Source organism: Chanodichthys erythropterus, chromosome 22, assembly GCF_024489055.1.
Source record: "Chanodichthys erythropterus isolate Z2021 chromosome 22, ASM2448905v1, whole genome shotgun sequence".
In the NCBI taxonomy this organism is placed as follows: Eukaryota; Metazoa; Chordata; class Actinopteri; order Cypriniformes; family Xenocyprididae; genus Chanodichthys; species Chanodichthys erythropterus.
Window position 1 is genome coordinate 7280816 of NC_090242.1, and position 72089 is coordinate 7352904.

Genomic DNA, 72089 nt, shown 5'->3' on the forward strand with positions numbered 1-72089 from the left:
TAATATCATTATAAATATATAATGATGAGATGGGGATTTGTAAGTGCACATGTGAGAATGTATTACTTGCAAATAGAAAAGATTCAAAGTGTTTAGCTTGTAATGTGTGATCAGGGTGTGCTGGCTGAATTAATGGCAGAATTAATGGCAAAACTTGTAACATCACCTCATCAATACGGGTCTTTGATTCCACACAGCTTGCACTGTATCTCCACTGACAGATCTGTACTGATCCTACAAAATGAATATATAACTAGATAAGCACAAAAATATTACATAATACAACCACAAACAATAATTGAACACCTCACTTTTCAAATGCAAAAAGAAAAATACATTATAAGTACTATTTCTAGAGGGGGTGATATATTGAACATTACTGGTGGTTATAATAGCGTTTAGATGGATTAAATGTAAATGTCTTTGAATGTTACAAGATCAGATCTTTGAATTTAGTTCTGCAAATTTAACCTTGTCATTTCAAATGATTTAAAAAGTCAGTTCAATTAAAATATTTTCAGCAACCAAATTCTTTAAACACGCCCACACACGCGATCACATTCATATATAAGAAATTATTATAATGCAATCATTTAAAAAAATATAGTAAACATGATTAATTCCCCTCCATATTGCGATTAAACTAAACAAGTTACACTCTTAATGGCAATAAGAACTGCTATGTTACGGTGAAGAAATAAAAATGAAGAGAGCATATATCAAGATACTTACTTGCTTCTTTATTTGTAGTACATAACGTCTCATCTGTAGTCATCCAAACGTGCAATCCTTTGTTTTCTTCTTCTTTGATCAGCAAAGTTGCATCGCGATCACAGAAAGATGGGTGAAAGTGATTTTTCAAACTCTGGTGAAGTAGTGCGCCGTCATGACGTAGTATTTTGGCGCATGCGCATTAAACAAAAAGTTTATAGGCTATGTGCATGATTTAATTTCTGTTCAAATTGAAGTTTTTCTAGTTCATTGTTGTAGTTCGACTGTACATTTAGGGAACTTGACTCACACAGTATACTATATATTAAAGACTAAGCACATTTAAAATACATTAAGAAATGTCATTTTGGACAACACACTTAAATTGAAATTAAAATGAATTATTTTTTCATGTGCTTTAGCATATTAGTCAATACATCAAAATAAGTGTACTTATTTAAAACACTAAAGTCATAATTAAGTAAATTAAGTGCATTTTTAAAAAAGTTTAGAAATATTGTCATTAAAGTGTACTTTCTTTAAGTACAACTTATACATTAATACAAAGTGCATTTTTTAAAAGTGCACTTAAGCGTGTTAATAAATATTGTCATTAAAGTGTACTTTCTGTAAGAAAGTTAATTTGACATTATTACAAAGTGCATTTTTAAAAAGTGCACTTAAGTATTAATAAATATTGTCATTAAAGTGTAATTTCTTTAAGTACAACTTAATTAGACATTATTAAAGTTCATTTTTAAAAAGTGCACTTAAGTGTGTTAATAAATATTGTCATTGAAGTGTATTCTTTTTAAGTACAATTAAGTGGCCTTTAATTTTAATTATATTACATTATCTGCAAGTGCACTTTTTAAAATGTATACTTTTAAGACTTGAAGTACACAAAAAGTACACTTTCAATACAATTAAGTGCACTTCTTTTTCACAAGGGCTGACATGTACATGAACACTTTGCAGTTGGTTTTATGACTGTAAATTATTCTCTTTAAATGTTATTGAAGTTAGAAACGTGCATACTAATATTGGGTGTAACTTTAGAGACGGTCCCGTGTTTTTTAATTGCGAATATCAAACGTCAAAACAACTTTATGCCAGTGGCGACGTTACCTTATTTTCAAGGATGTAGAAAGCCAGAATGACGCTGAAGACTGGTGTTTCCGTTATCAATCGCTTCCGGCATTTCGAGAGGATGTCACAAAGAGAACTGAGGCGTTTCTCAATACCAAGTAGGCGAAGTTCAGACTTGTTAGTTCGGACAAGTTTGGCTCAGGAGGACGGGAGGATTCAGCAAATGGTACAGCAGCGAACTTGATAACGCTCGCTCTAGCTACTCCAGTTAAACACCACTCTGCCTCTTTTCGTTTTCATTTTTTTCAAGGTTTTAAACATATGAATACCACACAAATGTGGTTCAGGCAACATTCATTGATACCTGACTGCCTCTTCTTCTTTGTGACGTTTATAGGCGGTGGGCAAGCCAACTTTTGATGCATTACCAACACCAACTGAACTGGAGTGATAATGGGAAGGATTTATATCTGTATCTACATCCATATATACCTATATATACATATACATACATACGCACATAAATCTTAAAAAAAAAAAAAAAAAAAATCCTGTATCTATCCACCTGTTTCCACGGGGCGCTACTGTAAAAGAGAACGTGGGTACAACTTCCGGTAAGGCGGCGGAAGTAGCATACCAATGGTATTTTGTGTGCTAATTAGCGAAGAGGCTAAGTGTTTTTTGGATCATTGTTTACTTTGTAAAGTTGCAAATCTTTATGAGAGATGTCGTTACGGTGTTCAGGGACAACATCTCAGTTTACTACATTCTTAGTTAATAATATCACAATACAATAAACAGTTTTCGTGTCCTTAATTGCTCTTTACTTTACTGACCTTCCACAAAAGTGCTGCTGCATGACTAGAGCATCCTGACCCTGCAATACATGAACAACCCGTCACTGATGCACCAAAGCGATGTGATATTTTACTCCTAATATGTCGTGCGTGCCAGAGTCAGTTGCGTTTCCACTGTCATATATGCGATGCTAAAGGCTTCTTATGTTAACCACTGCGATAATAAATACACACGTTTATGGAAAATATCAGAGACTGCTTGAGGAATGAAGACAATTCTTATGTTATTATAATCGTGTATTTATTTGGTTTAATGTTTTATCTGTCTCTTCCATGCCTGTTGATTCCTGACAAATGCATCTTTCACAGATTCACACACTCCCGTTAACTCGTATAACTCATAACTCCTGTTGTCTTCTCATGAGCTCCCTCTGTTGCTCTGGCTGAAAGGATCAGGATAGAGAGATCCCGCAAACATCCTCGGATAGCAATCATTGCATAATTTAGAGGAAAATAAATAGAAATGCTCAGAAAAGTGACGTAAACATAGGGCATGTTATCAATATATTTCTAAATGTGTAAGCCTTTGGATTTAAAAGCCTTAGTGGAGTTGTTTTTTGCGTTCTTGTGATCGCAAATAAATGGAAGCATGCGCAACTGAATAGGTCTATGTTTTCTTTTTATGTCAATATAAATATCAGTTAGATTTAGCATGATTGATGTGCACTCCTGACATAAATTAATACATTACTATTACTGTAACTTTTTTTTATTGTAAAACCTTGTTGAAATATTGATACCGGAATCTTAAATCTTTAAGTACAAAAACAAACGTTCGCAAGTTTGGATCGTTAAATCTTGAATGATTGTCAACTGTTGAATGAATGAGTGTCACGTCCAGCTTGTTTACTTCAAACCGGAAGACGCTCCCACGTTTGACGCAAGGCCTCATGGGGCGTAGGAAACTTGTGGATTATATATCTTATCATTCTTCTGAATTTTCTATTGCTTAATATCAGTTCTAATGTCATATTATTTGCCCCGTCTGTTTGTATTTTTGTTTCCAGCATTTGTCTCTCTTTACTATATGCTCTACACTGTAATAAAATATGCTCCACTGTTTCAATTTCACCACAAAATCTACAAAACCCAGAAGGGTGTTTCCTGATTTTATGCAAGTTTCCATTTAAAGATGAATGTCCTAATCTTAATCGTGTTATTATTAGCCTACTTCTTCTCTTCTTTTAAAGTTACTTCCAGTCTCATTAATTTGTAATCCTACTTTCTTCAGGATTTTATATAGATGTCTACCTGTCCTCTCCATATCCCATTTTTGTTGCCAAGATTTAATAACAGCTTGCTTTATAATTATCTTCGCTTCTGCTTTACTGATTTTTACATCAATTACTACATTATTTTTATTCAATGATCTTTTAGCATGTTTATCTGCCATTTCATTTCCATCTATTCCAACATGTGCTGGGACACATAAAAATTACATTTTTGATTGACCCGATTTAATACCTGGCTGCCTTCATAAAGGGGGCTGATCAAAGTGTTGCAAAAACACATCCGGGGATTTTGGCTAGATGTGAACTTTTAATAGGTTGTTTGCAATCACATGGCCCTGACTCGGTTGCATGAAAGTAAATTAAGTTAACAACCAGGCTAAGATTAATCTCAGTAATTTATCTGTTAGTTCTGCTGTCAATCCTACTAGAAATTAGTGTTTTACAGTCACTCCATGGCCTTCTGTGAATATGTTGCATCATTCTAATTATCCTGCATTAAAATATTAGATATAGTGTCATTCATCTAAGTATGCCTACTGTTATTTTACTGTTATTAGGAAGACTGCTGTCAGAGGTTATATTATTGCAGTTTTGTTTTGATTAAGCCTATCCTTTAATAAAGGATAATGTATGTCACTCTTTCATGTATACATGTTTTTTAGTTGGCATTGGCACCACACGTGTGTTTATCTTCCCAAATTCTAGATCCACTTCACCAGATCAATAATTATGTAATGTACTGGACATTCATGAGAAAGGTGGGAGGCCACAATGTTTCAATCTTTCAACACTTGTCAGGAGCTTTAGAGAGAATAAATAACAATGATTAATATATTGTTTCAGTCATGGTTCAGTGTAAATATGAACCTTTTTTAAATGCTAAAATCAGCACAGAATATATCAGCAGACACTATTCATCTAATTTGTACATTATTTTCACCAATCCAGTCACTTACCAGCCTGCAAAATGTTCTTGACATGTTTGTTCTTTAAGAGAGATAGATAGATAAGAGAGATAAAATACATAAACGATTAGATAGATAAAAAAAAATAGATCAGATTATCAGATTGTAGATTAGATAAAATCAATTAGAAAAAAAAACTAAATAAAAATAGATGAGAGCAGATAGATGAAATTGATTAAATAGACAGATAAAATAAACTACAACTGTTAATTTGTGGAAATGACAAGAACCTTGGTTCCTTGGGATCCAGTGAAAAGAACCAGTCCTTGGGACAAATCTGTGTGAGGATCTGCTTCAACGTTAACATTCTGAACTTCTGTCTCATGAGGGAGTGGTTCAGAAGTCTGAGGTCTAAGATGGGTCTGAGACCGCCATCTTTCTTGGGGACGAGGTAGCAACGGCTGTAGAACCCCGACTCGCTCTCTGAAAGGGGAAAGATTTCTATGGCTCCCTTCTTTAACAGAGACATCACTTCAGCACAGAGAACGTGAGCGTCGTCCGGTTTCACTGAAGTGGGAACCACACCGCTGAAACGCGGGGGTCTTCGGGCGAACTGCAGTGCGTAGCCATGATTTATGATCACCAAGACCCACTTTGACACACCGGGGATGGCTTGCCAGGGCTCGGCCCATGTGACAAGGGGCTGGATAGCGTCTGGTGATGGACGGCTGTACAGGGGTCTTTGCACTGACGATAATGGAAGAGGAATTTTGCTCTTTTTTTGACAATGTAAAACATTTTTTGTGTTCGCCATGAGAATGGCGTTTTGCGTGGGTGCAACCACTGGACCTAGGACGCATTACAACATTTTGGTCCCCAACACCCAGAACTGAACGGGGTGGCGGGGAACTGAGCGAGAGAGCTTTTGGGGTGGTCCGGACGTGGCGAGACTTTGCCCCATCCTCTTTCTTCCCTTTTGATCAGGAAGACTTCAGAGGCGTCGGGTCCAGCACTATCCTTGGCCCGGGGGCCCTGGCGTCTTGGGAAAGTGGTGCGTTTAGCGGGATGGGCTCGTTGTCGCTGCTCCTTGGGGGGCGCTGCCTGCGAGGTAGAAGGAGCAGGTTTGCTCTGATGCTGGGTCGACGCAGGCCTGGGTCAACTTGCAGCAGTGGAAGAGCTGAAGCGCTTTGGCAGGAAACATTGCATAGCCTGGGACGATTTCTGTGCAGCGTCCAGGAAGGCCACTTTGTCGATCTCCTTAATCTCTGTTAAGTTGAGCCAGAGATGGTGCTCTAAAACAGCCAGATTGGTCATGGATCTCCCAATGGCTTGAGCCGTGGCTTTCGTGGCACGCAGGGCCAGGTCCATGGCCTGGAACACCTGGAGAATAGCCATGGCATGGAGCACCGATGCAGCTTGCCCAGCTGAAGAGTACGCACGGCCAGCGATGGCAGAGGTAGTCCTACAGGGCTTGGAAGAAAGGGACCTCTTGTTCTTCCAGCACAGCCTTTTTACATAGGGAATAAAGTCTACAGCACTATGAAATTCATATGTTTTGCATTGTTTAATGATGTTTTATTAACAAGATTCAGGAGGAGCAGGTTCAGATCATTATCCTGTTTAGCATAGGTGGAGAGCATAACCACAAAGAGCTTTTATTGTGTACCATAGGTTGTTGTTCAACAGGGGAGAAAAATGCAAGAAATTGACTGAAAAATGCAGGAAAAAGTGGCTTGTACTACTGCGTCTGTAGTCGTGAGGAGCTGAGTTGGATAATGTAGACTATTACCCAGTAGTTGAGCATGTCCTGGAAGACATTGTTAATGAAGGATTGGAACACAGAAGGACTGTTGGATAGCCCGAACGGCATCTCGTAGTGGCCAGTGGCGGTGGAAAAGGCAGTCTTCCATTCGTCCCCTTCTCTGATGCGTATTAGGTTGTAAGCACAGCAAAGATCCAGCTTGGTAAAGTATTTGGCCTGCCGTAACTGCTTTAGGGCTGCTGGAACCAGGGGCAAAAGGTAACGAAATTTTACAGTGATATTATTTAGTCCACGGTAGTCAATGCAGGGTCTGAGGCAGGTTCTTGACGAGAAAGAAACCTGGTGTCGCTGGTGATGCAGAGGGCCGGATGAATCCTTTGGCTAGATCTTCCTCTATGCATTTTTCATAGCGGCAGATTTAGGTGGTGATAAAGGAAATATTCTAACCTTAGAGGGCATGGTACCTGGTAGCAAGTCGATGACCAGGGTTTGGAAAGTTGGCAATTGAACAGGATATTTAAATGGCCAGTTCTATGAATTCCCTGAGTGTTCTTCCCTCATCGCAACAAGTCAGTTGGCCCAATCCAGTGCTTTACCAGACAGCAGTGAGCAAACGAAGGAAATCCGACTTGAATCGGTAAGATACAGAGAGGGCTGTTGGTTAACAAAGAGTGAGCATTGCAGAAATCCCTTACACGTAGCTGGATTGCCGTCAAACTTCTCCGGGAAGGCGACTCGCAGATTCACTGCAGGAGACTTCATAGACTTTCTAATCCTAACCCCACACCACACCTAACCCTACACCTCTTTATAAATATACTGGGGATAATGATCTGTTGAGGGTCAGATTTCAGCACAGCACCTGTACTATTTTTCTCTACCTCACAAACACAAACTAGTTCTACATGAAACTAAATGAGGAATCAGAGGCCACATTCACAAAAATATAATTAAGAAAGAAGTTGAAATATTTTTTAAGATAAATTCTGAGAAGTTTGTAAGAATGTTGATTGCAGTTCTTGAAAAATACTTAAGAAGTTCTCAAATGGTTTCTAATTAACATCTTATTGTCTTTCCTTAGAATGTCTTTGGTGTTTTATGACTGTTTGTCAGTTGCTGCAGAAGACTTGCTGATCAACTCAATGAAAAACACTTCAAAGCTTCTTTTTCAGCGGCCCAGCGCATGCACACACTATTTTAGTTGAGATTGAAAATGACAGTGACATGACGTGAATGCATTGTAACCCATACTCGTAAATTGTCCTCTGCATTTAACTTATCCAATTTAATGCACACACATTAGGAGTAGTGAGTGGTGAAAACACACACACACACACACACACACACACACACACACAGCAGTGAGCAACCATTTTGCTGCGGCGCCCGGGGATCGATTGGGGTTAAAGGATTAGTTCACCCAAAAATGAAAATCCAGTCATTAGTTACTCACCCTCATGTCGTTCCACACCCTCAAGACCTTCATTCATCTTCAGAACACAAATTAAGATATTTTTGATAAAATCTGATGGCTCAGTGAGGCCTCCATTGACAGCAAGATAATTAAAAATATCTTAATTTGTGTTCTGAAGATGAACGAAGGTCTTACGGGTGTGGAACTACATGAGGGAGAGTAAATGATGGCAGAATTTTCATTTTTGGGTGAACTATCCCTTTAACTCTAGTGTGACAAGCAGGGCGGGCGAGAGCCATGAGGGAACGGCGCGAGGCCGGTGACGCGAGTGATAATGAGCGTCACCTGCGAGTTTCTCACGGAGGAGCTCAGGAGGCATAAAAGGAGGAGCGACATCAGTGAAGGACGAGAGAGGACCAGGCCTGGACTTTACGTTATGTTTTATTATGTTTGTGTGGCCGGCAGACGTCCGCAAGGGTCTGCTGGCATTACTTTTGTTTTGTTTGTTTATTTTGAGATTAAAGTTTTGTTGAATGTTCGCCGGTTCGCAAGGTCTCATCTACTAACCGTGTTACATCAAGGTTCATACTCTGCAGTGTTTGCGTGTTCACACGGATGCGGTGCATCTGCAGCAGTGCAGCGATTGTTTACGAACTGAGTCTATTTTTGCTGTGCTGCACACACTGAATTAAAGTGACAGCGCATTGTTCACATAAAAATAAACATGGATTGACATGAAAATGTGGTAATTTCACCATAAATGCATATAATTAAACTCTACTGTGTTTCACAGTCAACATATGTCTTTTTACCCAGGGTAAAGCAAGGAAAACAACAATGAATGGCACTCATCTCTTTGTGGAGGTGGAAAAACAAGTTCTTTATGACCGGCAGGGTTTCTTGTATAAAGATTTAAATGCAAAAGAAAAGGCATGTTTTTGTCAATTTTAAGTTTTAATTTAAAATGTTTGTGATTTTATGTTTGAGAATTTTCCAGTTTTCCATGTTTTCTGTTATACTGTAGGGGCTCTATTACAAATCTTCTGAAAGAGTGCTGAATCTCCTGATCAAAACACAGGAAAAAGGAGCAGAAACAAGCAATAAAAGAATAGAGGGGAAAAAACTATTTTCTCAGCTTTTTGTTCAAAATGTTGCTATTTTTAATGAAACTTACCCACATTGAAGTAATGATAAAAAAGAAAGCATGAAGCTGCAATAGTTTTTTTTTTTTTTTTTTTTTTTTAAAGCAGAGGCTCTCTTCTTTATTTTGATGTATTGCATGTTTAGATAATCATACAACAAAATATTCTGGGAGCCTTTCAACTTTTTTTTTTTTTTTTAATTATCAAAAATGCTACTGGTGGTTGAGAACTTTTTTTTTAAAGAAACGCTGGTGAGGAAAGAGTTTAAATTTTTTTTTGTAAACCACAGAAGAAAGTCATACAGGTTTGAAATTAGTGTGTAAATGACATTTTTTCATTTTTTGGTGTACTGTTCCTGGAAGTGATACCCCACCTTCTACTAGTTTGTGTTTTAGTCTCAATACTGTGAAATCAAAACACATGAATTGCAGATTCTAATACGGCTCTTCTAAAAGACACCAACAGTGAAGTCTCTTGGTGTAGCCTGTGTTCTTCCAAGTTTTTATTCATTATCCAACATCAAATGGACTGTTTCATTCCTTCCCACAGTCGCCTTTGGCTTGCACACTAGAGGACTAGAGATATTTTGTAAAATGTCTTTTCGTTAAACTAGGGGTGGGTGACCAAAATCTTGAAAATCAAAATCATAAACCCTGTTATTAACACATATCATTTATCTGTGGCAGTGATAAACATCAGCAAATAGTAAACAGGCTTGTCAGTACACCAAATTATTATAAATCATACAAAACTTACAAAAATTCTCCATGTCGTCACATAAAACCTCATATACTATATACAATTTTTTTCGGCATGCATACATAAAATAATCTCACATGATCACACTATAAAGCAAATCTCAAATGCTTGATAGGTTATATCGCTTCACATATAAACTACAATCATTCAGCTCTAAACTGTTAAACACAATTAAACATCAATATAAAACTCTGTAAAGATGCTTGGAAACAATATGTATTGTGACACGCAATATACAAATAAATCGACACATGATTATTACTATTACAACACACCTAAATGATTTTAGTATTCTTGGTTGATGTCTTTATTCCCATCCACAGCTCTAGGTAAAGATGCTGCTTTGGCAGTTTTCTCCTAGTTATCAAGCTGGATCATTAGTTCCAAATCAAAGGACTTAGAAATGGAGAGAGACAAGAGATAAAACAATAAAACATGTAGAAAGAAATACACAAAGCTGAGCAGTAGGTTAAATCCACACTGCACACTATATGCTGTTGCACTGAAAGCTTGTACAGTGGAATTGTATAAATCCTTAAAAAAAAAAAAAAAAATTGAAATCACTCACAAAGTCTCCATAGAAAAGCCAGAAGAACTCAGATGAATATTCACCTCCTGGATGCGTCTGCGTTTTCGAGACTTATTATTGCATTTGAACCTTCATCAGAAAGCACAAATCACAGCATCACTACAGAGTCTTAAAACAATGATTTGTGTGAGAAACACCAACATTTAAGTTGTTATTGACTGCTAATGAACTATGAGATCTAGGGAGGATATAAAGAAAAATACATTTATGAATGACAATTCTCAAACTTTTGGTTTGTTCCTCACAAATGGTATTATATGACTTCAGAAGGCATAGAATATTCTGCACAAGTCAAACTTTTATGGTGTTTTTGTGTCTTTTTAAAGCCTGAAAGTTCTAGTCTCCATGAAATTGCATTGATAAGACATTTACTGATGCAAAATGTATGAATATAAACCAATACAAACCCCTCAAATGTCACACTACAGGCTGGTCTTGTGCGTGACCTCTGCAAGATCTGGATTCCTTCCTCCAGTAAATTCCTAGCATATACCCTAGACATGGATATACATTATACAGATAAAATTATTTAGATTTTAGGGACTGATAATTTTATACTTTATACTTTGTTTTTCACACATTCATTTGAACAATTCTATAATGATTTAAATGGATGAGGGTCATGTCATTCCAAACCTGTATGACTGACTTTCTTCTGCAGAACACAAAGATCATTTGAAATATACAGGTGCTGGTCATTTAATTAGAATATCATCAAAAAGTTTATTTAATTTCACTAATTCCATTCAAAAAGTGAAACTTAATGGAAAAGGTGTCATTACACTGTATTCAGCACAAACTAGACTAGAATAATATGTGAGGAACATGTATGTACATGTTTAGGGCTGCCAACTTTTGAGTTCAGCTTAGAGTGAGATTTTGGGGGGGCAGGGCTTTGGTTATGGGGAGGGGCTTGTGGAGGGGCGTGGCTTTCTTTTGTACTTTTTTATGATAAAGTTATGTAAAATAACTGCTCAGTGCTGCAAAACAAACAACTCTGTTAATGCTAACTTAATTCTATATAAACTATTAGGGGTGTGACGAGGTATCTCACAAGACGAGGCGAGACTCGAGATGGAGTCCACGAGAAGAGACAAGATGGCGAAATACATGACTAGGAAAAGTAGTCTGCAGGTGTATTTGAAATGTTTTAACTAATCATCTTGTAATGAATGTCATTTCAGTTCTACTTTCTGAGTATGAATTATCATATGCAGTAAAAGACAACAATACTCAAGCACTGTAAAAGGTTTTGCCACAAACTCAACTGACTGACTTCTCTTCTGTATGATTTCAGTCTCTTCAGACCTTACTGTACATGATTTATGAGCTTCTACAACTTTAGACCTCCTAACTGAACTAATTTCCACAAACATAGAAATAAAGACAGTAAAAATTAACACTTTACAAGGTCTCATTTATTAACATTAATGTATTAACCAACATCAACTAACAATGAGCAATATATTTGCTACAGTATTAATCTTCGTTTATGTTAGTTAATAAAAATAGCCATTCATTGTTAGTTCATAGTTTACAGTGCATTAACTAATGTTAACAAATGAAACCTTATTGTTTGTGCTTAATAAGATAAAGAGAAAACTTTACAATAAGTGCAACCATAATCGCACTCTCTCAATATTCAAAGTGCAAATAAGACCAGAGGTATTTTTCTTTGATACAGAGCTAAGAACTACACTGCCCAGCCTAAGATAGCTTTCATATTGAGAGATATTTGTATTCATCAGGGAGCCGCTTTCAAAATGCGGGGTATTGAAATCGTGTTTGAATGCGCGTTCACGTTTACTTTCACTTTCGTGATCACGCGTAACTCTGTAAATATGGAGCGGCGGCGACCATTATCCAACTAAATTAAATGTTTGTTTTTTTTAGTTAAATACAAAGCAAAATGATAGTGGAGGCGCAATGTAAACGTAGCGGTGGCATATTCTTTCCTAATCATCCTCACACACTGTCATGGCAACATCACGAGACTACTTTTCCTATAAACTATATAACAGCATATTAGGCCTATTAGTTACAAGCCTAAACTGGACGGAGACATGGAGCGCCCTCACTGACTCACTGACCTGCCTGCGTTCACAATTCACACGGTGCAGATTGGAGGGAGAACGGCTGACTACACAGTTTATTAGGGATGTAACGATATCAAAATCTCACGGTACGATACAATTTCGATATTGACCTCACGGTACGATATTTATTGCGATATTGTGGAAAAACTCACGGTATTGTTAAATAGCTCACGATAGTGTTTGTGATGATAAGGATAAAATACTGACATTTATTCTGCTTTTGCCAGTCAACAGGCAATTTATTGTTGTATTTATGGACCCATGACAACATAAAACGCTGATCACATAGTGCTTTTAAAGTGCAAGTTGTAGTCAGGAACATCAATATTCTGTATAGTAATATTTGGTTGCATAACCGATTCTTCTGTGCAATGTTCAAGTTAAGAAGCAACTAGGACAATTGTAAACAATAGGGAATTCCCTTTAAGTGCAAACAAAGATCAAGTTATATCAGGTTTAAATGTGCAAGGCAAATAAAAGCAGCCTTTTAAAACTGGTATTTAGAAACATAACAAACTTAACAAAAAAAATCAGTCAAAAAGCCTTTTAAAAAAACACTGACCTATCATTTAGCTTATGTTCACGTTTTTCATCAGAAAGATCAAAATATCTACATTGCAAGGGAGAAGGAGAGACCTCTGGGCATTTACAATATCCCCTGCTGTTGAAAATACCCTTTCACTGGGCACCGAGGTATCGGGTATACACAGGTAGGTCTTTGCTAATGAAGACAGAATAGGATACCGCCCTGCATTGTCTCTCCATCACTTAAGAGGGCAAGCAGACAGAGAAACTAATGCTTCTTTGCAGTAAGAGTCAATTTCTGCCTGAATTCCACCTGTGACTTGATTACTGCCAAAAGAAGAGCCAAGTAGGTCCTCAAGGGCATGCTTCTTAAGAGGAGGCACAAAGCTTGCGCTGCTGTCGTCTAGATCTGCTGGATGTGGGCTCCTGGGCAGCACATCTTGGTCCTGGTTCATAAATGATAAAAAGACATTATATCAGCATTTTGTTACATTTTATTGCATTTCTCTCAATTTTCTCTATGGCACAGCGTTAACATTTTTTACCTGTTGTTGCATCTGTGATGCTATTCTTTCAAAGGCGTCCTCTCTCTCTCCACTGCCTAGATGTTGCAAGGTCCGAAAGCGTGGATCCAAAGCACTGCTCTCCTGCATGAACTTTTCATCCTCTCCTTGGTATCTGTCAGTAAGATCCTTCAGAATGGCTACCTTCATTAGAGCAATGGCATTTGAGTCGTGATCATCTGTGGCCATGCTGTCTTGAATCATTTGTTTTAGTGGAGAAATGAGAGTTGCTCTGGAAGTCCACCCATCAGTGGTAATAGCAATGCACTCAGACTGTTTAAGGTTCAACATGACACGTTCTTTTGTCTCACGGTAAAGAGCAGGGAACACAGTTTGACTAAAATGAGCCCGCGACGGCATTTGATACTTTGGCTCAAGCTTGGCCACTAACTTTTTAACCCTTGTGCGGTCTTCGGGGTCTTTTTGACCCGCAAATGATGTTTGCTCAAATTTAAAAAAATGTTCCGTTTTTCCACATGGCATGAGACTTTGTACGGTGGTTAACACTTTTAAGATCTACAAATAAAAAAAAAAAAAATTGGAGTGATATCTTGTTTTTATGTTAGTGTAAAAAATATTGTTACGTTCATGGTCTTCAGAATGTAATTTTGTAACAATATAATATATTTTTTAAAAACCAATGTAATTTTACTTTGTTTATTAATGTTTTTTCACAACATTTGTGCAGTTTTTGGAGGATTCCTGATATCTTTTAAATTTATATAAATAAATTAAAAAATATTTTTTGAAATAGGTTATGCATGAACAGCTTTTTATGTAAAATTCACTTTATAAAAGGACCAGATTTCTAACGTTCATTCATGTCGATAACATGGATAATTTGACATGGTTTAGTGTAAGATTTTTGCCCATCTTTTGAAAAATGCAATTTTAAAAGTAAAAAAACATTTTACCAGTAAATGGCTGTAAAGCTCCACTATTTGCTATGTGCTATTTGAATGACTGAAAGACATCTTTTCACAAGTGTTTTTTCAGTTGGATTCATATCTAAATGTTATGAAATCACAATTATAACAATAAAAATTACTTTGTCAAAGTTTAGCATTTTTTGTGCAGGGCAAAATCAGTTTTTCAATAATAATTTTATATAAAAAAAAAATAATAATAATAAAATATTTTTTATTTTTGTGTGTGCGTGCGTGTGTGTGAGCATGTCCATTTTGTATTGAGGATGTTTTTTGCATTTTTGGAAGTGTGCCACTTCATTTCTGTCTATGTGTTGTGCGTTGTTTTTGTTTTGTCCAGTTTCTAAGTGGGGTCTCTGTGGGTTACATTATTGATGATATTATTGAAAAACTGATTTTTTTCAGTACAAAAAAATGCTAAACTTTGACAAAAAGTAATTTTTATTGTTATAATTGTGATTTCATAACATTTAGATATGAATCCAACTGAAAAAAAAAACTTGTAAAAAGACATCTTTTAGTCATTCAAATAGCACATAGCATATAGTAGAGCTTTACAGCCATCTACTGGTAAAAATGATAGTTTTTTTATTATTTTTTTTATAACTGCATTTTCCAAAAGATGGGCAAAAATCTTACACTAAACCATGTCAAAATATCCATGTTATCCACATGAATCAAAGTTAGAAATCTGGGCCTTTTATTAAGTGAATTTTACATAAAAAGCTGCTTTTGCATAAAAACCTATTTTAAAAATATTTTTTAATTTATATAAATTTAAAAGATATCACAAATCCTCAAAAAACTGTTTATTAATGTTTTTACTCAACATTTATACAGAGTAAAATTACATTGGTTTTTAAAAAATATATTATATTGTTACAAAATTGCATTTTGTTGCCGGGGTCTTCAGAGACCCCAAAGACCACGAGTGCAGTCCCCAAACGAAGACCGCACAAGGGCTAGATCCTTTGCCATCTACTGCAGAAAAGGGACATAAATCACACGCTGTGTATTCCGCGATGTACCTCGTGATTTCTTGAGCCCTTGCGCTGTTGTGTGGCATAGTTGTTGAAAATGCCTCCTTCAGGGTTTTTTGACCAGACAGGACTTTCTTTGTGAGAGAATCTGCAAACTTTTCGGGAGGATTGGTCGTCAGATGATTTCGCATGTTGCTTGTGTTTCCTGCATTGTATCGCAGTTTACTGTGGCAGTGCTTGCACATAGTCCATTGTCTGTCCACCACCTTCTCTCCTTTTGCGTTTTTTGACACGGCGAAACCAAAATGTTTCCAGATATCTGATTTAAAAGCTGCAGGGGCTGGCACAATCTCATCTTCGGTTTTGTTGTTTTCATCCTTACAAGAATCGCTGTCGGCCATGCTGGCTTGCTGTGAGCTTGTGTGGACAGCGTGCAGCGTGCAATCCTATTGGCTTAACAACGGTTGTTGTGACGACGCAGCGCAAAGGATCAGGGTCTATGTAGTTAACAATGATTTGTTCCGCGGGACTGTGTTTATTCCTCTTGCTTTTTGACGGACACCTGTCCTTTTAATATTGTAACCCAACCACGACGATATCGAGACACGTTTACCACCGCGATAGCGCGATATCGTCAATATCGTTACATCCCTACAGTTTATGGGAATAAATTGTGTATTTCCCTCACAATTGTCACAAAAAAAATACTCACTAGTCTGTACACTGTCTGTCTGGTCTCTCTGCGCGTTGCTCTGCGAGATCATGAGGCGCGATTTTTTTTTTTCCTCACTGCTGCACGAGTCTGCGTGAGAATATGGGGGTGTGGCGTGAGAGCGTGAGAATTGGGTCAATTGCGTGAGTCTCACACTGAATGCGTGAGAGTTGGCAGCCTTGCATGTTTGTGTTTTTAAAGGAATAACGTTTATGTGTGGTTATTGAAAAAACAAAAAACTTAAGTCACTGAAATAAAGCCAAAAAAAATATATTAAATCTGTGTTCACAAGACTTCTGGGTATTGGAGGTTGTAGACTAGAGTTTTTGCTTCAGAATGATGTAAAAATTATGCTGCCTACTCGTTCATGTAAAACAATATAGAGATTTAAATTTTGTAAGACACTTTTTGTCAAGAAACACAGTATGAGGAGGCGTGAATCATCATGAATAATGGGTCATTTACACCTGAGAAGACAAAAGAATCGCATAATGAGTTGTAATGACCTGCATAAATAATGTGCTCTTTCAGTCAGGTAGGCTGTGAAAAAAACCTCTGTGATCATGTCTAAAGCTCATCATGGTGTATATCAAACATACAGAAAAAACAGCAATACTGTGAAATATTATTACAATTTAAAACAATGGTATTCTATTATATTCTTTAAAATATAATGTATTTCTGTGATGCAAAGTGTCTGAACAATTATGTTACCTCTATGGCATTTCATATAGGCTTTTAGCTTAAAAGCATGCACATTTTGAGAAATATTGATGGATTCTCATATTTTATGTCAATTTTCTATACAGAGGAGTAATATTTATTCAATAGTTGTCATCACTATGAGCGCTGGATACTGTGTTTTCAATTCATACTTGCAGCCGAAGGGCGCTCTGTACACCTTTAGTCCACAAATTAATCTAAAAGAAGAACAACTATGTGACTCTCCAGGAACTAACAGAGGCCAGATATCGCTATAGACCCTTTTACAGCCCACGTGATCAAATAGTTGCACGTGCATTTTGGCAACGGAAGTGGTGCTGTTCCCCAGGGGTTCTAACGTGTTAGCAACTCCGAAAGTTTTATATATATCTGCAGCGTGTCAAGCTACGCAAGTGGATTAAGCAACACAGACAGAGAAAGTTATTTTAAAAAGTTGACTTTATCAAATGGTATACGGCTACCAGATCCATGTAGTGGAGTGGATAGAAGATGTTAGCAGATGGCCAAATATACAGTGGAGTATACTTTCAGAGTTGCTAACATGTTAGAACCACTGGGGAAAAGCACCACTTCCGTTGCCAAAATGCGCACGCATACGTTGCTACGTCATTATTGTGTACAAACATTAAAGGGTCTATAACATCCAGATAAACACTTTTCAAGACAATAAATACATGATTGAGACGATGTATGCATGTATTGCCTCAGAATTTATGTCTGAATAGCGCTCGTTCCGTGGGTGTGGCCGTATTAGCGGATAATGAGCTGAATCATGGACTTCTGACATGGCTCTATTTTCATATAGATTACATAGAGAGAGAATTTTTGTTTTCGATTTGACTTACTCGATTTAAAACCTGACATTTCAACGTTTCTTTAGACACAAGTTTAATTTTTTTGTGATTAGTATTCACTAAGTTACACTTCATTTTCTGAGAACTATCAGATTGGACTTCGTTCAGAGGGAGACGAGAGATCACGCATCAAGTTATTTTTCTTTATTTTGCTTTTACTCTGAGTGTACACAAATAGATATTCCACAGATTAAAATGGTGTATAGCTTTTAATTGTATGTGCAACATTGACGGAGTATTTTGGGTCTCTTTCACACTGGTAAGAAAAAAACCGAGGTGGTATCGCCGGCGGAGTTAATAGAGAGGCGAAGGGAAGGAAAATACCCATTCCAAAATGTGAGGGAGATTCACAAAGAGTGGACTGCAGTTGGAGTCAGTGCTTCAAGAACCACTACGCACAGACGTATGCAAGACATGGGTTTCAGCTGTCGCATTCCTTGTGTCAAGCCACTCTTGAACAACAGACAGCATCAGAAGCGTCTCGCCTGGGCTAAAGACAAAAAGGACTGGACTGCTGCTGTGTGGTCCAAAGTTATGTTCTCTGATGAAAGTAAATTTTGCATTTCCTTTGGAAATCAGGGTCCCAGAGTCTGGAGGAAGAGAGGAGAGGCACACAATCCATGTTGCTTGAGGTCCAGTGTAAAGTTTCCACAGTCAGTGATGGTTTGGGGTGCCATGTCATCTGCTGGTGTTGGTCCACTGTGTTTTCTGAAGTCCACGGTCAACGCAGCCGTATACCAGAAAGTTTTAGACCACTTCATGCTTCCTGCTGCTGACCAACTTTATGGAGATGCAGATTTCATTTTCCAACAGGACTTGGCACCTGCACACAGTGCCAAAGCTCGCCTGACCTTAACCCCATAGAAAATCTATGGGGTATTGTGAAGAGGAAGATGCAATATGCAAGACCCAACAATGCAGAAGAGCTGAAGGCCACTATCAGAGCAACCTGGGCTCTAATAACACCGGAGCAGTGCCACAGACTGATCGACTCCATGCCACGCCGCATTGTCATAATTCAGGCAAAAGGAGCCCCAACTAAGTACTGAGTGCTGTACATGCTCATACTTTTCATGTTCATACTTTTCAGTTGGCCAAGATTTCTAAAAATCCTTTCTTTGTATTGGTCTTAAGTAATATTCAAATTTTCTGAGATACTAAATTTGGGATTTTCCTTAGTTATCAGTTACAATCATCAAAATTAAAGGAAAAAAACATTTGAAATATATCAGTCTGTGTGTAATGAAGTTTAACTTTTTGAATGGAATTAGTGAAATAAATCAACTTTTTGATGATATTCTAATTATATGACCAGCACCTGTATATTATCAGGGTTCAAGCATTTAAGGATTTGCACAAAAAAGCATGTAACCATTTAAATCATAGATGGAAATGACAATTTACAGCCAATACAGGCAATTTACCATAGGGAATATGTAATATATTTTTCAGCCATTTCATGGGGTTTGCAATAGAAATACATGATTTTTACCCCTTTTAAACAATTATAGCCTCACCTATGTGCTGATCTCCTGAAAAGTATTTACGCTTGTTTAGAATCATGTACTCACATAATAAAGTGAAGTTCTCAGTTTTACCGGAGGATTGGAAAACAGTTTCATTCCTATTGAATTCCATTGTATTTTCCAAAACTGTTTGGGGCATCAACAGTTATTTTGTGTTCCTCAGAAGAAAGTAAGTAATAACATGAGGGCGAGTAAAATAAATGACAGATTTCTCTTTTTTGGACGGCCTATCAGTTTAAACATGTGCTACACAGTTCCTAACAACAGACAAATTCATATAGGAACAAGACAGAAGATGATTTCACATGTTTTTCTTACTTGAGTTCTGTAAGACTGGAGCAGCTCTGGATGATTTGGAGGATCCAATGAGTCCACATCTCACTTAGACACTGTAGTTTCATTTCCATCTTTCTCAGTTTAGAGAAAGAATCAAGAACTGACTTTAATGCATCTGAATCTTCTTGGTGAATTATCTGTATAAGTTTGGCCCACTCAATTTTGATTGGCTCTCGGCAGGTTTCCATAGAGGTGAGAGTGAGCGACTCCAAAGATGCTGAAATTTCTATGCAGACACTATAAAAAAAAAATAAAAAACAGAATTAGCATCATTGTTGTGTCTATTGTTACGGAATACAGACTCACAGAGAAGTTCGATGAATAGGAGTTTATTAACAATGGTTGAGAAGACAGAGATGATGGTGAGTATGATAATCAGAGTTGTGAAGAAGTATGGAGCGAGAATATTGACAGTCACTTTGGAGAATGGCGATCGTGGAGCAGAGCAGCAGGGCACACACTTCAGTGAGTGTAGCAGGGTGTGGGATCTAGAGGACGCTGGAGACACAAAGGAGCAGGATAGACGATGGAGCACTGGAGCATACAGGTTAGTGAAGCGGGTAATTGAGTCCTTCTCATGATCGAGACCTAAAAAAGTGCAGTGGTGAAGTGTGTGCCTTTATACTGCTGTGGTGATGAGTAGATGACTAACAGGTGCGAGTGATTACTGAGTCTGAGCAGGTCATTGACAGGAGGGATGATGGGAAACGGAGTCCAGGGAAGGTGAGACTGTGACATCTATAAACCAACAAGTTGTTGTTTTGAATAACTCTTTGTGCTTTTTTAAAAAATATGATTAATTAATGGTCTTTTAGGCACCAGCCATTATCTCCATCATTAGCTGATAGTGTGGTACTTTATTGTTTGATCTTTTTTGGGTTACCAATTTAGCTGCATTATTACTACCATAATTATAAGACGGTAACTATATGGGATGAAGAAAATGTAGAAGCATTAAAGGGGTGTTTTTTAAGTACTGACTGGTCAGTATTCCATAACTCAGATTTGAACTCCGTTACGGAGACAACTACGGACTATATTCGCTTCTGTGTGGACTCAATACTCCCTAAAAAGGAAATAACGGTGTTCCCTAATAACAAAGGAAGTGAAAGCTTGCATTAATAGGAAAAAAGCAGCTTTTATGAAAAGGGACCGGGCCGAGTTAAAAGTTGTACAAAGGGAACTGAAAGGATTACATTGAACAAAACTTCTCGTCCTCGAATAATAAAAACCTGTGGAACTCTTTGAGAACCATTTCTAACATGGATTCTAAAAAAAAAAAAAACATCTCATTACAACTGATGATTTTAAGAAAGTTTTAAGTTAAATGATTTCTTTCTACGGTTTGATAATGTAGATCCTATCAAAGAATGTGAAGAGTTTTTACAAACTGTTGAATGTGCAGCAGAAGCTAGATTACTTGTGGACCCTCAAGAGCAGGGGTAGGCAAGTTCGATCCTAGAGAGCCGCTGTCCTGCTGAGTTTAGCTCCAACCTTAATCAAACACACCTGAACAAGCTAATCAAGCTCTTCAGGATTACTAAGGCTATAGGCAGCTCCATAGACATCATATAGGTAGACGCCCTTTTGGCCGCTGGGCGATGAGATTTGCGGCCGCCATCTTAGACTGGTCGTACTCCTAAGCTGCGTCCCAATTCGCCTACTTATACTACGTCCTAAAAGCATTTACTGTTTTTGTAAAGAAAAAGTACATTCTTTTGAGTGTGTAGCAGAAGAGTAGACAAGCTTTGGGACATACTACCTCGTCATAACTGCATCTTTAATTGACGTTTCCGTCGCTTATTTACGCAACCTATAACTGTTTAAACTACCCTGTCAATCATCTTGTCACAGTTAAAATCCTCCACATTCAATTACATTTATTTTCCTACCATTTCGGAGAGAAATGTATCGCACGTTGATCTGCCAGTCATGGGTCTTTCATGCAGAGAATTCTCCTCATCTTTGCATGATGCATTTAAAAATTAATGACCAACGCATCATTATAAAAGTACACAATGCTGTTGCAGATGAAATATAATGTGGATAACATTTAATAAATATCTTTTCGTCAGGTTATATTGATTATTAATTATTCAAGCCCCTTTATCTTAACCGCTCTGCTTAACCGTCGAACCTCGCAAGTGTTTTCCACATAATTTAGCCTACTATTCAGATCAGAAAGAAGTTCGAAAGCACTTGTTAGAATGCGCTCAATGCACGAAACTTACTTTTAGCGTTAGGTAACGTTAAGTGCCTATTACCAACACAATCCAATCTGAAGTTATACATACATTGTTCGACCGGACATAATAACTGTTATTTGTGTTTGTGCACGTGATATCAGGAAGCAATGTATTCACACATGACGGCAAAGCGCAAATCGAGTTACCCCTCCCACTTCTGCTAGTATTACTGAGATATCTTATTTTACTGCAACTATCTGTTTCTGCTTCTTTATCACATTTATAGTGTGTGATTTATAAATTACCTTATATCCTACATCACAGTTTGATTTTGGACGTCTGGTCACTTTATATCTTTTATCAGAATATTATATAACTGTTAAGCCTACTATGAATATTAAAATACACTGAACAATGTGTCCTGTATCATAGCTACATGAATGACCTTTGCAGCGAAAAAACCCGCGTCAAAATCAGTTAGGTATTCAGTGAGATATGATTAATTAAATGCGCTGACAGCTCATTGCACCTGTCAAACAAGTTACACTGAGTGGAGCTGGCGACCGGTCCAAGATGGCGGCTCCACGGCTCGTCCGTGCCAATAGGCAGTAGCGTTCGATAGGGCGTCTACCTATATGATGTCTATGGGCAGCTCTCTATAGGTTTTTTTCAGGGTTGGAGCTAAACTCTGCAGGACAGCGGCTCTCTAGGATCAAACTTGCCTACCCCTGCTCAAGAGGTTACCTCAACATTTCGTAAAATCTGCACAACGAAATCGACTAGGCCAGATGGTATCTCGGCTTATATTTTGCAGGAATGTGCAGAAGAGTTAACCCCAGTATGGTGTCCAATCTTCCAGCAATCTCTAGACCATCATATGGTCCCCTCGCTATGGAAAAAGACTTTTCCTAAAAAAATCTGGTGCTGTTGATAATAATGACTTCAGACCAATTGCTATAACATCTATAATTATGAAATTCCTGGAGAAATATGTGATGTCAAGACTGAAATGTAATGTGAACTCACTGTTAGATCCATTACAGTTTGCTTATAGGGAGGGGAGGGGGACTGTTGATGCTGTAAGCACTGTCACACATCTGACTCTTCAACATTTAGAAACCTCTAATGCATATGCACGTTTACTTTTTGTAGATTTTAGCTCAGCTTTTAATACGCTTCAGCCACAGTTACTCCTAGCTAAGCTTGTAAATAGTAATGTTAACCTTTTTATTATTAAGTGGCTTTTTTCTTTTTTAACAAATCGTACTCAGTATGTAAAAGTAAATAATACACCTTCTGATGTTAAAGGTGCTAAAGAGGATGTTTTGTTTTATACATTTTTGCAATATTACTTGAAACTGTCTTTAACTGATAAAAGACTATTTATTAGGTGCACTGAAAGGAATAATATTAATATACATCATCTGTGCACGAGGTAGGGCCTTAAAAACATCAGCCAATCGTTTACGTGATCATCGCGTAAACGATTGGCCCTCTGGCTTGTCAATCACTGCCGTGACGTTCCTTGTGAGAGACGAGCACAGCTGCGCACTCCAGTAACTTTCCACACTCCACAGGCGCCGCATGCAATGTTTTTGTCAGGAGACAGGAGTAACAACTGCAGATTATGAGTGACCTGCGGTCAGTACGACATAGTGAATCCACAAACACAAAACAGCGAATGCCGGTGGTAAACAGTCGTGTTCCAATACGAGTGTTTACGAATTTTGGGAGGCGTTCCTTCGAAGGAGGGGGGTTGTTCTTACGCATGCGCTCATTTCAAAAACTCAGTAACAAGTCTTTGGTTTCTCAGTCGACGAAAAGATCCTCTTTAGCACCTTTAAATCTATTAGCATTGGTGCCCCTCAGGGTTGTGTTTGCTCTCCCATTTTGTTTACGTTGTATACAAATGACTGCTCTAGTTGAAATAAGAATAATTATATTATTAAATACTTCGATGACACTATAATTTTAAGTCTGTTAGGAAAAGATCAGGATATATCCGGTTAACAGTCTGAAATAGAGAATTTCGTGCAGTGGTGTAATGTAAATCATCTTATTATAAATGTCTCAAAAACTAAGGAAATTATATACCCTAAAAGATAAGGTGATTACAGTCCAGTAATCATTCATGATAATATCATCGACAGGTGGATAATATAATCGTGACATAAGTTTGTCTGGTTATCATGAGAAACAGATATTTGATGAACAGAAAAAAAAAAAAAAAAATTCTTCACCTGATTTCTTCTTTGATTGTCAAATGAAGAGAACAATTCTTAAATTTTGTAAATATGAAGAATACATCAATGCTGCAAATCAAAGGACAGAAAAAAAGATTTATGAACTGAACACAAAACAAAAGCACACTGAAGGATGATAACTCATGTGTACATAAAATACATTAAATGTATAAAATGTATTTTGAGACATTACCACTGTGATCTCAGGGTCTGTTCTCTTGTGAGAGCGTTTATCAGTTCATCAAGATCAGAGTCTGATGAAACGTGTATGTTTCAAGCTGTAAAATCAAATCCAGAAGATGAGTGTACAGACTAAATAATCAAGTTAACTTGCAATAATAATCAAAAAAAAAAAAAAAACGTAATGACATTTTTACAGTGTATTGAATATGTATCACTGGTTAACCAACCAGTGATGTATGAATAATCTGAATCTAAAAAATAGAATGAATTATACAGATATTAATAAGATCCATCATGTATCTGTTTTGGAACAAAGCACTTACCTTACTTTCTTAATCTTGTGATAAACAGGCAGTATAATACGGAAATCTTCAGATGATAATCTGCACTGAGAAAGACCCAGTTCTTCAATGCACTGACAGAACTGAGAGCAGTACAGCAGGACCCAGACATCTGTTCTGCTTAATTTACCAAATGCATCAATTATTTTCCAGGTTTCCATAGCTCTTTTCACAAAGTCCTCTTCATGAAGTTCATAGAGACAGTGAAGGTAAAAAAGTGCTTTACTTGGATATACGTCATTATTTTGACCCATTTTCAAAATCCATTCTTTCAGATGAGTCTGTGTTTTTAAATGAACAACGAGACCATGTTCCTCAAGTGTGCGTCTCACATCCTTATTCAGCAGACCAAATGCAAACTGCACCACAGCTGAAAAATGTGCAGGACAAATATCATAATGACTTGATTTTTCATCAATGGAAAATAGCTGTGTAAATTTTCTCTGGGACTCTTCTTCATCCAAAAGGACATAGTACAGAGCAGTGAAGAACTCCTGAAAGCTGAGATGCATGAAACTGAACATCGTCTCCTGGTGGATTCTTCTCTTAAACAGGATCTTGCACAGGAACGGATTGCCAGCAGGGTCTGAAACTGTTTCATAAACACTTTTCTCATCCAACAGGACTTGCTGTTCCAGCATCCCTCTCTCTGCCAGCTGACCCAGACTCCTCAACAGGGTCTTTGACTGACTCGAACCCTGGCAGTGATGCTTCAAGAGCGTGCACACAAAGTCAATGTAAATGGAGGTGGTGGTTTCCAGTCCACTTGTTACATCTGCATCGGTTTTGAGTCGTTCCTTGATAGTTGTGCAGATGATCCAGCAGACGACAGGGATGGAACAGGCGGTGATGAGAGTTTCATTCGTCTTCACTAGTGTGTAAGCCTTCCTGAAAAGTTCCTCATTTTGAAAAAACTTCTGGAAGTACTCCTCTACCCCCTTTTCTGAAAATCCCATAATTTCAGAGAAACGCTGAGGTCCTTTGAGCAGTTTACTCAGTGTATCTGTGGCTGTAGATCTGGAGGTGACCAGAAGGAAGGACTCTGGCAGGATTCGACCCCTCAGCAGGTCACAAAGAATGACCTCAGCTGGGGCTTTCTGAAGCAGATCAGTGTGTGGTGACATGTCATTAATGTCCTGAGTGAGTCTCAGCTCATCAAATCCATCGATGATGAAGAGCATCTTCTCTGGTGAATGCTGTAGTACCTGTGAGATCTGATCTGATGTTAAACTACAACTGCAGCTCAAGATCTCCGCCAAACTCTTTATGCCACAAATGCGGTTTATTTCTTTACACTTCAAGTGGAACACAACATCAAACCGCCCTTTGTAGAGGTCACCAGATGCCCAGTCCATCATGATCTTCTGCACAGTGAAAGATTTCCCATTCCCAGAATTCCCCTGCAGTATAACAGCACTGGGACGGATCCCGTGTCCATCCGGGTCGAACAGAGAGTTCAGATGGACAGAGTCATCACTGCTCCGGGCGCTGAGGACCTTCTGGAAGCTTTCTCCACTGGATCTGATCTCTTCTTCTCTCTCTTTTTGACCTCTATGTCTCTGAAGGATCAGAGGTTGTGTGTAGCGCTCAGACAGCAGCACATGTTCACCAGGCAGTGAGTTATACTCGGTCACACACTGATACTCGCTGCAGATCTGCTTCTGATATTTTAAAATCACAGAACATGTTGCTGCACACATAAAATAAGCAATGTTACACTGGGTTCTAATATTCTGATTCTAATAGAGTAAAACATTTTAGAGCAGACTGTAAGTAGCTGCTAAATTAAAAGGCAAAAGGTAAAACATTCAAGACATATCAGATTTATCTCTTACCTGAGGTTTGTGTTGTTTCAGAGGGTGGGCGAAACAAAGTAGAACCTGCAGAAAATTAGACAAAAACAATGTTTTTATGCACCTGTCAATTTTGTGATTTTGCGCTTTTTGGCTTTTCATTAAGTGTTGAAAGTGGACCAATGGAAAACATCCAAAATACACTTTTGTGTATCTTTTATAGCACTTTATATATTTGCGTCTGTAAATTTCAATTACAGTACATTCACTGATCAGGCATAACATTATGAGCACTGACAGGTCAAGTGATTAACACTCTCTTCATCACGGCACCTGTTAGTGGGTGGATACATTAGGCAGAAAGTGAACATTTTGTCCTCAAAGTTGATGTTAGAAGCAGGAAAATGGGCAAGTGTAAGGATTTGAGCAAGTTTGACAAGGGCCAAATTGTGATGGCTAGACGACTGGGTCAGAGCATCTCCAAAACTGCAGCTCTTGTGGGTGTTCCCGGTCTGCAGTGGTCAGTATCTATCAAAAGTGCTCCAAGGAAGGAACAGTGGTGAACCGGAGACAGGGTCATGGGTGGCCAAGACTCATTGATGCACGTGGGGAGCGAAGGCTAGTCTGTGTGGTCTACTGTAGCAACTGTAGCTCAAATTGCTCAAGAAGTTAATGCTGGTTCTGATAGAAAGGTGTCAGAATACACAGAGCATCTGTTTGTTGTATGGAGCTGCATAGCTGCAGACCAGTCAGGGTGCCCATGCTGACCCCTGTCCACCGCCGAAAGACAGTGGACACGTGAGCATCAGAACTGGACCACGGAGCAATGGAATAACCTAGAATACTGTCTAACACTTGATGGCTGCTCTGTTAAGTCTTCGTCGTCAGTTAGGAACCTGGGTGTGCTCTTTGATACCAATCTTTCATTTGAAGGCCATGTTACTAGCATCTGCAAAACCGCATTCTTCCATCTTAAAAATATATCTAAACTACGACATATGCTCTCAAAGAAAAATGCAGAACAGTTAGTTCATGCGTTCATGACCTCAAGGCTAGATTACTTTAACGCTCTACTGGGTGGTTGTTCCTCCCGCTTGATAAATAAACTACAGCTCGTACAAAATGCAGTAGCTAGAGTTTTTAATAAAACTAGGAAGTATGACCATATTAGCCCAGTTCTGTCAACACTGCATTGGCCTCCAGTTAAACATCGTATAGATTTTAAAATCTTGTTAATTACTTACAAAGCACTAAATGGTTTAGCTCCCCAGTATCTGAGCGAGCTCTTAATGCATTATAGTCCTTCACGTTTATTGCGATCTCAGAATTCAGGCCAGCTGATAATACCTAGAATATCAAAATCAATCGCAGGCGGTAGATCCTTCTCCTATTTGGCACCTAAACTCTGGAACAATCTTCTTAGCATTGTTCAGGATGCAGACACACTCTGTAAGTTTAAATCTAGACTAAAAACACACCTCTTTAACCTGGCATACACATAACACATTAGCAATTTATATTTTCAGATCTGTTAAAGGATTATTAGGCTGCATAAATTAGGTCAGTCGGAACCGGGAACACTTCCTATAACACCAGATGTACTCGTTACATCAGAATGGCATCTATGCTAATATTAGTCTTTCTGTTTATCCCGAGGTTTACCATAGTCAGCCTATCAGACTTATGATAGCAACCTGATTCGTAACAAAGCACTGTTCGCCAGAGGAGAACTGGCCCCTCGACTAAGCCTAGTTTCTCCCAAGGTTTTTTTTTTTCTCCATTTTAACACCTATTTGCCACTTGTTTACCACCTGATGTCACATGTTGGAGTTTGGGTTCCTTGCCGCTGTCGCCTTTGGCTTGCTTAGTTGGGGACACTTGACATTTGACTTGACATTTGATATTCAACAGTGCTTTGATCTGCCTGCATTGACACTATTCTTGAAGAGCTGCTGTGCAGCAAAAAATATGTACCAGTTATCAATGTAAAGCTGCTTTGACACAATCTGCATTGTAAAAAGCGCTATATAAATAAAGGTGACTTGACTTAACTTGGAAGAAGGTGTTCTGGTCTGATGAATCATGTTTTCTTTTACATCACGTGGATTGTCGGGTGCGTGTGCGTCACTTACCTGGGGAACACATGGCACCAGGATGCACTATGGGAAGATGGGAAGAAGGCAAGCCGGCGGAGGAAGTGTGATGTTTTGGGTAATGTTCTGCTGGGAATCCTTGGGTCCTGCCATCCATGTGGATGTTACTTTGACACGTACCACCTACCTAAGCATTGTTGCAGACCATGTACAGCCTTTCATGGAAATGGTATTCCCTGGTGGCTGTGGCCCCCTTTCAGCAGGATAATGCTCCTGACACAAAGCAAAAATGGTTCAGGAATAGTTTGAGGAGCACAACAATGAGTTTGAGGTGTTGACTTGGCCTCCAAATTCCCCACAATCCAATTGATCATCTGTGGGATGTGCTGAACAAAACAAGGCTGATCCATTGATCCACCTCAAAACTTACAGGACTTAAATGCACACCTTCAGGGGTCTAGAGGAGTCCATGCCTTGACGGGTCAGGGCTGTTTTGGCAGCAAAAGGGGATCAACACATTATTAGGAAGGTGCTCATAATGCTATGCCTGATCGGTATATCTTTAAAGAAGTTTTCTCAGAATTTCCACTTCAGCAGCACTTACTTTACAGTTTTATTCCTATCTATATTTTGAAGATTTTTATAGAGGGGTTTGTTGATACATAATTTTCCTGACTTAATACATTTTATTTTTTTTAAAAAAATGGTAAAATTTTATTTTTTTCTGGCTGTTGACAGTATTTTCTGTGATACAAAAAGATATCCAAAATCCCCTCTGTCAAAACGTTTAACTCTAATAGTCAAAAAAAAGAAAAGAAAAAAAAAAGAAACCAATGTTAAGATTTGTGTTCTAGAAATGTATGCAAATTAGTGCATATTTAATTAGATAATGCCTTATTTGCAAATTTAAACATAACATTTAAGAAAACTTACTAAAAATGTTTGCAATTCTTAATGTAATCAATCAGCTGGGGAAGTATGATGATATCTATTAGTTAATGTTTTACCCTACCTGGGGTGTCTCAAATGTCAATAAATTATAAAATGTCAACAGCTAAATCTAAAACATATTCAGCATTAATATAATTGTATTAACAAGTATCTAGCAGATCCTTTTACTAATAGAACAATGAATACATTTTAGCATATGACATGTGATTACACATGAAAATACTCAAATTATCAAAAAAAAAAAAAAAAGATCATAGTCAAAATGATCAGCATCTATGAAATGTACAACACATTTTACTTACTAGGTGTATTATGTATGATGTTGACATGGCCTGTTATTGTATTGTTAGTGAGCACAGGTGCTGTAATCTGACTTCCACTCTGAGCTGCAGCGCTGACATTTGGCCCAGCAGAGTGATGCTCTAAATGACAAGTTAAAAATTATTTTAGGCACCCAATAACTCTATTATTAATGTTTATTAATGTTGTTCATTTTAGCCTTAAATATCATGAATGAAATGAGCACTTATTCAGCACAATTATTCAAGCTTTGTGTAATGATTTGACATAAGCTGAATTAAGGGTGATTGGGACATGAGGTCAAATGGGACAGTATAACTACAGAAATTATTTTCTCACCTAATGAGTGAAAATTCAAACCTTTTTTGCTGAGCCCTAGCTGTGAGACACATCATTAAAATGTGATGACCTCATTAGCGTGACATCATGTAGGTGGGCGGGGCAGGCATTAAACAGGAAGTTGACTGTGAAATGCATGAACTGAGGAAATTACATAAGCTTTTGATAGTTTTAATAATAAGGTCCTAAAATTGTCATATACTATATTGTACAAACTTTTTGGGTGGATGGGACAACAAACGTTTTTGGGAATTGATTGGGAAAGTCCTGAAAGGCTTTGCTAATTAAGAAAATGATTAACCTTGCAATAGATAATTGGTTCCCAACCTCGTTATTTGTGCAAGCACTAATCAACCACAGAAATATTCATGAACTAGCTAGTTTTTGATCAAATAAAATGACCAAATTCTGAAAATAAAAAAAAAAGTTGAACTATAATTTTTTTTTTTTTTTTTTTTTTTTTTTAACAATAATAAACCATATTCATGTTTCTGTTAATGGTTTGTGCAGGTTAAATGTGTTTTCAAACAGTTCAGGATTTTGATCAGTTTACATAATTTTGTTGTATGAATTTTGGACCTGTTTTTTTTTTATTTTTTTTATTTTTACATATTTTCTTGATTTTAAAATGTTTTCAATGACTTTTGGGCTTCAAGCCTTCTTTTACACAAGGCTAAATAAACATGGGCTCATAATAGAGAGAAAAGGAAATATTGCAGATGAAATTATATCAAAGTATGAACTAGGGCTGCACGATATATCGCATGAGATTGTCACGCGAATTTCGTCAGTAAAGCCGGTTCCCTGATTACCGCTAAATCGCCATCACCTGCTTTCAAATGGAGCGTTTTTTAATAGACAGAGCCGTAGTTCACTGAAAAGCCACGCAATATCGCGTTCATTATCGAAGGCAATTCATCTGCGATATCAACGTGATATTGCGTAGCTCGTCAGTGATCTACGGCTCTGTCTATTAAATGCCGCTGCATTTGAAAGCAGGTGATGGCGATTTAGCGGTAATCAGGGAACCAGCTTTATTGATGAAATGCGCGTGACAATCTCATGCGATATATCGTGCAGCCCTAGTATGAACTAACTTGTGCCATACAGTAAATATGCTTACACTGCCCTAAATCATTGAAAAGATGTGCTGTCCCAATCACCCAAATGTTACCAAAAATTTTTTTGGCTCAGTTTACAGAAAAGTGTGTCACACATCATTATAATATAACATTGATTCCTCTTCAAATGAATAGTTAACATCTTCAGTATTACAGAAATGTATCATGTGCTGCTGATGTTTTTAATTTATGGCAAGAAATTCAAAAACTGTCCCAATCACCCTTAATTCACCCTTACTTTTTTGTATTATTATTTTAAACAGGGATGCAAACAGGTAAGTGGGAAAAAAGGTGAGAACATTGCGTGGGGCGGGGCACGCTTCACATTATATGTTTTTTGTTTTTTTAATTTTGCTTTACATGTTTATTTGTAATTACTTTAAGGGATTTTTTTATTTATTTTTAATACGGTATATAGCCAAAACTGTAATGCAGGATATTTAAAGTCGGCATGAAACGGAAGTTGCAATTGTCTTTTCTTCTGTACTGTGACATCTATCCAAGTGAAACGGCATCTGAAATGAGAGGGCGGGACTTGATTTCGTCCTTCGGGAATAGAGTGCCCCAGGGATGACGCGTTTTTGTAGGCAAAACCCGGAAGCGAGTTAGCATTTTAGGACTTCCGGTTCCAACGCCGTAAAGTCTATGGGTTTTTTGAATGGATTTTTGCTAAATCGCCTGAAATAAGGTCTGTGGTTAACAAAGCCTCTAAATATTTTCACGTTTTGATCTATGACATAAAACACACCAGTTATAACCCACTTGTGATTTTTTAAACTTTTACTGTGTCTTCAAATTTGCGATCAGTTGCTAACAAATTGCTAAAAGGGACTACTTCCTTTGGCGGGGACTTTAGACGTCATCATTAAAAACGGGACATTTGGACAGCATTTCTCATGAAAAAGTGGATAAGTATTCATACACAGCGCAGATCATAATCAGCGAGCATGTTTTTAAATAGAGCTGTTTTCTAAATAAAGTTTGAGGACGCTTGGTGGTGACGACGTTGATCTGGCCATGGTGTGCTGTAGTCCGTTTATAGCCTACTGTTAGCCTTTTATATCTGACGACTTTATTTAGGCTTCAAAATCTATAAATGTTGTGTTAACTTGTAAAGATTATCTTGATAGACAAAACGTGTAAGTGTCATAACCCTTTGTTAAACACAGAGCTTATTTTCTGCGATTTTCCAAAAGTCTATGGGAAAAATGAATAGGCTTTCAGTCGAGGGAACCCGTGCGACGCTAACTTCCGGGTTGGCCTACAAAAACGCGTAATCCCTTGGGGCACTCTATTGATTGGAAGTTGGCCGTTGCTAACAAAATGGAGGCAGATATGAATTACTCACTCCGAGCACTCACGTTACTGTAAGAGCTTTATTGAGGATGACAAGGACGGTTAACGACACTAAACAACGAGAGAGATTGACTGACTGATGGTGCGTGTCCGTTGGCGCGGAGCGAGCAGTTAAAAGAGCAAGTGTTTTCGGTTCATTCTTATGGAAGTTGAGCCGCGCGTAAGTTAAGTGACGCTCAACTTCCATAAGAATGAATCTAAAAATGCTCTGGTCGCTTGCTCTGCTCCAGTGGACACGCAGCCTGACTGAATGAGCATGTCGCAGGTTCCTTTCCATGTTTACTGTACACCCCAATGACTGGCATCAGCGATGGTTAATGCATTAATCTCTATAAAGTGAAGCAAAGCATTTACCCCATATGTCACTGCAATTCCAGATAGCTCCACCCTCGCGCCATAGCATGTGACAGGAAGAGACGATGAGTCGTTTTGAAGGGGGATGGGAGGTTAATGATTTTGATTAAAGATTATGAGGGCACATGAATTTAAAAAAAATAATGAAGTTCACGGATACATTATTGATAATAAATACTACAATATTCCATAAAAAAATAAGAATTGTTAAATTTGATTTCATGCCGACTTTAAGACAATATTGTCTGATTAGACGGCAATACTGAGCTAAACTGCAAACTGTTTGCCCTCTCTCTCTTCACCGTTCCCTACATCTCAGGCCTCAAAAATATAAAATATTCCCCTTTAAAGACATTAGTTTTTAAAGTAAGAATAAAGGAAACAATGTACAGTACTTATTGAAACAACCAAGTACCCTTGTAAGAAACCCCCGCCCCCCCTTTCCCCTTCTAAAAACACTTTCTAATTGGATCGATGCAAATCCCATAAGTGACCTATTTTGATCTCAAAAAGGTGAATTGCCACTGAAAGGTGAGGAGTTTGCATCTATGTTTAAAGCACTTTACAGACTGAACATAAAGCTTGAAAGATTAATTGAAACCATGAGACAAAAAAATAATTAGAAAATACATAGATGACAGCCTACTGTTAAAACCGTCCATCTCAGTCAGTTCATTCTCTGCAAGAATAGAAACACATACAATAATATAAAAGTGAATGTGAATTTTAAGAACTTTAAGTATATTTTATATTACACTTAAATGGAAATAAATAATAGTGTTAAAAGCTTACATTAGGAGTCTTACCAGCATTAGGAGGCTTACCAGACGTTACTGGCATAAAGTTGTTTTGATGTTCGACCTTTCTAACTTCAATAACATTTGAGGAGAATAATTTACAGTCATAAAACCTACTGTAAAGTGTTCATCTGTGTCAGCTATCATGCACATCTTTAAAATTTTTGATATTTATTAAAATACACTGTCAAATCATTATGTAAAAATTGCTATTTTCCACTACTGAATATGGGCTCATACATGAATATGTCATAATTTAAAGCTCAGTAACATTTGATGGGAATAATTTACAGTCATAAAACCAACATGTCAGCTATGATGCACACCTTACATATTTGTGATACAGTAGTGAAAATAACAATTTTTGTTAAAATTCAACTGAAGTTAGAAACGTGCATACCAATGTTGGGTGTAACTTTAGAGACGGTCCAGTCTTTATAATTGCGAATATCGAACGTCAAAACAACTTTATGCCAGTTGCGAAATTACCTTATTTTCAAAAAAAAAAAAAAAAAAAAAAAGTTATGTTACCTTATTTTCGAGGATGTAGAAAGCCAGAATGACGCTGAAGACTGGTGTTTCCGTTATCAGTCGCTTCCGGCATTTCTAGAGGATGTCAGAAAGAGAATTTAGGCGTTTATCAATACCAAGTAACGTTAGGCGAAGTTCAATCTTGTTAGTTCGGACCGGATAAGTTCGGCTCAGGAGGACGGGAGGATTCAGCAAATGGTACAGCAGCGAACTTGATAACGCTCGCTCTAGCTACTCCAGTTAAACACCATTCTGCCTCTTTTCGATTTCATTTAAAAGGTTTTAAACATATTAATAGCCACACAAATGTGGTTCAGGCAACTTTCATTGATACCTGGCTGCCTCAATAAAGGGGGCGGATCAAGAACACATCCGGGGATTTCGAAATTTACGTGAACTTTTAATAGGTTGTTTGCTATGGGATCAGATTCCCGCCAATAGTATTGCGGTCACGTATCAAAATAATAATAAGCGTGAATCAAAAAATTTAAAGCACATTTAAGAAAATAACAAGCATGAATCAAAACTTTAAACACATCAAAAATGATATTGCACAAATCTTAAATTTGTGCGTTCTTAAAAGTTGTTTTCCTTGCTTTTATTACTCTTTTCTTTCTGCTCTCTTACATTTTCTGCTCATATTTTACTCTTTTGTGCGCTTGTGCTGTTTTTCTCTTTGCTCTTCTTTCTACGTTTTGCTCTTACATTTCCAAATGTTGCAGTTCCAGTCTCATATAATTTAGGCCGGCTTAAGCGCCACCATTGGTCCACTAGTTCTAGATTGACATCCTCTAGCCAATCAATCGAAGAGAAGGAGATGACATCACTTCACAGCTTCAAGGTAACCATCACAGCTGGCAATTTCCGAGCTGGGGTAAACTCTCTCTGTGGCAGGACACCGTTATAATGTATATGTACCTGCAAATCGACCTGTCACCGGTATATACGTTTACCGAGACAATCTTTTATTATTAATTTCACCATCCTAACGACAACCTGTCACAGTTGCGCCTGTCTGATGATCCATCATTGTTATATTCATCTTTATTGCACCACTGGACTTGGCACCGTGAAACGCAGCGGCCACCATGCAGCAGCCACACGACATCACTCTTATGTGTGCCTGGCTTGTCTATACCTGTTATGTTACTGTTAGATATTTATAGTATTCATACAATAATATTAATATTAATAATAATATGCTTGCTTGTTGTCTCTTTTATTCCTGTCTTTTGCACAAGAGAATATAACATATGAAAACTACCTTAATAATATATTTGCTTGTGAATTACATTTAAAGTAAGATATGCCATGGCAATTGTTTAATTGTTGTCATAGTTCCCAAACTGGGGTACGATGGGTGACAGAGGGTGTATGCGAACAAAATGCAGAATTTTGCCGTTCATTTAATTCTTCCCTACATTAAAATAACATGAAAACTGATCATGTATTTTCTAACAGGCACAATATGCCATATGACATCCAATCAAAATACCACATCTTTTGCGGTCAAATCTGACAGAGTCCATTTCCACATGCAACGCACATATGGGTGCTTTATACAGTAGGTTGTGTGCTGCCTGAGCAAATCACGCTACATACTGCCGTTCTGTACCTGCAGATTTAGCACTTACTAGCATGAAGAACAATAGCCTGGCACAAAATGGGCATAAATATCAATTTCAAACTCTTGATACAAAACATAGCCTACCTTTTGTGAGTTCTTGTTTTTAATGTTGATAACATTATACGAGCAAGAATGCAAATCCAAATATCCACACAACAGTTAAACAAACAAAGGGGTAATATTAAGTGTTATTCTTCTCAGTATTGTCAGTATTTGCTCTATTTTGCAACGAAAACAACAGCAGGAATACAACACAGCAGTGTTTCGAGAACGAATCTGCAACTTTGAACGAATTGTTTGTGAAAGTTATGATTCAATGATTCATTCATTAATACAGCCACTTGCTTCTTTGAATGAATGACTCACGCATTAAGACAGTGACTTACCGCCGATCTACTGACGGTTTTAGTATTTAAAATAATCACTTTTCACATTTTTAGCATTGCATATTTCTCTATTGAACATTTTTTAATTTAAAACATTATTAATGTTATAAAAATATTCATAAAGATTAAAAACTGCACTAGAAAGTCAATTTAGGGGGCAAATACGGTCCCGTAAATTTACAATCTAAGTGGAAAAGAGGGGGTACGCAGAAGGATGATAAATGTCTCAGTAAATGACTCCACTCTGAAAAGTTTGGGAACCACTGGTTTAGATCATTGTATGTTGCTCGTAATTGTAAACTGTGCATATTTTGTCATGTATTGTTTTCCTGTAAACAAATTTATAGATTTTGTCTTCCATGTACAGTATGCCATTGAGAAGGGAAATGGTTTATGAATTTGATAACATTTTAACACTGACATTAAAAAAATTATAAAGTTAAGCAATAGCCTTCACATCAGCAAGAGTGTTTTCCCCAATATTAGAGCGACTGCAAATGTTTATTGAGCTGTTGTATAAATCAATATAGCTATAAGTTAATTTTGAGTGTGTTTTGATGAAAGGAGTATCAAACAAAGTCACAGCAGAACAGCTTTGCTCCTCTCTGAGCAGCACAGCAGTGTTTCATTAATGAATTCCTGATTTGAAGGAGAAGTTTGAATGAACTTTCCGCCACCTACTGGCCATTTAAATTAATATTTCTACAACATGTTTGGGCAATGTCGGTCCTGGGGGGTATTCCAGAAAGCAGGTTATGTGACATACCTGGGTATGTTTAAGAGTAAGTAAGCGGATAACCTCAACTTTCGGTTCCAAAAACGGAGGTAACTTTTAGGGTATGTAAGTAGCCATAGCAACTTGCTCTCTGAACATAACCTGCTCCGGAGCAGGTTATGTTCAAGGGTTAGTTAGTTTAAGAGGAATTCAGATGCGTGTTATATTATCAATATGGTTATATTAATGTATCTACATTTATTATATAGTTACAGTTATATACACAATGTTATATTATACAATATATAAATGTTTATTCAATTCTAATATATGAATTTATTTTATTGTCATCTCACACATGGATCTGCTTTTTATCCTTTATAACAGGACATTTTCTATGCTATGATTTCTATAATAAAATACATATTATATATGTAATATCTTATTAAATAATTAGCATCAAACAATATTAAGAATAAAAAATGATTGCATAACCACCCAATAGGTGGTGATGTGCACCAAGTAGGTTATGTAAATCGCCATTAAACAAAAGAAGAAGAATGAAGTAGAATGGCGCGCTTTTTCTTAGCGTCTGTTTCCATGGTGAATCATCGATTCGTCGCTCTGTTGAGAATGTCTTGTGTGTTAACCGGGAACTTACTCCCGGACGCATTTTTGGAACCAGCATACCTCGAGTAAGCAAGGTTTGGGTTAATCAACCGAGAGTTCAGGTTATATGTGACAGTAAGTTATCCCTGCTTTCTGGAATACACCCCTGGAGTGCAGAGTTTAGCTTCAACCCTAATCAAACACACCGTAACCAGCTAATCAGTGTGTCTTCAGGATTATTAATACTATCGACAGGTGAGTTTTTTTATTTTATTTTATCGGGGTTGGAGCTAAACTCTGCAGGACAGCGGCACTCCAAAACTGATGTTGCCTATCCCTGATCTATAATTTTGTTTTTATTTATTTTTATTTAAAACAATAATCTTATAGTATGTAAATAAACACAATAAATGTGTGAATAGATCACTGCATATCAAATCCACCTGGTTTCTGTATCTTCTCTGGTACACTATCGTAGTCAATGCAGAGATGATACATTCAGTCTTAGAATTAATTTACTGTCTTATTCTTGGATTGTTATATGTTGCACAAGGCGTGCAAAATAAGGAGACGTACAGCGAGTACAGAATAAACTTGGAGCTTTACTGGCAAACGCGTAGCAGTATTCACATATCACATGCAACTGGCGCCAAGCCAATAATCCCACAGCAACTTGCTGTCGTGCCGTAAATCAGTGTCACAAATATTCAGTGCTTACGTGAATATTACATTTACCTATGATTGTTTAACAACAATTAAGAAGTATATTAGCTACAGTAGCCTTAGCATATTAGCACCATCAGCCAAGTAATATTTTAACACCAAATACCATATATTATGAACATAAAGATTACAATCATAAGTAGACTGCACAATAAAAAGAGTTCTCTCTCAAAAAGATTTTCCATAGTTCAGATAACTTTACAGATTGAAAGTCCTTGTAAAGTTTCAGATTAAACTGTTATCTTCTACTTTATGAGTGTGAGCATCACTAGCCATGAGTCGTATTGAAGTGATGTCATCTCCCTCTCTTCGATTGATTGGCTAGAGGAGGAGCTGTCATTCTAGATCTAGTGGACCAATGGTGGCTCTTGAGGCCGGCCTAATTTACATGAAACTCAAACTGCAACATTTGGAAACGCAAGAGCAAAACATAGAAAGAAGAGCAAAGAGAAAAACAGCACAAGCACACAAAAGAGTAAAATATGAGCAGAAAATGTAAGAGAGCAGAAATGAGTAATAAAAACAAGGAAAACAACTTTTAAGAATGCATAAACACAAGTTTAAGATTTGTGCAATATCATTTTTAATGTGTTTAAAGTTCTGATTCATGCTTGTTATTTTTTTAAATGTGCTTTTAATTTTTCGATTTACGCTTATTATTATTTTGATCTGTGACCACGTTCTTTGCCATTCCGATTATTTTGCATTATTTTATAAAATTTGTGCTATACATTTTTACATATGTTTTTAAATATTTGAGTCACGCTTATTATTTTTGATACGTGACCGCAATACTATTGGTGGGAATCCTGATCCCACAGGCGGGGTGTGCAAGGATTTAAAGGGGCAGCAGCCTGAATCTGCGCATTTATAATGATGCCCCAAAATAGGCAGTTAAAAAAAAATGTTTGGGGTATTTTGAGCTGAAACTTCACAGACACATTCAGGGGACACCTTAAGCCCTATTCGGACGGGACTAGTTTTCCAAACGACGTTTGAGTAACAATTCTTATCAACCTACGTCTGTGATTTTATGTATGGATTCGGATGGGACTAACATCTCCGTGTTTATTACCGATAGTGTTTTGTAAACATTTTATAAAAATTGTGATGTGAAAAAACTAAACATACATTTATCATCATGATTTAATAGAACTGGGTTCTTATAATAAACCCACTGGAATAAAAAGTTTTAACTTATATAATTTACACGTTATGTAATTAAGTGCAGAAATGAAAGTAATCTTACCTGAAACTGATATTACAGTAGCCTTAACAGTTTACGTGATTTGGATCTTCTTGTTGATTTATATATTTTTTTTATTTCTTCGCAGTGAACCAAACACATCTACATCCATTATCGGTGCGCAAAAAGCAGAAACTTGAATACCGGTGCGATAGCGAGAGATTGTACGGTAGTTCACATTGACCAAAACACAAAAGAAAAAGCATTTTGGAAAAAACATTTTCGTAAATCACAGACATTCGCATTCGGACGGGATTAGATTTCTCTGAGGACCGCCGAGTTTGACGAAAAACAGTAGGTAATTTGCTCTGGAATTTTTACAGAGGTCGTGTGAGAAAAAGACAGACATGGCAGATTCGGACGGGATTAAAATCTCAAAGTACGTCTGTGAAACAGAAATTTCTCTAACGTCCCCCTGTGAAACTAGTCCTATCCGAATAGGGCTTTAGACTTATATTACATCTTGTGAAAAAACTTTCTATGGCACCTTTAATTATCTTGCTGTCAACCATTACATTTTATCAAAAAGATGAAGATAAACGAAGGTCTTACGGGTGTGGAACGACATGAGGGTGAGTAATTAATGACAGAATTTTCATTTTTGGGTGAACTAACCCTTTAACTCCAGGTTCATACATACTCTGTTTGCAGTGTGTATGCAGCACATATTTTCTTTTGTGCGTATCCATGTTAACGTGTTCACGTAAAAATAAAAATGGATTGAATAGGGAATGCGTAGGACATACAGCGTAAGCTTTTTGAAGAATATGGAAAGCGGAAGCACGTGCAAGACAATCATCTGTTTATATAAAGCATATACAGTTGTATTTTTTTCAAAAATGACCATTTGTTTCTCTAGATAAGACCCTCATTCCTCGTCTGGTATCATTTAAAGCCCTTTGAAGCTGCACTGGAACTGTAATTTTGACCTTCAACCGTCTGGAGGCCATTGAAGTCCACTATAAGGAGAATAATCCTGGCATGTTTTCAAAAAAAACCTTCATTTCTTTTCGACTGAAGAAAGACATGAACATCTTGGATAAAATGGGGGTGAGTAAATTATCAAGAAAATTTTATTTGAAAGTGGACTAATCCTTTAACTTAAATTTTAGTTTGTTTCTTGAACTATGCTATCATATGGCTTTAGAAGATATAAATAATTAGGGACAATAAATCGTTGAATCGCAAATTGAGAAATGATTCTGGAGGGATTCTGAAATTTTTTCTGAATGCATTGCGATTCTCTCTCGAATCAATTCTGAAGTTAGTTTTTAACAGCAGATGGCACTATGTGCTTTAGAAGCTTTTAACTCTCCTTGCTTCCAATTCCTTACACATTCTTACTGCTGTTAAAAACTAGCCTAAAGTGCCATCTGCTGTTAAAAAAGCCTAGAGCGCCATGTGCTGTTAAAAACTATTCTAAAGCGCCATCTGCTGTTAAAAAAAAGCCTAGAGGGCCATCTGATGTTAAAAACTAGCCTAAAGCGCCATCTGCTGTTAAAAAAGTCTAGAGTGCCATCTGATGTTGAAAACTAGCCTAAAGCGCTATCTGCTGTTGAAAACTAGCCTAAAGCGCCATCTGCTGTTAAAAAATGCTAGAGCACCATCTGCTGTTAAAAACTATTCTAAAGCGCCATCTGCTGTTAAAAACTAGTCTAAAGCGCCATCTGCTGTCAAAAAAAGCCTAGAGGGCCATGTGCTGTTAAAAACTATTCTAAAGCGCCATCTGCTGTTAAAAAAAGCCTAGAGCGCCATGTGCTGTTAAAAACTATTCTAAAGCGCCATCTGCTGTTAAAAACTAGTCTAAAGCGCCATCTGCTGTTAAAAAAAGCCGAGTGCCATCTGATGTTGAAAACTAGCCTAAAGCGCTATCTGCTGTTGAAAACTAGCCTAAAGCGCCATCTGCTGTTAAAAAATGCTAGAGCACCATCTGCTGTTAAAAACTATTCTAAAGCGCCATCTGCTGTTAAAAACTAGTCTAAAGCGCCATCTGCTGTTAAAAAAAGCCTAGAGGGCCATGTGCTGTTAAAAACTATTCTAAAGCGCCATCTGCTGTTAAAAACTAGTCTAAAGCGCCATCTGCTGTTAAAAAAAGCCGAGTGCCATCTGATGTTGAAAACTAGCCTAAAGCGCCATCTGCTGTTAAAAAATGCTAGAGCACCATCTGCTGTTAAAAAATGCTAGAGCACCATCTGCTGTTAAAACTAGTCTAAAGCGCCATCTGCTGTTAAAAAAAGCCTAGAGGGCCATGTGCTGTTAAAAACTATTCTAAAGCGCCATCTGCTGTTAAAAAAGCCTAGAGTGCCATCTGATGTTGAAAACTAGCCTAAAGCGCCATCTGCTGTTGAAAACTAGTCTAAAGTGCCATCTGCTGTTAAAAAATGCTAGAGCACCATCTGCTGTTAAAAACTAGTCTAAAGCGCCATCTGCTGTTAAAAAAAGCCTAGAGGGCCATGTGCTGTTAAAAACTATTCTAAAGCGCCATCTGCTGTTAAAAAAAAGCCTAGAGGGCCATCTGCTATCAAAAACTAGCCTAAAGTGCCATCTGCTGTTAAAAACTAGCCTAAAGCACCATCTGCTGTTAAAAACTAGCCTAAAGCGCCATCTGCTGTTAAAAACTAGCCTAAAGCGCCATCTGCTGTTAAAAACTAGCCTAAAGCGCCATCTGCTGTTAAAAACTAGTCTAAAGAGCCATCTGCTGTTAAAAAAAGCCTAGAGGGCCATCTGCTATCAAAAACTAGCCTAAAGGGCCATCTGCTGTTAAAAACTAGCCTAAAGCACCATCTGCTGTTAAAAAAGCCTAGAGCGCCAACTGCTGTTAAAAACTAGCCTAAAGCGCCTTCTGCTGTTAAAAACTAGCCTAGAGCACCATCTGCTGTTAAAAAAGTCTAGAGCGCCATCTGCTGTTAAAAACTAGCCTAGAGCACCATCTGCTGTTAAAAACTAGCCTAAAGCACCATCTGCTGTTAAAAACTAGTCTAAAGAGCCATCTGCTGTTAAAAAAAGCCTAGAGGGCCATCTGCTATCAAAAACTAGCCTAAAGCGCCATCTGCTGTTAAAAACTAGCCTAAAGCACCATCTGCTGTTAAAAAAGCCTAGAGCGCCATCTGCTGTTAAAAACTAGCCTAAAGCGCCTTCTGCTGTTAAAAAAGCCTAGAGCACCATCTGCTGTTAAAAACTAGCCTAAAGCGCCATCTGCTGTTAAAAACTAGTCTAAAGAGCCATCTGCTGTTAAAAAAAGCCTAGAGGGCCATCTGCTATCAAAAACTAGCCTAAAGCGCCATCTGCTGTTAAAAACTAGCCTAAAGCACCATCTGCTGTTAAAAAAGCCTAGAGCGCCATCTGCTGTTAAAAACTAGCCTAAAGCGCCTTCTGCTGTTAAAAAAGCCTAGAGCACCATCTGCTGTTAAAAACTAGCCTAGAGCGCCATCTGCTGTTAAAAACTAACCTAAAGCGCCATATGTTGTTACAACTAGCCTAGAGTGCCATCTGCTGTTAAAGACTAGCCTAAAGCGCCATCTACTGTTAAAAACTATTCTAAAGCGCCATCTGCTGTTAAAAAAGCCTAGAGTGCCATCTGATGTTGAAAACTAGCCTAAAGAGCCATCTGCTGTTAAAAAAAGCCTAGAGGGCCATCTGCTATCAAAAACTAGCCTAAAGTGCCATCTGCTGTTAAAAACTAATCTAAAGCACCATCTGCTGTTATAAACTAGCCTAGAGCGCCATCTGCTGTTAAAAACTAGCCTAGAGCGCCATCTGCTGTTAAAAACTAGCCTAGAGCACCATCTGCTGTTAAAAACTAGCCTAGAGCGCCATCTGCTGTTAAAAACTAGTCTAAAGAGCCATCTGCTGTTAAAAAAAGCCTAGAGGGCCATCTGCTATCAAAAACTAGCCTAAAGCGCCATCTGCTGTTAAAAACTAGCCTAAAGCGCCTTCTGCTGTTAAAAAAGCCTAGAGCGCCATCTGCTGTTAAAAACTAACCTAAAGCGCCATATGTTGTTACAACTAGCCTAGAGTGCCATCTGCTGTTAAAGACTAGCCTAAAGCGCCATCTACTGTTAAAAACTATTCTAAAGCGCCATCTGCTGTTAAAAAAGCCTAAAGTGCCATCTGATGTTGAAAACTAGCCTAAAGCGCCATCTGCTGTTGAAAACTAGTCTAAAGTGCCATCTGCTGTTAAAAAATGCTAGAGCACCATCTGCTGTTAAAAACTACTCTGAAGTGCCATCTGCTGTTAAAAAATGCTAGAGCACCATCTGCTGTTAAAAACTAGCCTAAAGCGCCATCTGCTGTTAAAAACTAGCCTAAAGCGCCATCTGCTGTTAAAAACTAGCCTAAAGAGCCATCTGCTGTTAAAAAAAGCCTAGAGGGCCATCTGCTATCAAAAACTAGCCTAAAGTGCCATCTGCTGTTAAAAACTAATCTAAAGCACCATCTGCTGTTAAAAAAGCCTAGAGCGCCATCTGCTGTTAAAAACTAGCCTAAAGCGCCATCTGCTGCTAAAAACTAGCCTAAAGCGCCATCTGCTGTTAAAAACTAGTCTAAAGAGCCATCTGCTGTTAAAAAAAAAAGCCTAGAGGGCCATCTGCTATCAAAAACTAGCCTAAAGGGCCATCTGCTGTTAAAAACTAGCCTAAAGCACCATCTGCTGTTAAAAAAGCCTAGAGCGCCATCTGCTGTTAAAAACTAGCCTAAAGCGACTTCTGCTGTTAAAAACTAGCCTAGAGCACCATCTGCTGTTAAAAAAGCCTAGAGCACCATCTGCTGTTAAAAACTAACCTAAAGCGCCAAATGTTGTTACAACTAGCCTAGAGTGCCATCTACTGTTAAAGACTAGCCTAAAGCGCCATCTGCTGTTAAAAACTAGTCTAAAGCGCCATCTGCTGTTAAAAAAAGCCTAGAGGGCCATGTGCTGTTAAAAACTATTCTAAAACGCCATCTGCTGTTAAAAAAGCCTAGAGTGTCATCTGATGTTGAAAACTAGCCTAAAGCGCCATCTGCTGTTGAAAACTAGTCTTAAGTGCCATCTGCTGTTAAAAAATGCTAGAGCACCATCTGCTGTTAAAAACTAGCCTAAAGCGCCATCTGCTGTTAAAAACTAGCCTAAAGAGCCATCTGCTGTTAAAAAAAAAGCCTAGAGGGCCATCTGCTATCAAAAACTAGCCTAAAGTGCCATCTGCTGTTAAAAACTAGCCTAAAGCACCATCTGCTGTTAAAAAGCCTAGAGCGCCATCTGCTGTTAAAAACTAGCCTAAAGCGCCTTCTGCTGTTAAAAACTAGCCTAGAGCACCATCTGCTGTTAAAAAAGCCTAGAGCACCATCTGCTGTTAAAAAAAGCCTAGAGCGCCATCTGCTGTTAAAAACTAGCCTAAAGCGCCATCTGCTGTTAAAAACTAGTCTAAAGAGCCATCTGCTGTTAAAAAAAGCCTAGAGGGCCATCTGCTATCAAAAACTAGCCTAAAGCGCCATCTGCTGTTAAAAACTAGCCTAAAGCACCATCTGCTGTTAAAAAAGCCTAGAGCGCCATCTGCTGTTAAAAACTAACCTAAAGCGCCTTCTGCTGTTAAAAAAGCCTAGAGCGCCATCTGCTGTTAAAAATTAACCTAAAGCGCCATATGTTGTTACAACTAGCCTAGAGTGCCATCTGCTGTTAAAGACTAGCCTAAAGCGCCATCTACTGTTAAAAACTATTCTAAAGTGCCATCTGCTGTTAAAAAAGCCTAGAGTGCCATCTGCTGTTGAAAACTAGCCTAAAGCGCCATCTGCTGTTGAAAACTAGTCTAAAGTGCCATCTGCTGTTAAAAAATGCTAGAGCACCATCTGCTGTTAAAAACTATTCTAAAGTGCCATCTGCTGTTAAAAAAGCCTAGAGTGCCATCTGCTGTTAAAAACTAGCCTAAAGCACCATCTGCTGTTGAAAACTAGTCTGAAGTGCCATCTGCTGTTAAAAAATGCTAGAGCACCATCTGCTGTTAAAAACTAGCCTAAAGCGCCATCTGCTGTTAAAAACTAGCCTAAAGCGCCATCTGCTGTTAAAAACTAGCCTAAAGCGCCATCTGCTGTTAAAAACTAGCCTAAAGAGCCATCTGCTGTTAAAAAAAAGCCTAGAGGGCCATCTGCTATCAAAAACTAGCCTAAAGTGCCATCTGCTGTTAAAAACTAATCTAAAGCACCATCTGCTGTTAAAAAAGCCTAGAGCGCCATCTGCTGTTAAAAACTAGCCTAAAGCGACTTCTGCTGTTAAAAACTAGCCTAGAGCACCATCTGCTGTTAAAAACTAACCTAAAGCGCCATATGTTGTTACAACTAGCCTAGAGCGCCATCTGCTGTTAAAAACTAGCGTAAAGCGCCATCTACTGTTAAAAACTAGCCTAGAGCGCCATCTGCTGTTAAAATCTAGCCTAGAGCACCATCTGCTGTTAATATGTGATCACCGTGATCCGATCAAGCAGATTAGATCATTAGCTAATCAGGACACAGCAGGTTTATATTTGATCACATTAAGTGGCCTCTGTATCTGGATAACTGATCAGATTTCTGTTTTCCTGCACAATATTTAAATTAGGTGCGTTTGAAAGGCAGATGCTTCATGGCTTCATAGAGTAAATCACCTTTCACTAGCCTCTATTAATGTAGTGCAAACAGCACAGAATTTTTTTGTGATTTAAATTGGTAATTAAATTGGTAATCTACCAATTTAAGTGTCCCAACATTAATCTTGTATGGTGAAAAAAATATTTCGATTGATTTCATGATTGAAAGGAGTGCGCAAGCATTTGTATTGTTTGTGTAATATGTAACAGCAGAATCCAAACACTTTGTATAAAAAAAATAAAAGAACGCACATCACATTAACTAGAACTAAACAAGTGTAGGCTATACGACACCAGATAAGAGTAAATACGATACAAAAAAAACAATGTCCTATTGCTTTCACTCACTATAGCTACTTTACTTTCCGATGTAATCTCCAGTCTTAGATAAAAAAATTTTTTTAAAATGAAAAAATACTTCCAGTGTTGAAAAATAACTGTGTTGATCATGTTAAATGATCACATCATCCAGGTTTAAAGTTATTAAGTTAAGCGTGCAATATTGGAAATAAATTGAAACAAACTGAACGAGGCGATCGCGTATGTTTTTATAACGTTGCACAATTAAAATGAAAAATGACACACAAGGTATCATGTAAGTCTAAAACTGTTTAATGATAGACATTTATTGTAAAGTTCAAAGAAGTTTCATTTCTTGTCAAAACTGTGACTGTCCATTATTTTCTGACAGCCATGCGGAGAGAGCGGGCTGGGATTTAAATGACGTCGCCCTCTGAATGTAGATACGACAGCTGGATTACGTTTACACTACACTGAGTTCCAACCGCGATGCGTCCTCTACTACCTCCGAACCAGGACACGTTGATCAGATAACATTCCAATCACAAAAGCATTTACACTTGTCTTTTCAATGCATATGTGGACAACATCCAGATACAGGTTGCATGTTAATGCCAAGTCTAAACGCAGCCTAAGTAAAAATGAAAATGGGTTTGCTCTGGAATTTGATATACACCTCCTAGACGATTAATCCAATCACCACCAAACTTGGTCAGCTTGAAGTCAAGACAATGCTAAATTGCAAGCGTATTTGAGATATCTCGAATGGTTTAGCCATGGCGAGGCAACAAATTTATTGCAAGAAAAAGGGAAACAGGAAATGTGCTATAACGTCTGCATACACTGATTTTTACCTTCACCTGTGTGTTCACCTGTGTGTTCGTTATAGGAGTCTGATCACATGGATGTGACTATTGTGAGTCAAAGTTATAGCGCCACCAATTGGCAGCAGGAAGTGTGTCACTTTCAAAATGTTTTGAGATCACCCTCTTTTTTTACCTGTTTTGTTTCAGACTTCATCAGTGTAATGTCAATACACAGCAGATATAGACCTGAAAAAAAAAATCGTGATATCTCAAACACTGTTGCCATGGCAACGCATCAAACTTTAATTTTCATTTTGGATGCTTTTGAGATGCTTAACATGCTTCAAATTGCATGAAACTCGATACAAACATCAGAGATGTCAACCAGTAGACACACACAGAGAGAGAGAGAGATTTTTACACCCCTGATCAGTTATTTAACCCTTTTCTTGCAGACTCACTGTACTTCAGAGTTTAGTGCCAACCCTAATCAAACACACCTGAAGCAGCTAATCAAGCCAGTGTATTTGTAGACCACTGACAACATAGTATTACATTATTAGTTTGATAATTAGGTTAATTAAAATATAAAAACACACTGCAAATGATAACTTCACACTGATTTGAAATTGAACTATGACACTATATCACTACTGGTACAGGACTAGTTTTCTAAATGTTGTTCGAGTTACAATTATTGTTTTTACAATTACATTTTTTTTTTTAAATAAATCATTTATTGATATAATTCAGATTTATTAAAATAAAATCTTTAAGTAAATTTCACATGATTATAAAAGTGTCAAAATAAACTTGCATAAGTGAGCAGAAAAATCTAGACATGTACCTTACTATTACCTGAGATTGACATTAAAATTGTCTTTGCAGGTTCTGTGATTTGGCTCTATTAATTATTATTATTATTATTTTTTTCTCACCTTATACCACACATATTGCAATTAAATGAAAGCATGCTTTTGGTGCATAATATTGGTGCACAAACAACAGCTCAGGGAGGTCTAAAAACAAATAAAGAGAAGTGTTAGGATTATACAACATCAGCAATCACAGATATTCACATTAAGGCTGGATTAGATTCCTCAGAGTACTGTGGAGTTTGCAAAAATAATAGTATGTAATTTGCTCTAGAATTTTTAAAGGGGTTGTCTGAGAAAAAACAGATGTCAGATTAGGATGATATTCTGCACTCATTTGAAACTGACCTATGACATTCTATGACATGAACGTCATCTCAATTTAAATGATCTCATGGATGTGGCTGTTGTGGTTTGTGATCATAGGAGCATCAGCTGGTGCAGTAAATGTGGTGTGAAACTGACAGTCCTTTTATGCTTAACTGTTTTAATTGCCCATTGCCCGCCATTCACAGCTGCCCTGAAGCCACCGGGGTGGCGGTGTTTTGCCAAACTTTAAAATGTGAATTTTATTATTGAAATAAACACATTTAGCGTTGTCAGGCTTTTGTTTGTGCTTAACGGATAAAACAACGGAGTTGCGCACTCAAGTTTATGGATGCTGTAAATTTTACCTGCCACAAGATAGCGCTGTTTTCGACACTCTTGATGCTTTGAAACCTTTCCCGAAACATTTAGAGAAAAGCTTCAAAGATTTAAGAGGCTTAATTTCTCCATCCCTACTCAATAGTTTTAGGCCTTTTTGCAAATGTTTCAATTTAGCTGTTTTAGAGAGCATTTACTCATTTTGAGCCTGTTTTTAAATGTTAACTATTTGTAACGTAATCTTTCATGTGTGGAAAAAAACGATGAAACTAAACTAGCCAATCAGATTTCTTTTCACCCATATCCACCACGCCCACCCATGGACGCACATCAAGATGCACATACACAAGTTTGAATTTACAACACACAAACGCATACCTAAATTTATTCTCATTCTCTCTTGCTCTCTTAATATGTCATGAGTGTACGCAGATATTTTTAATAATCAATTTTAAAATTATGTAAAAAATAAAAACGGCATTAATTAGCACCCTCTCATGGTACACACAGTGCGTACAGCCGTACAGATGCAGGTGCCACTGGCTTAAAGTCCAGTGTGAAGTTTCCACAGTCAGTGATGATTTGGGCTGCCATGTCATCTGCTGGTGTTGGTCCACTGTGGCACAGGAAATTTTTAGAGCACTTCATGCTTCCTTCTGCAGACAAGCTTTATGGAGATGCTGATTTCATTTTCCTGCAGGATTTGGCACCTGCCCACACTGCCAAAGATACCAAAAGCTGGTTCAATGACCATGGTGTTACTGTGCTTGATTGGCCAGCAAACTCACCTGACCTGAATCCCATAGAGAATCTATTGCAAGAGGAAGATGAGAGACACCAGACCCAGCAATACAGATGAGCTGAAGGCTGCTATCAAAGCAACCTGGACTTCATTACACCTGAGCAGTGCCACAGGCTGATCGCCTCCATGCCACGCCGCATTGATGCAGTAATTCATGCAAAAGGAGGCCCAAGTATTGAGTGCATAGAGATGAACATATTTTTCAGAAGCCTGACATTTCTGTTTAAAATAATATTTTTTTATTGATCTTATGAAGTATTCTAATTTATTGAGATAGTGAATTAGTGGGTTTTGTTAAATGTGAGCTAAAATCATCACAATTAAAAGAACCAAAGACTTAAAGTGCTTCAGTCTGTGTGCATTGAGTTTATTTAATATACAAGTTCCACAATTTGAGTTGAATTACTGAAATAAATGAACTTTTCCACAACATTCTAATTTATTGAGATGCAAATGTATATCATCAAAAATCTAACCAACAGGTGGCAGAATTCTGCCTCCAACACCTAGATCAGTGGTTCCCAAACCTGTCCTGGAGGACCCCCAGCCCTGCACATTTTGTATGTTTCCCTCATCTAACTTTTTCTGCAGCAGTTTGTTTCTGCTATAAAGAAACAATAGCGCCATCTAAGGGCTTTGAAGGTACAATATCTTCTGCGTTTTGCTTTTACTCACCCAAACTTGTCAGCAAGGCTACTTTACGAATGTGAGTGCATTAGCAAGTAGTTTCTGAATCGCAGGGGTTTGATTTAGGAGACATGGTTTTTGACTGCAGTTGCCATGTTTCAAACGCATCGATCAATATGTTTGCATAGACTTCAGCTCTTATCAGCTCCATCCAGCTCATTTACATTAAAATTGCATGTGATTAATAGTGGATCATTTCACATGCTTCGTTGTCAAAGTATCTGTTTTCAGATTTGTTGAAGGAAGCTGCTTCTGTTCATGTGTGCCAAGACATGTTTGAAATCCTGACCAGTGAAATTTTTCAGTCATGTCCGGAATAAAGATGGTAAACCTATATACATAGCCTGCAGTTAGGGTGATATTAAATGACTTAAACAGTGATATAAGATTTTCTCTAAGTCAATCATTCCCTGTGCGACTTGCAAAGGCACACCTCCTGCATTTTGTTTAGTCCCACCACAAGATGTCACTGTGGCCTCAACACTTCAGCAACACCACTCTGAGCTCGATTGCTGATGTCTGAGGTAAAACACGGCCTCCTCATTAGCATACAGACAAAGAAATGTAGAAATAAATAAATTAATGAGGAAGTAAATAAATGTGGAAATAAATAAATGTAGGCCTAGACATAAATACATATATACATACATAAATGTGGAAATAAATAAATGCATAAATAAGGAAATAAAAGCATAAATACTCATTCTTTTATCATATTTCCCTGTATATTTATGCATTTATTAATGTATTCTTTTTTTTACATTTCTTCATATATTCATACATTTATTGTTTTTGCATGATTGACCCTCGATAAGTTCCAGTCATAACACGTCACATTCACATGTGCAGAAAGATCTTTGATTAATGGAAAGTGTGCCATCCTCACAGCTTTAATACAGACCTATCATTAGCCAGATTTATGCAGAAGATCATGGCAGCTCAAGGTTTTCCTGCATTCCAAACATTTACAAACTTTTCCAATCCTGTGATTTCTCTCTTCTGCAAAACAGAAATATTGTGAGGAATATTTGTTTTCTGAACAGATTTGGTTACCATTGACTACTTCCATTATATGGATAAAATAGGACATTCCTCAAAATATGTTCCACCAAAGAAAGTCCTGTTTGGATTGACAGTTTGAGATGTGAGTAAATAAGACCTCAATTTAAATTTCTAATTTTCTCATTCTTAATAAACTTGAGTCATTTTGTTTTGTGAAACTTTTCACACACATTTGTGCAATTGCAGTCGGTGAAAGAGACCCATTTGAGTCACTTCAAGTCAGATTTGAGGCTTAATTCAGTTAATTGTCCTCCACACCAATTCACTAAGTTTGTTTAAATGGGTGTCTTGTTGCATTAATTTAATATAGTTTGTGGAAAAATCTTAACTAGTTCAATGATAAATATATCAATGTTCTCAAACTCAATTCCTGAAGGACCACACCTCTGCACAGTTTTGATCCAGCACTAATCAAACACGCCTGATCCAGCTAATCAAGGTCTTCAGGATTACTAGAAACTTCCAAGCAGGTGTGAGTTGGAGCTGGTTTGAGCTAAACTCTGCAGGGCCAGGTTAAAAAAAAGTAACCTCCTATAATATTCTTAAAGTACTCTATTGTCGTGCACTAATTTTGCACTTAATATACTAAAAAATCTTCTTTAGTACTTCTTAAGATCATCTTAAGGACATCTAAGTGTACTCAACTGTGCTTTTTTGAGACACCATGAAATATAAACTAAAATATGCTTTTAATATACTAGACAGGTAGTGAACATAATCTAGCTAACATTTATAGTTAATTTACAGCTGTAATGTTGCAGGTATGTGTAACAAGCAAAGTCTTTATCATAATGTACTTAAAATAACATAAAATATAACATCAAAAAGATATGAGATCTGCTGTTGTTCATAAAAAGCAGTAGTAATGTTGTACAATGAGTATGTTGTCATGTTTCCATCAGTGTCCCGATGTGTAGTGAGTCAGGGTCCTTGCTAGTGCCCAAATTTGTGTACATGGTATACAGATTCACAACCTAGGGAGCTAGTGAGCGGATTGAGACACTCCCTACTTCATCAAGAACACGTGCCACAACACCTAGAAAACTGTGTCCTCTTCAGTAACACTGGCAAAATGATGTATACTCTCTCGTTCACCTTTTGCAAGAGTTTCATAATCCCAGTAAACCATCTTTAAAAATGCATCATCTAATTTTTCTTCTGTTCATTTGAAACAGAGAACTGGAGACGCTGGAGAGAGAAAAAATTCTTTATCTCTTTTTGATTGGTTGCATTTTTTCTGTAAAGAGCAAAACCGGGGACCTTCTTTTGAGGCGACAGTGCTGATACCTCACCTGTTTATCTGTTCATTTATTATCCAATGCTATTTAACTTTCCTGCTCACTGTTTCCTGCACTGCATGTTTGCATAACACATTCTCGTGCTTTCTGACAATGTGCCACTTAAGATCCCAAAACAAATCTCACATTCTCTCCACAGTCCCTTTCAATTTCTACTCCCTCTTTCTCAACTTTTACTGTGCATTTATGTCCAGTATAAGGTTTGCAACTTCAGTTAAACTATATTTGAACTTCATTACCTTAGATTTATTGCTTATTTCAAAGATTCTCAAACCACCATATCACAACGGCATTCTGGGTTGAGTAAGCATCGCTGAGCGAGCAGAGCGGACTTCTCTAATCAGAGTCAACATCCTCCATCCACACCATTACCTTCATCACCTTCTAGGCTCATACTTTAAAAATGTCTCCCAATTTCCATGTTAAACGGCTCACCACTGATGTGATCCTTGGTTGATCCAGCATGCTCCGTTTGTGTTCGGAAGAGGTTCTTTTGTGGACTGATCAGTGCTTCACTCTGGGTATGATAATATAATGCTGTAAAAAAAAAAAAAATCTTTTTTTTCATCTTACCGCTTACTACAGTTTGGAATAGTGTGTAATTACACCCCCTCTGTGTGAGGAAAAAATCTGAGCTGAACCACAAGATGCTTGGCAATGAAGATCACAAATCATTACCTGTCTGTGGTTGTTGAAATGAGGAAGCTCTTCCAGATAACTGGCTCCACCGTACTCATCGCTGCCAAGTTTGAGGCACAAAATATTTTGTTTTCTATACACGCATCAGTTCTAATAAAGCAAGTAGTGAACATTTGTTTTTCCAGTGAACTGTCACTTAAGAATGTTAAGAATTTAAGTCATGCATCTTTGTAATTAGTGTAATGATGTTGTTGATCACTTTTCACGTTCATTTGAGGTGTGTTAATCTCAAAGGAGTTCACCTAAAAATTTAAATTGTCAGTATTTACTCCCATGTCATTATTATTTTCCTTCTGAACCCCAAAAATGTTGTCTATTAATAATCTTTCTCAAACTGTAATACACAGAGCCCTTACAAAAAGTTTATTTTATTATGTAAATGTAATAACGTTCAAGTGTATCATAATACAAGTCAAATGGTTTTGGCACAGTGATTAACTAGGAAGCCTAAAAAAAGCACTTCACACAAACCCCGGACATGAAATGAACTGGAAGTACTACTGTTTTTGTAAAGGAGCTGTTCCACCTCAAAGCTGACTTGTTGATTAAAAGATTCATTAAAAGTTGAAGCCAATATACATATACTTTTCTCTATGATTGTCAGTAAGTATTGACCTAATTTTGTTAAGTATATTTCTGATAAGTTCATAAAAAGGAGTTAATTATTTTAAGGGAGTGTCCTCAGGTGCAGTACAACTTTTCCATTTTTCATTTTAAATATCTGATTATAATTTTAATAGGCTACCTTTAGAGCATTAGTTCTCTTTCAAATGAAAATTACCCAAAGCTTTATTCACCCTCAAGCCATCCTAGGTGTATATGACTTTCTTTTTTCTGATGAACACAATTGGATATATTTTAATAAATATCCTGATGCATCTGAGCTTTATAATGGCAGTGAGCGGGACCAACGAGTATGAGCTGAAGAAAGTGTTTTTCATCCACATCCATCCATCGTAAACATACTCTACACGGCTCCAGAGGGTTAATAAAGGCCTTCTGAAGCGAAGCGATGCATTTGTGTAAAATAATTATCCATATTTAACAAATTATAAAGTAAAATATCTAGCTTCCGCCAGACCGCCTTCTGTATTAAACTTGTGAAGAAAGTATAAAATTCTCACAGTTACGCTACATCCTACGCCTTCCCTATTCAACTTATGGAAAAAGTTTAACTGACACAACACCAGTTCTGTTTTTTTTTTTTTTTCATAAGTTGAATACAGAAGGCAGTCTGACAGAAGCTAGATATTTTACTTGAGAATTTGTTAAATATGGATATATTTTTTTACACAAAAGCATTGCTTCGCTTCAGAAGGCCTTTATTAACCCTCTGGAGCCGTGTGGAGTATGTTTATGATGGATGGATGGATGGATGGATGGATGGATGGATGGATGGATGGATGGATGGATGGATGGATGGATGGATGGATGGATGTGGATGAAAAACACTTTCTTCAGCTCATACTCATGACCCTGTTCACTGCCATTATAAAGCTCAGATGTGTCAGGATATTTATTAATATAACTCAGATTGTGTTCATCAGAAAGAAGAGAGTCATATACACCTAGGATGGCTTGAGTGTGAGTAAAGCTTGGGTTAATTTTCATTTGAAAGTGAACTAATCCTTTAATATCCACAGCAGGAGCGTTGATGTGTTGTGCTGTATTTGGACTCTCTTAAATTATTATCATTCTCACTGAGGACGTTAAACCAGACTGTCTAATCCTAACCCCACATCACACCTAACCCTACACCTGTTTATAAATATTCTGGGGATAATGATCTGTTGAGGGTCAGATTTCAGCACCTGTACTATTTTTCTCTACCTCACAAACACAAACTAGTTCCACATGAAACTAAAGAGGAATCAGAGACCACATTCACAAAAATCTTCTTAAGAAAGAAGTTAAAATATTTAAGATAAATTCCAAGAAGTTCATAAGAATGTTGATTGCAGTTCTTGAAAAATACTTAAGAAGTTCTCAAATGGTTTCTAACGAACATCTTATTGTCTTTCCTTAGAATGTCTTTGGTGTTTTATGACTTTTTGTCAGTTGCTGCAGAAGACTTGCTGATCAACTCAATGAAAAACACTTCAAAGCTTCTTTTTCAACGGCCCAGCGCATGCACACACTATTTTAGTTGAGATTGAAAATGACAGTGACATGACGTGAATGCATTGTAACCCATACTCGTAAATTGTCCTCTGCATTTAACTTAGGAGCTGTGAGTGATGAACACACACATACACATACACACACACACACAGAGAGCAGTGAGCAGCTATTTTGGGGCGATTGGGGTTAAAGGGTTAGTTCATTAATTACTCACCCTCATATCGTTCCACACCCGTAAGAGGCCTGCATTGACAGCAAGACAATTAAAAAATCTTAATTTGTGTTCTGAAGATGAACGAAGGTCTTACGGGTGTGGAACGACATGAGGGTGAGTAATTAATGACAGAATTTTCATTTTAGGGTGAACTAACCCTTTAACTCCAGGTTTCTATATACTGTTTGCAGTGCGTATGCGGTGCGTATTTTCTAATGTTAACGTGTTCACACTGCACACGGATGCGGTGCATCTGCAGCAGCGCAGATTGTTTATGCACAGAGTCTATTTGTGCTGTGCTGTATGTGCTGAATTAAAGTGACAGCGCATTGTTCACATAAAAATAACTTTGTGGAGGTGGAAAAACAAGTTCTTTATGACCTGCAGGGTTTCTTGCATAAAGATTTAAATGCAAAAGAAAAGGCATTGCCAGTTTTTTTTTTTTTTTTTTGCCAGTTATAAGTTTTAATTTAAAATGTTTGTGATTTTATGTTTGAGAATTTTCCAGTTTTCCATGTTTTCACTGTTATACTGTAGGGGGCGCTATTGCGCATCTTCTGAAAGAGTGCTGAATCTCCTGATCAAAACACAGGCAAAAAGGAGCAGAAACAAGCAATAAAAGAACAGTTTATGTAGTCTTTGGAGGGAAAAAAATATTTTCTCAGCTTTTTATTCAAAATGTTGCTATTTTTAATGAAACCTACCCACATTAAAGTGATGATAAAAAAGAATGCATGAAGCTGCAATAGTTTTTTGAGTAGAAACTTTCTTCTTTCTTTTGATGTATTGCATTTTCAGATATTCATACCACAAAATATTCTGGGAGCCTTTCAATTTTTTTTTATTTTTTATTATCAATAACACTGGTGGTGGTTGGCAACTTAAAGTAACTAAAAGAAATGCTGGCGAGGAAAGTTTAAAAAACGTGTTTGTAAACCACAGAAGAAAGTCATACAGGTTTGAAATAAGTGTGTAAATACAAAGTTCTGGCATGAAACTCTAGATGGCGCAGGCTAATAGGTCCTTTAACACACCTGCTAATTATCACATCAATATCTATAGGCCACAGATGATTGGTTCCTGCTGTATTAGTAGCCAATGAGCTGCGCGCTTAATCTTTAAATACATGAGTTAGCATTGCTTAGTAGCGCAGCGTGCTTCAGAAATCATCTAAGATAAGTACATGGGTTTTACACTATATCACTGCATTTTGCGTAGTCTGCTTTACCAATTCTATGTCATATCAACAGTCTGTTTAATGCTTAGAGAGAATTACTAAGCATTTTAGCAGCTAGCGCATATGCATGTGTATAATGATACAGAGATAGCTTGCTGAACATTAAATGGAAACAGGTTTCGCTTTTGATCTCATTCTAATGAAGCTACAGCAAGTATTTTGTACAGCAGCAGCGGCAGTATGGATAACAAATTTAGATGGCAATGGAGCGGATATCAACAACATAACATAGAACGCAGCAGACGTTGCGGCGCGTGCCGGGTGCAGGGCTAAAGTAACCTGTTGCTATTAAGTGAGATGAGTTTTTGTCGGCTAATGAGTGATCATGTAATGTGAATATATCATGATTAAAATGCAAACAATGTTTTCATCTTATTTACATACTAAGTACGTGAGCAGCGTATTCTGATTTTATTGGGCATATACTTTTCATACTACAGGACGAGCAGCGATTTTGCAAGGTCGGTAAGTCATTTAATTAATGGATTTCACATAGAATATTTATCAATTCTGCTTTCCATAGAGCGTGCCAAGGCAGTTCTCCAAATGAAGCAAGAACGCCTCAGTATGCTTAATATGTATTTTGTGTTATAATCTGTATAGTATAATTGCATTGCGCTCTGGATAACATCAGTTGTTTTCTATATGCGGCGTGTTGCAGCGGCTGGAAGTGTGGCCGAATTCCAGGGACTAAATATCATGTTATTTTTGGTCGATTCCACCCGCGGACATGAAAATCAACCCGCGGGAACAGTGTAAAAGTAGACCAGGACCACGGGGAAACCGCGGACTTAGCAACACTGTCAGGAGGACGGGAGGATTCAGCAAATAGTACAGCAGCGAACTTGATAACGCTCGCTCTAGCTACTCCAGTTAAACACCACTCTGCCTCTTTTCGTTTTCATTTAAATGTTTTAAACATATTAAGCCACACAAATGTGGTTCAGGCAACTTTCATTGATACAAAGATGTCTCAAGTCCGCACAAATCTCCTCTCCATACTCGATAAAGGGGACCGATCAGGAACACATCCGGGGATTTCGGATAGATGTGAACTTTTAATAGGTTGTTTGCAATCACGTGGTTCTGTTGACGCGCGGGTGGCGCGCAAGAAGTGAAAATGAATGGAAGAGATGAAGAAAAGTCAGTACTGTGCTGGTTTAGAAAGATATAAACAGAAAATCACAACATATGTTGGACGTGATCCTTATGAAGAGGAGAGATTTTTCTGCTGAATTGGAAGATTTGCCTGCCATCAAGGTGGAATATAGAGAATATGAAGCTGCCATCACGCCGCCTTCAGTTCTAGTCTGGTTTGTTTATATCGTGCTGCCTTTCTAAAGATTACTGAGAACATTGCCTGGCAAGTCCAGAATGATATAATTTCTACAAGATATATCAGTCTGGTCAGTCCGCCCTCCGTCGATCCTCGAGTCAACTCCAAACCCATACCATGCTATCAGATTTGTTTATTTCAGTGACGCAAACAGCGTCACTCTAGTGCGGCGAAAGTCCCTTCAATATTAACAAAGATTGTGCACGGGAGACCCGACAGTTTATTCTATTCAGCCGTGAATTCAGTTTTAAATTACCAAAAACACATTCATTATTTACTTTTCGCTGTTGACTCTCTTGTTGCTTTGCTAATGTCATATCCGCCCTTCTCTGATTGGTTACTCCGCTTCTTGTTTGCTCGGATTTGCTCCGCCCTGGAAATTGAATTGATTCAATGGCCGACCAGACTCATCCACTGGTACAGTGGTGAAGCTGGATTTTCCAGGCAACTGAGAACAGGGTAATGCACAAAAGCAAGATAAGGGGATTTTCCAGTTATCCTGGCTGAATTTAGCCCTGACTCAGTTGCATGAAAGCAGGCTAAATTAAGTTACTAATTTTAATTATTTAGATATAGATTCATCTAAGTGCCTACTGTTATTTTACTGTTATTATGAAGACTGCTGTTCATATTGCTGTCGGAGGTTTGATGAATACATATATTATTGCAGTTTGTGTAATGTAGTGTAATGTACTGGACATTCATGTGAAAGGTGGGAGACCACAATGTTTTTGGATTTTTTTTATTTTTTATTTTTTTATTTGTCTGTCATCACTTGTCAGCTTGGAGCTTTAGAGAGAAAAAATAACGATGATTAATACACTGTTACAGTCATGGTTCAGTGTGAATATGAGCCTTTTTTAAATGCTAAAATCAGCACAAAATATGTCAGCAGACACTATTCATCTAATTTGTACATTATTTTCACCAATCCAGTCACTTACCAGCCTGCAAAATGTTCTTCACATGTTTGTTCTTTAAGAAGGATAGATAAGAGAGATAAAATAGATAAACGATTAGATCAAATTATCAGATTAGATTAGATAAAATAAATTAGATAGAAAAAAAAATAGGTGAGATAGATTAGACAGATAAAATAAACTACAACTGTTAATTTGTGGAAATGACAAGAAACCCCTTGAATTGTAATTATGATGGTTTCAGTGGAGCACAGGTTATTTGGAGCATGTTATTATCTTATATCTATAATATCTTATCTATTATATCTTTTATTGTTGTCAGTTAAGTACGCCTTAAGACATTTTATTTATCATTTATTTATTTATTTATTTATTTATTTAAAAAATAGAAAAGGTACTTGTAATTTTCTGCCAGGACATTAAAAAACAGGTAAACGGGTAAAACACCTGTGAAAAATTAACATGGATAATTCCTTCACATTTTTATGGAATTTTCTTAGAGTGTAACACACGACTAACCAATACACTGCTTAAAACTATAATTGCTCAATCTGTAGTTTTCCTATTTAGAAAATAAGAAAATACATAAAATGTAATTGTTCAAAAATGTGTAACTGTTCAATAATTTAATGTTGAATTAAAAAATACAAATATCTGATCATAAAGATGTTTATAAAATATAAAATATATTTTATAATATTTTTTATGAACACATGTAAATGAAGATGTTACAAAATTATATTTTTTATGTGTATATGCAAAAATCACAACATCATTTAGCAACTTCCAGCTGATTACAACAGCACTGATTATACAGTGGTGTGAAAAAGTGCTTGCCCATTCCTGATTTTTATTTTTATTTTGCATGTTTGTCACACTTTAATGTTTCAGATCGTCAAACAAATTTAAATATGAATCAAAGATAACACAAGTAAATAATACATGCAGTTTTTAAATGAAGGTTTTTAATGAAGGGAAATCAAAATCCAAACCCACATGGCCCTGTGTGAAAAAATGCTTGCCCCCTAAACCTAATAGCAGTTGTTGCTGCTAAGGGTGGCCCAACTAGTTATCAAGTGTTTGCAGTAACTTGCAATGAGTCTGTTACAGTGCTGTGGAGGAATTTTGGCCCACTCATCTTTGCAAAATTGTTGTAATTCAGACACAATGGAGGGTTTTTGAGCATGAACCACCTTTTTAAGGTCATGCCACAGCATCTCAATAGGATTGAGGTCAGGACTTTGACTAGGCCGCTCCAAAGTCTTCATTTTGTTTTTCTTCAGCCATTCAGAGGTGGACTTGCTGGTGTGTTTTGGATCATTGTCCTGCTGCAGAACCCAAGTTCACTTCAGCTTGAGGTCACGAACAGATGGCCGGACATTGTCCTTCAGGATTTTTTGGTAGACACCAGAATTCATGGTTCCATTTATCACAGCAATCTTCTAGGTCCTGCAGCAGCAAAACAGCCCCAAACCATCACACTACCACCACCATATTTTACTGTTGGTATGATGTTCTTTTTCTGAAATGCTGTGTTACATTTACGCCAGACGTAATGGGACACACACCTTCCAAAAAGTTCAACATTTGTCTCGTCAGTCCACAGAGTATTTTCCCAAAAGTCTTGGGGATCATCAAGATGTTTTCTGGCAAAACTGAGACAAGCCTTTATGTTATTTTTGCTCAGCAGCGGATTTAGTCTTGGAACTCTGCCATGCAGGCCATTTTTGCCCAGTGTCTTTCTTATGGTGGAGTCATGAACACTGACCTTAACTGAGACAAGTGAGGGCTGCAGTTGTTTGGATGTTGTTGTGGGGTCTTTTGTGACCTCTTGGATGAGTCATCGCTGCGCTCTTGGGGTAATTTTGGTCGGACGGCCACTCCTGGGAAGGTTTCACCATTTGTGGATAATGGCTCTCACTGTGGTTCGCTGAAGTCCCAAAACTTTAGAAATGGCTTTATAACCTTTTCCAGACTGATAGATCTCAATTACTTTCTTTCTCATTTGTTCCTGAATTTCTTTGGATCCCAACATGATGTGTAGCTTTTGAGGATCTTTTGGTCTACTTCACTTTGTCAGGCAGGTCCTATTTAAGTGATTTCTTGATTGTGAACAGGTGTGGCAGTAATCAGGCTTGGGTGTGGCTAGAGAAACTGAACTCAGGTGTGATAAACCACAGTTATGTTTTAAAACTTTTTCACACAGGGACATGTGGGTTTGGATTTTGTTTTCCCTTCATATTAAAAACCTTAATTTAAAAACTGCATGTTGTGTTTACTTGTGTTATCTTTGATTCATATTTAAATTTGTTTGATGATCTGAAACATTAAAGTTTTTTACAAACATGTAAAAAAATAAAAAATCAGGAAGGGGGCAAGCACTTTTTCACACAACTGTATGTTTCACCTATTCATATGTTTCCATTAGAAGCTGTTACAGGTTTTATCCATTTTTGCATCATTGATTCTGTGATCGATCCTGTGGTCTGTTTAAAAATGCCATAAATGAGCACTTATCCCAACTATCTAAACCTGGCTTGACATAGCTGCACGTACTCATCCTGGCTCAGCTAACGTGCAACAGACTAAGCCAGGATGCACCAATTAAACTAGTCCAAGCTGCGCTTTTTCTATTATTCTGGCTTTCTTAATTCTACTTTTGTGCAAAACCCCTCAGGTCACATTCAGCTTGTTTACTTCGAACCGGAAGACACTCCCACTTTTGAGGCAAGGCCTCATGGGGCATAGGAAACGTAAATGATAAAAACAATAAGAAAGTTTTGTCTAAAAGCTTTGATAGCTTTTTATTGGTTAAAACTGAATGGAGATTATCTTGTATTTTTCTGTGCCTATACTGCACATGGATTGTCAGCATTGCAATTCTCTTTATAGGCTACACTCTTTCATAGATATCACGTTTACAACGTTTAAACAATGTTTTATCCATTTGCACATGATGTCACAGGGTGGCATGAAATGTAGATGGAGGGCAGGAAGTGACTTTTTAGATTGGGAAGCACTATGAAATGTGTATGTTTTGCTTTGTTAAATGATGTTTTATTAACAACCTTAACAATGTTGTTGTTCAGCAGGGGAGAAAAATGCAAGAAATTGACTGAAAAATGCAGGAAAATGCAGGCTTGTACTACTACGTCTGTAGTCGGGAGGAGCTGAGTTGGATAATGCTTGTGTGTGGTGACCTGCTCCTGCATCGCATATGTACTGCAAACGGAGTATGTGTGAACCTTCTGTTAGGTGCCTTGCTCAAAGGCACCTCAGCTATTTCTTGCCAGTACTGAGAATCACACACACAAACTTTGGGTTACCAGTCTGACACTCTAACCATTAGGCCACGGCCGACATTACTGTAATAGAGGACAGCACGGTGGCTCAGTGTCTAATGTCTGCAGCGTTGTTTTAAATAAAGAAAGATGAGGATCTAAATGCAAACAGTTTATTCCACATGTGCATAGTAATCCACAAACAGGCCTGACATGAGTCCAAGCAAAGCAGTGAATAATCCAATGCAGACCAAACATAAATCCAGACATGGCATGACCACCATAATGAAAGAACACAACAAACATATGTTGAGAAACTCAAACAATAACTGACAAACACAGACTAAAACAGGTACCTATTTATATAGAGAAAGTGTAACAAGGTAACAAAGAGAGGGGATAATTGTCAAGACAACTAACAAGGGTGACCATAGCAGAGATTGTATATTATAGGGAGATGAGAGGGTCTGTATCTTTTACCATTGGAGAAGGCATAACGGCTAATTTAATCATGTGCGGCACCTCTCAGCCTGTAATGGCCTCTGGTCTCTTTTCCTGTGTACTGCAAGTACCGCCCATGCGTACTGCCACAGCCACACCCGTTACGCTTCATTGGCTAAAGGTTGCAGGCTTGCCTTCCAGGGGCTTTAAACATAGTAACAAACAAGGGATTGAGAGCAAGCACAAGGTGAAGCAAGACATGAATACATTTCAACATAAAAGTCCCGAACTCAGACACCAATGCGTGCTGAGTTCATTACACTCAGTGAGTAGAGCTGTTGCCTCACAGCAAAAAGGAGTTCTGTGTTCCTTTTCTTTCTGACTTAAAAGGTCATCAAAGGAATAAAGAGAGAGCCTACATAGTATTAATTAACTTCTCTATGTAGTAATGATAGACCTACTCTAAGCTTGAGTCTTGGTGCCTTGGATATTGATATTTTGTTATTTATTTGTTCAAGCACTGAAGGTGATTAAGACTCCTAATGAATTTATGATACTAACTGAAAGATAAAGGCTGTGATATTAATGTTGTCCACTAGAGAGAGCCACAGGATAAGGAATCTTTTCAACCTAATGTTTTTCTATCAGTTTCCATTAAATAAATGCAGTTATCTAGTTCATTTGTACAACTATAGTATACTGACAGCACAGTTTTATGTAATGAGTGTACAGTGGGTATGGAAAGTATTCAGACCCACTTACATTTTTCACTCTTTGTTATATTGCAGCCATTTGCTAAAATCATTTGTTCATTTTTTTTCCTCATTAAAGTACACACAGCACCCCATATTGACAGAAAAACACAGAATTGTTGACATTTTTGCAGATTTATTAAAGAAAAACTGAAATATCACATGGTCCTAAGTATCCAGACACTTTGCTGTGACACTCATATATTTAACTGTCCATTTCTTTTGATCATCCTTGAGATGGTTCTACACCTTCATTTGAGTCCAGCTGTGTTTGATTATACTGATTCGGACTTGATTAGGAAAGCCACACACCTGTCTATATAAGACCTTACAGCTCACAGTGCATGTCAGAGCAAATGAGAATCATGAATTCATCAAAGGAACTGCCTGAAGAGCTCAGAGACAGAATTGTGGCAAGGCACAGATCTGGCCAAGGTTACAGAAAAATTTCTGCTGCACTTAAGGTTCCTAAGAGCACAGTGGCCTCCATAATCCTTAAATGGAAGACGTTTGGGATGACCAGAACCCTTCCTAGAGCTGGCCGTCCGGCCAAACTGAGCTATCGGGGGAGAAGAGCCTTGGTGAGAGAGGTAAAGAAGAACCCAAAGATCACTGTGGCTGAGCTCCAGAGATGCATTCGGGAGAAAGTTGTAGAAAGTCAACCATCACTGCAGCCCAGTCGGGGCTTTATGGCAGAGTGGCCCGACGGAAGCCTCTCCTCAGTGCAAGACACATGAAAGCCTGCATGGAGTTTGCCAAGATGGTGAGAAATAAGATTCTCTGGTCTGATGAGACCAAGATAGAACTTTTTGGCCTTAATTCTAAGCGGTATTTGTGGAGAAAACCAGGCACTGCTCATCACCTGTCCAATACAGTCCCAACAGTGAAGCATGGTGGTGGCAGCATCATGCTGTGGGGGTGTTTTTCAGCTGCAGGGACAGGACGACTGGTTGCAATCAAGGGAAACATGAATGCGGCCAAGTACAGGGATATCCTGTACGAAAACCTTCTCCAGAGTGCTCAGGACCTCAGACTGGCCCGAAGGTTTACCTTCCAACAAGTCAATGACCCTAAGCACACAGCTAAAATAACGAAGGAGTGGCTTCACAACAACTCTGTGACTGTTCTTGAATGGCCCAGCCAGAGCCCTGACTTAAACCCAATTGAGCATCTCTGGAGAGACCTAAAAATTGCTGTCCACCAACATTTACCATCCAACCTGACAGAACTGGAGAGGATCCCCAAATCCAGATGTGAAAAACTTGTTGCATCTTTCAAAAAAAGACTCATGGCTGTATTAGATCAAAAGGGTGCTTCTACTAAATACTGAGCAAAGGGTCTGAATACTTAGGACCATGTTATATTTCAGTTTTTCTTTTTTAATAAATCTGCAAAAATGTCAACAATTCTGTGTTTTTCTGTCAATATGGGGTGCTGTGTGTACATTAATGAGGAAAAAAATTAACTTAAATGATTTTAGCAAATGGCTGCAATATAACAAAGGGGGGAAAATTTAAGGGGGTCTGAATACTTTCTGTACCCACTGTATATCAGTGTTCTCAAACTCAATTCCTGAAGGACCACAGCCTGCACAAATTTGTTCCAGCACTAATCAAACATGCCTGATCCATCTAATCAAGGTCTTCAGGATTACTAGAAACTTCCAAGCAGGTGTGAGTTGGAGCTGGTTTGAGCTAAACTCTGCAGGGCTGTGGCCATCCAGGAACTGAGGTTTAGACCACTATATATAATTATATATATTTATAAACATAGGATTTCTGAATGATGACCTGCAGAATGGTGGCCAGTCATCTCAAGAAACAAATTCTAGTTCTGGAATATCTGAAGATGTTCATGGTGACCTCAGCCTGGATGCTGAAGTGGTGGAATCCAGTTCAAGCCCCTTTCATGAGTCTGATCCTCTCCTTGTAATTCTGCCTGAAATCTTTAACCAAGGATCTGGCTTCACTGAGGAATATTCTGCTAGCATGTCCCATGAGTCTAACCCTAGCTTTCTCATTGTGTATGTTAACATCAGCAACATTGACAGTTTGGAGATTGTTGCTAATGGCTCTTATGTTTGAAGTGTTTGTTTATCTTAATAAAACTTTTAATACTATTATGTAGTCTCGAATGCTTCTCTGATGTCCATCTCTGGGTCTGGGGCTCTACAAAGCTGATTAAATTAATGGTCATACCTTGGTATCAATGTTTTAATTGGTCAAGGATTCAGAGTCCACTTCTGAACTTTCATGATATCTTAAGTCACTTTAGCTAACGTTTTGAATGTTAGTTTATGACTATTGTTGAGCTGTGCTCTCAGGTGATGACCACACTGCCTATATAGTCCCTCATATGTGACATGACCCTTGTAATTCAACTGACCCTTTGATAAGCTCCTTCCCCTTTGGTTACTTCTAACTCAAACTTGATAGTCTTAAATAGGCTAAAATGAATTAAAATGGCATTCTCTTTATAAAATGTATATTATATGAGGGCTGATGGTATAATCCACAGAAAAAAATAGTTGCAAATAAGATTTAATGTTTTTGTCTCTTTTCTAAATCCTAATGCATCTTGTTTTGAGTGGCAAGAATAAGTTTGTGAACCCTTTGAAGTCATAGTCACACACAATCTGACATAACTAATATCTAAACAGTTGTTCTTACAAAAATGGAAGATGTTGATTCTATTAAAGGCATGGTTGAATGTGTGAGTTATATGAGAATGAGTTATAATCAAATATTTAGATTATCTCTCACAAGTAACTAACAATGAACGCAACAATCAACCAACCTGTTTGTCCAGCAAACATTTAGTGTAATCATATATTAACGTCAATGTCAAAAACTAACACCATGCTTCCTAATAATATCTCCAAAGGGTAGCATGTACAGGGTGAGCAGCAATGGTCCTAGTACTGAGCCTTGTGGTTCTCCATCTCTTCATTTACTGCTACAAACTGATAAGACCATGCCAGTGCAATTCCACTAATACCAACATAATTTGTGTCTATTCAAAAGAATGCTGTGGTCAAATGCAACACTAAGATCCAGTAACACTAATAGAGAGATGCAATCATGATCGGATGATAAGAGCAAATCACGTGTCTTGGCAGAGGGTGGGACTAAAGGGGCTCACACACTGGACACGAAGCTAAGTGCCGCGACACATCTTAAAATTCGAACGCATTATTTTCTATTGTTTTCTGGACACCGTGGACAGGCGTCGAATGTCGCCACCGGTGTGTATATACACTCATAGAAAACAATGTGTTCGAATTTTAAAGACGTGTCGCGGCACTGAGCTTTGCGTCCGGTGTGCGAGCCCCTTAAGGGTGCGTCTCAGTCAGCTCCCTACTTCAGTAGTCAGGGCACTGATCAGGGACTCTATCATTTTAAGGGCTGTCTCAATCGCAAAATCCTTCGAGTGCACTGAAACGTTAGTTTCCAACAAATTCCCACAATGCACCATGAAAATAAGGGAGCATCGATGCTCACTATGGCTGCATATTCCTACTATGCGAGCGCTAAAAATGTATGTTCTATATTGTATGAATCTGTTAGAATGAAATTCAGATGTCCGCCATGTCATTATCATGTGACCTTCCAGCATCAGTTGCGTTGCTTCACCTCCATTCACAAATCCTCAACCGTGGCCTCATGGGATAGTAAAGTGTCTATCATATGCACACTTCAGAATCTCTCCAAAAGTAGCAGGTCATCAAGGTAATTTTTGCTACACTTTTATGAGACTATTAATTTGGACATGCTGCTTTTGTCACATACTGTTTTTCGCTTATATATAGTAAGGAAGTATGCAATTTCAGACACCGATTCTGTTCCTTTAACAAAAGTTCTAAAGCGCATAAATCACAAAAGCCAACTCAATACACATCATGACACGAGTTAGATGTTTTAAAAACATGTTTTATTAAAAAAGTTTGTGAGGAGCACATTCAGATAATTAAGAGGAACACATTCAGTAATAATATACACAGCAGACTTACCTCTGTTCCTTGACAGTTTTCCAGCACCCCATCTCCTCACTTCCAACTGTTCCTGTCCCAACCTGGGAGGGGGGAGTATTCCGATCTTGGAGCCGTCTCCTTGGACAGCATGGCAAATATGCATAACTTTTACTCTATTTATTATATGTAAGTCTGAACTTGTGAAACCATAATTTAATTATATTTCAGTATAAACATACATCACTACGTAGTGAACATAATCTAGCTAACATTTATAATTAATTTACAGCTGGAATGTTGCAGGTATGTGTAACAAGCAAAGTCTTTATCATAATATACTTAAAATAACATAAAATATAACATCAGAAAGATATAAATTCTGCTGTTGTTCATAAACAGCAGTAGTAATGTTGTACAATGAGTATGTTGTCATGTTGCCTTCAGTGTCCTGATGTTAAGTGAGTCAGGGTCCTTGCTAGTGCCCGAATTTGTGTACATGGTATACAGATTCACAACCTAGGGAGCTAGTGAGCGGATTGAGACACTCCCTACTTCATCAAGAACACGTGCCACAACACCTAGAAAACTGTGTCCTCTTCAGTAACACTGGCAAAATGATGCATGCCCTCTCATTCACCTTTTGCAAGAGTTTCATAATCCCAGTCAATCCAATCTTTAAAAACACATCGTCTAATTTTCTGTGCATTTGACACAGAGAACTGGAGAGAAAACAAATTCTTTATCTCTTTTTAATTGGTTGCATTTTTTCTGTAAAGAGCAAAACCGGGGACCTTCTTTTGAGGCGACAGTGCTGATACCTCACCTGTTTATCTGTTCATTTATTATCCAAAGCTATTTAACTTTCCTGCTCACTGTTTCCTGCACTGCATGTTTGCATAACACATTCTCGTGCTTTCTGACAATGTGCCACTTAAGATCCCAAAACAAATCTCACATTCTCTCCACAATCCCTTTCAATTTCTAGTCCTCTTTCTCAACTTTGATTTTACTGTGCATTTATGTAAAGTAAGGTTTGCAACTTCAATTAAACTATATTTGAACTTCATAACCTTAGATCTATTGCTTATTTCACAGATTGTCAAACCACCATATCACAACGGCATTCTGGTTTGAGTAAGTGTCATTGAGCGAGCAGAGCGGACTTCTCTAATCAGAGTCAACATCCTCCATCCATACCATTACCTTCATCACCTTCTAGACTCCTACTTTGAAAATGTCTCCCAATTTAAACGGCTCACCACTGATGTGATCCTTGGTTGATCCAGCATGCTCCGATCATGTTTGTGTTCGGAAGAGGTTCTTTAGTGGACAGATCAGTGCTTCACTCTGGGTATGATGATATGATGTTGTAAAAAAGCATCTTACCGCTCACTACGGTTTGGAATAGTGTGCAATTACACCCCCTCTGTGTGAGGAAAAAACTTGAGCTGAACTACAAGATGCTTGGAAATGAAGATCACAAATCATCACCTGTCTGTGGTTGTTGAAATGAGGAAGCTCTTCCAGCTAATTGGCTCCACCGTACTCATCGCTGCCAAGTTTTAGGCACAAAATATTTTGTTTTCTATAGACCCCTTAAAAGTTTGTAAACATTGCAACGTTTCCTGGTGGGTGGGGTTTAGCTGGAGGCAAAAAGAGACGCTGGACTCAATGTTGACAAGCGTAAGATAGCATGTTTTAGAAGGGATTTATTAAACATAGATGCAGAAGAAGGTTCATAACTGTCCGAATATGTACAGTCACTGACTCTGCGGGACCGTGACAGCTACTTTAAACTTAAATTAACTTAAGTTTTGGATATTTCCTAGACAACATATGAATTACTTTCGGGTGGTTCGGGGAATTTTGTCAAGGCTTATTGTCTAATGTAACCTAATGCTGGGCTAACTATGATTATGGCTAGCAATGTGGATTATTTTAAGAGACCATTCAAAGGACGGCACACACATCTATCGCTGTATGTTTGTTTAACATTTAAGCTAGCTAGTGCGCTGAAAGTTGGCGACTTTTCACCTGAATGACTAAAAAGTCATTGTAACTATAATATATTAACATTATAGCAATGCAGGTCGTATTTTTATGAATACATTGATTGGAACCATAAGACTTAATACTTATAAATCAGTGTATGATGGATTATTATCATGTGCATTAAAAAAAAGAAAATGCATAACTTATAAGTAATTGTAAAAGTAAGAAGAGAGTCATATACACCTAGGATAGCTTGAGGGTGAATAAAGCTTGGGCTAATTTTCATTTGAATGTGAACTAATCCTTTAATATACCTTTATCCACTGCAGCAGCGTTGATGTGTTGTGCTGTATTTGGACTCTCTTAAATTATCATTATTCTCGTTGAGGATGCTAAACCAGACTAATCCTAACCCCACATCACACCTAACCCTACACCTGTTTATAAATATACTGGGGATAATGATCTGTTGAGGGTCAGATTTCAGCACAACACCTGTACAATTTTACCTACTTCACAAACACAAACTAGTTCTACATGAAACTAAAGAGGAATCAGAGACCAGATTCACAAAAATCTTCTTAAGAAAGAAGTTAAAATATTTAAGATAAATTCCAAGAAGTTTGTAAGAATGTTGATTGCAGTTCTTGAAAAATACTTAAGAAGTTCTCAAATGGTTTCTAACGAACATCTTATTGTCTTTCCTTAGAACGTCTTTGGTGTTTTATGACTGTTTGTCAGTTGCTGCAGAAGACTTGCTGATCAACTCAATGAAAAACATGAAAAAGCAGACATTTTGCTGTGGCGCCCGGGGAGCGATTGGGGTTAAATGTTTACCAAAAATGAAAATTCTGTCATTAATTACTCACCCTCATATCGTTGCACACCTGTAAGACCTTCGTTTAATCTTCAGAACACAAATTGAGATATTTATGATTAAATCCGATGGCTCAGTGAGGCCTCCAGTGACAGCAAGATAATTAAAAATATCTTAATTTGTGTTCTGAAGATGAACGAAGGACTTACAGGTCTGGAACGACATGAGGGCGAGTAAATGATGAAAGAATTTTCATTGTGAAAATGTAGTCATTTCACCATAAATGCATTTAATCTATATGGCTTTTGCCCAGGGTAAAGCAAGGAAAACAACAATGAATGGCACTCATCTCTTTGTGGAGGTGGAAAAACAAGTTCTTTATGACCGACAGGGTTTCTTGTATAAAGATTTAAATGCAAAAGAAAAGGCATGTTTTTGCCAGTTGTAAGTTTTAATTTAAAATGTTTGTGATTTTATGTTTGAGAATTTTCCAGTTTTCACTGTTATACTGTAGGGGCTCTATTACACATCTTCTGAAAGAGTACTGAATCTCCTGATCAAAACACAGGCAGAAAGGAGCAGAAACAAGCAATAAAAGAATTGTTTATGCAAGTTGTAGGGGGAAAAAAAAAACAATTCTCAGCTTTTTGTTCAAAATGTTGCTATTTTTAATTAAATTTACCCACATTAAAGTGATGATAAAAAAGAAAGCATGAAGCTGAAATAGTTTTTTTGTTGTTTTTTTAAAGCAGAAACTTTTTTCTTTCTTTTGATGTATTGCATGTTCAGATATTCATATAAAAAAAAATATTCTGGGAGCCTTTCAATTTATTTATTTATTTTTTTTATTATAAAAAATGCTACCGGTGGTTGGCAACATTTTTAAAGAAACGCTGGCGAGGAAAGAGTTTAAAAAATTGTTTGTAAACCACAGAAGAAACTCATACAGGTTTGAAATGAGTATGTAAATTACTTTTTTTCATTCTCACATGGTCACAATATAAAGCAAATATCAAATGTTTGATAGGTTATATTGTCTTCACATATAAACTACAATCATTCAATCTAAACTGTTACATGCAATTAAGCATCAATATAAAACTCTGTAAAGATGCTTTGAAACAATATGTATTGTGACACACAATATACAAATAAATTGATAGATGACCGTTACTATTACAACACACCTAAATGATTTAAGATATTCTTGGTTGATGTCTTTATTCCTATCCACAGCTCCAGGTAAAGATGCTGCTTTGGCAGTTTTCTCCTAGTTATCAAGCTGGACCATTTGTTCCAAATCAAGGGCCTTAGAAATGGAGAGAGACAAGAGATAAAACAATAAAACATGTAGAAAGAAATACACAAAGCTGAGCAGTAGGTTAGATCCACACTGCACACTATGATCATATGCTGTTGCACTGAAAGCTTGTACAGTTCATATACAATATTCAAGTGGAATTGTATAAATCATTAAATAATCATAAAAATTAAAAAAAATCACTGGTTAGTGTCATATTACAGTTCACACTGTTACTGGTGCATTTTTTGTGGTAATCTTAGTTCTAACTTACTTTTACTTCATAGAAAAGCCAGAGGAACTCAGATGAATCTTCACCATCTTATTGCAGCCAAGATCACGGTCC

General features: G+C 37.6%; 2 protein-coding genes across 6 annotated transcripts in view; both read right to left on the reverse strand.

The window, feature by feature from the left end:
* Window positions 1–9601: 9601 nt before the first annotated feature.
* Window positions 9602–34614, reverse strand: LOC137012641 (NACHT, LRR and PYD domains-containing protein 1 homolog). Of its 4 annotated transcripts, XM_067375998.1 has the most exons (11): window positions 34290–34614; window positions 33608–33640; window positions 29794–29913; window positions 26490–26534; window positions 24637–26344; window positions 24324–24408; window positions 24128–24199; window positions 19411–19938; window positions 10868–10954; window positions 10440–10529; window positions 9602–10267 (listed from the first exon to the last, which is right to left on the reverse strand). In XM_067375998.1, the coding sequence occupies exons 2-6, from the start codon at window positions 33621–33623 to the stop codon at window positions 24378–24380; spliced, it is 1920 nt and encodes a 639-aa protein (XP_067232099.1). In that variant the 5' UTR covers window positions 33624–33640; window positions 34290–34614; the 3' UTR covers window positions 9602–10267; window positions 10440–10529; window positions 10868–10954; window positions 19411–19938; window positions 24128–24199; window positions 24324–24377. The 4 variants fall into 4 exon arrangements, with proteins under 4 accessions (XP_067232099.1, XP_067232097.1, XP_067232096.1 ...); XM_067375996.1 differs by lacking the exons at window positions 33608–33640; window positions 34290–34614 and adding an exon at window positions 32962–33286 and having other exon boundaries at window positions 19684–19938; XM_067375995.1 differs by lacking the exons at window positions 33608–33640; window positions 34290–34614 and adding an exon at window positions 32962–33286.
* A 36728-nt stretch (window positions 34615–71342) lies between these two features.
* LOC137012597 (NACHT, LRR and PYD domains-containing protein 1 homolog) overlaps window positions 71343–72089 on the reverse strand; it is an 11450-nt gene continuing 10703 nt past the window's right edge. For both annotated transcript variants that reach the window (XM_067375931.1, XM_067375930.1), the window contains 2 exons: window positions 72018–72089; window positions 71343–71752 (listed from right to left, as the gene is read on the reverse strand). The exon at window positions 72018–72089 is cut by the window's right edge and continues 39 nt beyond it. In XM_067375931.1, the coding sequence (XP_067232032.1) occupies window positions 72020–72089 (70 nt within the window). In that variant the 3' untranslated portion in view covers window positions 71343–71752; window positions 72018–72019. The remainder of the gene's footprint in view (window positions 71753–72017) is intronic.

Excerpts from the sequence above, each read along its gene's own strand:
- LOC137012641 (XM_067375996.1), bottom strand. The coding sequence starts at position 33,010 with ATGCTATGGCGCGAGGGTGGAGCTATCTGGAATTGCAGTGACATATGG. Across the intron at positions 26,535-29,793 it reads CATCATACATAATACACCTA|GTTCTACTTTGTTTCGCCCA; the intron begins GTAAGTAAAATG and ends AATTTTCTGCAG. Across the intron at positions 24,409-24,636 it reads CACAAGATTAAGAAAGTAAG|CTTGAAACATACACGTTTCA; the intron begins GTAAGTGCTTTG and ends TTGATTTTACAG.